We start from the raw sequence: 70,218 nt of genomic DNA on the forward strand, positions 1-70,218 counted from the left end.
ATGCATCCGTTTTCCTCTACTAGAAAAATATACCTGTCAAATATTGAAAAGTTTACCTTTCACTTACAAAGCTTGTTTTGCATTCTACCATCCTTCTCAAGACAACTGTCAGTGGAAGAGGAAGAAGGGGGAAAAAAAGAGCTAGAGGCCTCCTGCCTTCCACAGACATCTCATTGGCCAGCACATAATCATTGCGACGCCTACCTGCAAAGGATATTGGGGAATGTAGTTTGTTTTGTTCTGTTTATGTTTTGTTTTTTGGTACCAGGGACTGAACTCAGCGATGCTTAACCCCTGAGTCACATCCCCAACCCTTTTTAGATTTTATTTAGAGACAGGGTCTCGCTGAGTTGCTCAGGGCCTCACTAAGTTGCTGAGGCTGGCCTCCACCTTGCAATCCTCCTGCCTCAGCCTCCTGAGTCTCTAGGATGACGGACATGCCCCTGCAATGTGCACCTGGGAAATCTCGTTTTTAAAGTCTCTCAAAAGAGAAAACTTTATGCTGATACTGCTTCAGGATCAGAACATCTTAGAGGATTATAATAATGGCGAAAATGCTGGACACAGAGCTACGTGTGTGTTCACTGGTAAGGCACCAACACAGAGGCCTGTCCTCCCCTGGCTTCTTCAGGGAACACTCACCATGGAACAAGCTCCTATTATCTGTCACCTCGTTCACCCTCATAACAGCTCTGCACAGGGAGCGCTACCATCCCCATCTTACAGATGAGTAAATGTAGACTCTGAAAAGCTAAGAATCTATTCAAGGCTCCATAAATACCTAACAGAGCTAGAATTCAAACCTATGTTGATCTAGTCAAAATAATAATTTCAATTAAAAAAATTATAAAATAATAAATTACTCCATTCCGTAGTACTGGCTACATTAGAACCTTCCGGCAAGATTTTTAAATACTTATTTTTTTTTTAGTTGTAGATGGACACAATGCCTTTATTTTGTTTATTTATTTTCATGTGGTGCTGAGGATGGAACCCAGTGCCTCACACGTGCCAGGCAAGAGCCCCACCACTGAGCCACCACCCCAGCCCCCCTGAAATGTCTTACATAATCCAATTCCTGAGATCTACTCCCCAGAGATTCCCATTTAATTTGTTGGCGCTAGGACTCAGTTGTCAGTTTATATGTGTTATTTTATTTCACCCTCACAAGTACTAAAGAGGGAGACATTTTTTTTTCTTTGAATGGAAAATCAGGGAAACTAAGACCCAGAGAAGTGGATTCACTTTCCTAATATCACACAGCAAGTGCCAGACTGGGATGTATGCTCAGATCTCTCTGTCTTCTCCAAAGAGTTGTTCTTGGTTCCAGAAAGAAAAAAGCAGAATCCATCCCCAGCCAGTTCCAGAAGCCTCTTGGGGAAGGGGTGCCCATGAGGGGCAGGGTACCAGGTGGCCACAGGGCGCAGAATGGCTCAGGTCGCTTCATAACATGGAGCGGAAGCCCCGCCCACCTGGAGCAGAGCTGTGGCTGGGCCAAGGTCGGGGTCAGACTGGAGGATGCACTTTTTCCCCAACAGGACAAGTCGTGGGCATCCTTGTCCCCAGCTGCGCCCTGCCTGATATGTCAGGCCCGGGATGAGTCACAAACCAGGCAGGAGAGGACTGGAAGGCAGGCAGGGACCCAGGGCCAGCCCCCAGAGGAAGTCACATGGCCGGGGTCACAGGCCTGACCCGGGAATGCAGAAGGGAGGGCCTGAGAGGAAGGGACCGGCCCAGGAGATGAATTGCCTGGGCCAGAGGAAGACCTTGGGGGCGGAACCGTGATAAGCACTCTCTTCCCAAGGTGACCAGGGGCCCGCGGTCAGCTGGCCGGTGACCAGTGAGACCGAATGTGGTCAGGAGAACCTGGAGGAATCTCAGGACACCCCGGCTCCAGATGCTTTGCCGACAGCGACCCTGCCACTCCAGGATGACCTTGGACGTGAGTCCCTTGCTCAAGGTCACCGGGGTGGAGATGGGAGATGAAGGTGTGAGTCTGCCTTTCTTCTGCTGCCCATTTGCACCCCCAAAGCAGCGAGTGAAGCCTGTCACTCTGGTCCCCACGGGTGCTTCCTGGGTGCCCGGGAGGGAAGCACCAGGGTCTAGACTCCTCATGTCATACGGGACTGAGGTCTGGGGTGACGTATTAGAGGTGTCCAGACTTCTCATCCTACCAGGGGGGAATATGGAGGCCGGAGAGAGCAAAGCGCTTACCCGGGAGGCCAGAGCAAGTTGGCCAGAGATGCACCTGGTCTCACTACTGGCACCCATGGCTCCGGGGAGCAGCTTCTGGGTCCCTAAGCAAAGCCATCACCATCCCATGGACAAATTTGAGCAGAGAAACCCATAGGAGAGTCATTAATTCTCAACGATAAAGTCGTCCCGAGGTGCACATGTTGAATGCGTGTTAAACCGCAAACAACGATTATTCAATTCTCCTTCTTGAGCCTCGAGCAATCCTAAGGGTTTCTGGCAAGACCCAGGCTCAGGCCCCGGTTCTGACCTGCTCAAATCAAGGCCTCCAAACAGCCAGGCCTGCCTTTCCCTCTCTGCTCCCTCCGACCTCCACCTGCCAATTCTCCATTGCTGTGGAGAACTGTGACCCAGCCATGATTGTCCCCACATGCAAGGGGACAATCCAGGAAGTAGGGGGCAGCTCTCCCTGAGGGGTTGGGCACTGCCCAGTGGGGATGGTATGGAGTAGATCTGGGAACTGGGCCCCAGCAGGACCCTGAAGCTCTGCGGTCCCATGAGGCCTATCTTGACTGGCACCTGGGCAGCTTCTGCAGGAAGCCCAGCCTGGGAGGGCTGCAGAGGGATCTGGCCTCTGTATCTGTGACCAGGTCACACAGAAGCTGGACACGCACTGTTCCGGAGGATCTTTTGGATTTCTTCTGACCCTCCAGGTCTGAATTCCAAAACATCATCATGATCATCAAAATCACTAGCGACCCTGGGCTGGAGGCGTGACATACGCTGACTACTAAATGCTTTACCTAGAGGACTGTCTGGAGCCCAGGGGGACACTTTACTGCCATCCCCATACAGATGAGGAAGCCAAGGCTCAGAGAGGTTCATCATTTTCCCAAGATCACACAGCACGAGGCTGAGGCATTTGCTACTATGACCTCAGCAGTATTTCATCTCTGCCTCTGCCGCTGGCTGTCACGTGTCTCGGGAGCCTCCTGGACCTGCCTTGGGATTCAGTGGCCCATCTGTGGATGGCCAGTCTCAACACCCTTCCTCCTCTCTGCTCCTGCCCCCACGTTCACGCACAGGGTTGACGGTCCCTCGGGGTGGACAGGGGGGACTTGGCAGCAGGAAGAGCGAGCTGTGGCTTTTCCCAACCTTGACGCCCGTGTTCCGGCTCTCTCCCCACCCCTGGGGGAGGCACTGAATCACGGCCTGGGTGACCCTGTGGCAGGCATCAACCAATAAATACAAAATATACAGGTAGGATGGTGACAGATTCTAGGAAATTCAATGAAGCAAGATGGCAAGTGTTCTAGGAAGTGGCAGAGTGTTCAGGGGTCTCCTCCCTGGAGGCCATGAAGGGGGAGAGGATATTCTGCTTAATTAAGCAGTGGGTGACCCATACAACTGTCCAGAGGAAGAGTCTACAGGTAGTGAAGAAATCTAAAGTATCCATCGGGGAGCCTGGCACATAGTACATGCTCAATTAGTCATTTGTGCAAATCATAGTTCAGAGGAAGGACTGTGTCCTTATTATACCAGGTGGAGGGTGCTACAGTGTGGATCTTAAATGTCCATGTTAAAGGCTTGGTCTCCAGGCTGTGGCACTATTGGGAGGTGGCAAAACATTCAGGAGGTGGGGCCTTGTAGGAGAAAGTTAGGCCACTGGGGGTATGTCCTTGAAAGGGTTATTGTGACCCCCGCCCTTTCTGCTCTCTCTCTTGGCTTCCTCTGCCATAATGTGAACAGGCCTCCTCTGCCATGGCCTCCAGCCATGATGTATTAAAGCAACAGGGTCAAGTGATAATGGACTGAAACCTCTGGAACCATGAGCCAAAGCAGACCTTCCCTCCTTTTTAGTTGATTATCTCAGGTATTTTGTCATAGTGACGGAAAGCTGACAGGCACAGGTTTCTGTTCCTGCTGGCTCCCCAACTGTGGGAATGGGATCTGCAGGCCCCATCTTCTCCCACCTGTTCCCATCCTGGGAGACAGAACCTAGAGGCGACAGGTTCAAAACAGGAGAAGAAGGAAGAGGCGAGAAACCACACAACCTCCCACCAGCCCAGAACACAAAGAGACGCTCCCCAAAGAGAAACCTGGGCCCAGTTGCAAGAGGGTGAAATGTGAGGCAGCCACAAGTACTAGAGGCTCGCCTGGGAACACCCACATGGGCTCAGACACCTTGGTGGCTTCCACCTCTACAGAAAGAAGTCCTGAGCCCTCTGCCCATAGAGAGGTATTTCTTTCCTTCATCCAGGCAGCAAAAACCTATATGCCCAGCCCGGGGCTAAATACTTTAGTAGTAAAAGCTTTTTCTATGTTGACGTTTTCCAAAGAGCAAGAGAAAGGAAACACCCAGTACTACCAGGATCCCTTCGGGAAAGTGATGGTCATTATTGCGCCAATCTAAGCTGCCTTTCCTCCAGCATCCAGCAGGTGGCGCCAAAGCACCCGGCCAACTGTGCACCTGCCCTGGAGATGCGGGGTTCGGGTGAAATAGACCCCTAAGGGCTCCAGAGAGGTGCCCTTTGCTTCCCAGAATCCAAGCAGCCGGACCCCAATGAGGAACGAGATTTAGAGTTAGATTCTGAAAACAAACAAAACAAAAAAGACTTTCTGCCATGAGTCTCACTAAATCACAAAATAGGTGTTCCCCTTGGTTTGGGGTCTTAGAATAAACAGATACACTTTTCCCTTTGAGGGAACAACCAGTCAATCAAGGATTAAATAACCTAGAAATTATTAGCCCCAGAGAAAATCCCAGCAAGTCGGACTATCCTGGATCACCAAGCTAATAAGTGGCAGAGCTGGGATCTAACCTGGGCATAATGGACCCCCAAAATGTCTAGTCTTATCATGGAGCCTTGGTTATCCATTGATGTCAGTACTGGGCAGGTATTGGGGATACTGGTGGAGGAGACAGGGTCTTTCTCATAAGGAGGTGACATTTTAACAGTCGAGAGATGGGGAGGGATCTCCCAAGATTAGCACAAAGGAAGTAAGGCCTTAAAATGTGCCCTCTTCAAAGGGAGGCTCTGGTTCCTGTGTCCCCACCCCCCCAGCCCCCTATATGGGGGATGGTATACTTGCCTCCTCTCTCTCTCTCTCTCTCTCTCTCTATCTCTCTCTCTCTCTCTATTTCTTCACTGCCACCATGAGATGACCAGTTTCTTCCACTATCATGACACACTGTGCCACTACAGACACAGAGACAACAGAGCCAAGTAACCATGCACTGAAACTTCTGAAACCATGAGCCTGGATAAACCTTTTTCACTTATAACTTTATTTATCTCAGGTGTTTTGTTACAGTAACAGAAAGCTGACTTACACAGCCCTCTCGGTACCCAACCCTGTCTTTTCTATTGTGGTGGCTCCAGTTTCTCTTCTCCAGTAGATGTATACATAATTAAGAGTCTAAGACCTGATGCCAAAGCCAGTATTCTCTAGGTTCAAATCTCAGTTTGGCCATGGGTTGACTGTGGAAATTTGGGACTTTATTTATTCCTCCCAGATTCCCTTTTCCCATTCTATAAAGTGATGATGTGTGTGATAATAATAATAACCTCTACATTATAGCATGATCAGAGGATTACACGATTAACGTGCTGAAGTTCTGAATGACGCTACCTGGCACACGGTAGTGCTATCTCTGTGTTTGATATTTAAATCACTCCTTAGACTAGTTGTTCCAGGAGAGCAAAATTGGATTCATTGATCAACTTGCCTGTCCTGACATGTTCTTCAATCCTACATTCCTCTCTCACCTGTGGTCGCCCTCCACAATCTGCATGGATCCACTGGTCTCTCTGTAATATCTGTCCCAATGTCCAGGTCACGAGTATCCCTTAACCTCTAACGTGAGTGACTCTACGATAATAAGGATGCATATTGGAAACGTTGCATTTGAGAGGTGGTTTGGAAGCAGACGGATGTTGACTGTATCTGTGGATAAGAGGGGGAGGGGGAACCCAGGAATACAGGAATCTGGACAGGGGACATTCAGGATGATACAGGGACCGTGGTTCACAATGCCTCAGCTGGACAGATGTGACATACCTTAATGGCTGGGGGTGGAATCATCAGGAGACCTTCACCCACTGTCTGGTGACTGGGCTGGGTAACTCCAGTCACAAAATCAACTGAGACTCTGAACCGGAGTGGCCCTACATGTCCCTGGCTCCCTCAGTGTGGCAGCCTCCAGGTTTCAACCAAACAAGCAGCACTATCTTCCTTTACCTAGACTTGAATATTTTTTTAAATTTTATTTTATTTTTATCTATTTATTTTTTGGGTACCAGAGATTGAACCCAGGGGCACTTCACCCCTGAGCCACATCCCCAGTCCTTTTTATAATTTAGAGACAGGGTCTCGCTGAGTTGTTTAGGGCTTTGCAACGTTGCGGAGGCTGGCCTCCAACTTGTGATCCTCCTGCCTCAGCCTCTGAGCCCCTGGGATGACAGGCATGGGCCACCTTGCCCAGTGCCTAGATTTTGAAGTATTTCTTCAGTCACCTCATTAGTGGAAGCCCTCATAGGCCTGCCAAGCTCCAAGAAGGAAGGGTCCAGAGAACTTCCTCACAAAGGAAGGGTGTCAACTAATTTTGTGGCTGTGCCCCAGAGAACCACCCCCCTAACCCAAAGCAGCCATGCCTGGTACCTGGACCCATGCTGGAGTCTCTCTGGCCTGCCTGGCTCCACTGTCCCGACTCTCCCCACCCCCCAGGACACTCTTCTAGAACAGCGAAGGGAGACTTGGAACCACAAACCCAATGAGTCACCTCTTCTTCATCCCTCCATGTCTGCCCACTGAACCCCAAGCCCGTGACATGCCCACACAGCTTTCTGAGATCTGCCCAGCCCCGCCTCCTCGGGTCCCACCGGAAGTCTTTCTCTCCAGCACGACCCCAGCATCCCCTCCTGGGGGCTCAGATACACCCCTGAGCTTTCACACCGGCTGGTCCCCTTCCCTGAACACCAGCCCCAGATCCTGTGTCCTGCGGGCTCCACTCCAATGCCATCCCTCCAAATCTGAAATAACCTTCTGGTGCCCGGCTTCTCTTTCCACCGTCTGGTCTTGTCTTCGCTGGAAGCCGCGCTGTCGGAATAGTGGATTTGCTCCCTGATGCTGGGCCTCCCTCACTCGCTCCAAGAGGAAGGACGCTTGCTTTCTGGTGCCTTGTGTCCACGGAGCCCAGCCTGGTGCAGGGCAGAGGGCGCTTGTGCAATGTCAACAGTGGCTTCCAGGAAAGAAGGGATGTGTGCGTGATTGGGTGTGTGTGTTGGGGGGGATTTATAAAGACAGAACCAACAGTTGGGCAGGACTGGGATGCGATGGGATGGGGAAAAAGAGGGGTTTACTAGAGTTGGAGACACCTCATTTCCAAGCTGGCCCTGCCACACGCTGGCTGGTGCCTTTGGCAATACACCTTCACCTCCAGGAGCCTGCTTCTTAAGCGGAAGTTGGGTTCAAAATCCCCTAGCTCCCTGGGTCGCGGTGCATATCAAAGGAAGGGGAGGAAGGGGCAGCACCTCTCGTCCTGGGGGTGAACGAAGTCGGGCTGCACCACCAGCTGCACCCGCCAGGTGTCGCCGCGAGAGCGCGCTGAGCAGCCAGCGGCGCCCCAGTCCCCGCGCAGCTCCCGCGCCCCATAACTCGGTCCCGTGCGCTGCCACCAGGCTGCAGCCCCATTCCGACTAGCCGCTGGTAGCGGGATCCCGGAGAAGGCTGCCCCATCCTGGCACCCACCTGCCGCCCCTCTCCCGGGTAGTGGAAGTTACGCCCACTCGACCAGTAGCTCCGCAGAACGGGGTGCACTCCCTTGAAGCTGGGCTCCTAAATCCTGGGGCTGGGAAAATCGAGGTGTGCCCTAACATCTCCGGCTCCGGGGCGACAGGGCCGTTGGAGGAGGCTCGAGAGTTCTCGGCCGGGTCCTGATCCTCTCCACCCGAGGGCACCCGCTCACCCCGAAACCTGCGATTCGGCGACAGGTGGGGAGGCGAGCGGGGTTCCTCTGCCCGCCCAACGTCGCTCCGCACCCCTGCTGCCCACCCGCGTCCCGGAGCAGAGAGGGAGCGCGCCTGGGGCAGGTGGCGCTGTCCCTCGGGCGCTCAGACGCGAGGCAGGCGCTCCGGGAGGCGGACGGGGGAGGGGCCGGGAGCGACGGGGGAAGGAGGGAGGGCCAGGGGCGGGCGACAGCAGCGCCCCCGCACCCCCCGCGCCTCCAACACTTGCACCGATCGCTCGCGCGCAGCGCGGCGTAGCCCCGCGCGGTGCTCGCTCCTCCCTCCCTCCTCCCGCTCTGTGGCTCCCGCGCTCCCGGCGAGTCTCCGGCACCGCGCGCGCGGAGCGGCGCACAGACAGGCGGCCCCGGGACGCCTCGGCCCGCGCCTCCTGGGCGGGCTATGTTGATTGCCCCGCCGGGGCCGGCCCGCGGGATCAGCACAGCCCGGCCCGCGGCCCCGGCGACCAGCGGGGACTATGAACCGGAAAGCGCGGCGCTGCCTGGGCCACCTCTTTCTCAGCCTGGGCATGGTCTACCTCCGGATCGGGTAAGGGCCGCTCGCGTCCCCTCCGCGCGTGTCTCGGCAAAGTTGGCTCCGCGCGGGGAGGAAGGTGCGCTGGCCGCGGACCACCAACTTCTTCGGCCCTTTGCGGGGGACCTGGTGGGCGCGGTGCGGGAGCCGCGCGCGCACAAAGGCCCCCGCAGGCGGACGCCCCAGGGGCGCACGTCGCTCGGCACTCAGGCAAGGGGACTGGCCATCCTGTGGGCGTCCTGAGGAAGCCCACAGAAGTAGAGAGCGCCAGCAGGGGCTCCTAGCTTGCGGGGTCTCGGGAGAGGGCTAGCTGGCGCAGAGGGTCAGCTCCTGCCGGGGACCCTTCAGACCACAGGGACAGCAGGTCCAGCCAGGAACACTGAGCCGGAGCCCCCAGAGCCGAGGAGGAACTCAGCAAAAGGAGGCGCGGGCACGGCCGCTCCTAGCACAGGGCAGTCCCCAGGTGGCAGCGGGACCGGTCCTTGCAAACAGGGAGCAGGTACCCAGAGGGAGGGACGTTCGCTGGCCAAAACATAAACCGACGCTCGGAGCCCTGGCACCACCCAATTGCTAGCGACCCTTAGGTGCTCAGAGTTGCTCCCCAAGTCTAGGGGACAGCGCCTCCCGCCCCCCCAGCAAGCATACACAAAGGTGGGAGAGAGAGACCAGCCAGCAGAGCCAGCGCCAAGGAGAGGCGGGACACCCCGCCCCCGGGACTGCGCTGCACAGGCCGCGCAGGCGGCCCGGGAGCAGCCCCGGGGCTTCACCCCAATGTGTCCCTGAAGTGGGGCGCGGGGCGGCACTCTGCGTGGAAGACAGAAGGGGGTGGCCGGGGTCGCGCCTTGCTGGGCATCTGCAGGGCCCTTTGTACTTGGGAGATAATGCATGGGAGGCACCGAGGGGGGTGGGCGGCGATGGCTGTAAGTGCTGGCGCTGAAGGGCCACCGGGCAGATCTCGACCACCTGCCCCTCTGTCCCTGAACTCCCTTCGCCTCTTTTGGGGAGGGCCGGGCGGCTGGGGCCCGGCCAGGGGGGTGTGTGGAGCAGGTCCTTTGTGTTTTGACACTCTGGGTGCAGCCACCTCCCCATCCCCCGCGACTCCGGAGTGAGGATTTGGCAAGTTGACGAGTCGCGGCGGCCAGCAGGTGCGCGCAGTGTGGACCAGGCGGCCACCAGCCCCGACCGCAGGCGGAGAGGCAACCGCGGGCGGAGAGGCGGCCGCGGAGCTCGCGCGCTGCCCGCCTGCCGGTGTGTTTTAAGTGGTATTGATTCGCCCGCGTCTGGGTGGCTTTTTTTTTTTCCCCTTTAATCTTCATCTTGGCCGGCGACCCGCAGCCCCGCGCTCATCCAGCATCCAGGAAGCCGGGCCCTGGCCGCGTGCGACATTATCTCCTTTTTAATTAGAAACGGGGCGGAGACACCCGGGAGGGGACAGAGAAAGGGAAAACAGCAGAAAATATCCTCCCCTGCAGCCCCGCCCGGGCGGACACCCCCCACCCCTGGCGCCACGGCCTCATTGGCCCTGCGGGGACTCAGCCGCCCTGGAGGGACTTAGGGAGGGAGCCAGGCAGGGCGCCGGCCTTCCGTCCCGAGGCTGCCCTCTGCAGCGCGCGAGAGGTCCAGGTTAAGAGGTGGGAGTGGCAGGGTGACTTTGGGCCAGGCCATGCTGCTCACTGGGCCTCAGGTTTTCCATCTGTAAAACGGACATGAGGGGGAAAGTCCCAACATTCTTGAGATGTCGTCCAATCCCCCCCAGGAAGGGGGTTTCTATCCTCTTCCAGTTGATATTGGCTCATCTGTGGGATTCTTTTATGTGGATAGTTCAGGAGATGCCAGCGCCAGTCTTTGGTAACAACCATCAGATCCCAAAATAATAAACACAACACCACATTTAGTGATTACTCACTTCGCACCTGGCCCCTTCTAAGCCCTTTCTGTTTTAGCACATTTGATTTTGACAGCAGCCCTGTGAGATGAGGACTGGTTGCCAACACCCTTATGTTAGGGATGGAAAAAGTGAAGAACAGAGAGGGTGTGTAACTTGCCCAAAGTCACACAGAAAGTGAAGGAACTCTGGTTCCTCTGAAGTTGTTTTTTTTTTTTTTCTTGGTGGGGGCGGGGTACCAGGGATGGAACCCAGGGGCACTCCACCACTGAGCCACCTCCCCAGCCTTATTTTGTATTTTTTTTAGAGACAGGGTCTCGCTGAGTTGCTTACAGCCTCACTAAGTAGCTGAGGCCGGCCTCCACCTTGCCATCCTCCCTTCTCAGCCTCCCGTGCCGCTGGGAATGACAGGTGTGCGCCACCAGGCCTGCCGGCCTTCCTCCAGGTCTCAACCTGTGTCTCTCTATGTTCCCCCCCCTGCAGGGGCTTCTCCTCGGTGGTAGCTCTGGGCGCGAGCATCATCTGTAACAAGATTCCAGGCCTGGCTCCCAGACAGCGGGCGATCTGCCAGAGCCGGCCGGACGCCATCATCGTCATAGGAGAAGGCTCCCAAATGGGTCTCGACGAGTGTCAGTTTCAGTTTCGCAATGGCCGGTGGAACTGCTCAGCCCTGGGGGAGCGCACCGTCTTCGGGAAGGAGCTCAAAGTGGGTAGGTACTCACCCTAACACTAACACCCCCGGAGCAGGGTCCTCGGGCTCTGGGGAGACCCGCATGCCCTTGAGAGACTTCTGAAACGCCCTGCAAGAAGGTTCCTCAATAGGGGGACATCACTTGAATTCCCAACAACTGTTCACGGACTCAGTTGCAAACCAGCAATCAGTTGGTGTCAATGCCCATTGGCTGGTAAAAGTGTTGGTGTTGTTTTAAACCAATTTTGAAACGAGCTATTCCACCTAAAAATATGGATCCTGCTTCTTTGAAAAATCAGCGCATCTGCAGACAGCTTATGTCTGTGCCCCTCCCCGCCACCGTGGTTGTAATGACCTGGAGCTGAGACCCGGGCTTCCTGTAGATGGAGTGAGGCAGCCCATTTGCTGCCGCAGTCCCCACCACTCCCTATTGTGCCTGTCATAGGATCTGTCGGGACTCTTAGGCTTTTGACTTTGCAACCCCTGTTTTTTGGGCGGGCTGTGGGCTTGACAGGTAGTCACGCGGACACACGCATGCGGGCAGATGCAGACCCAGAGTGTTGAGTCACACATTTAACTTCTGAGGCAATCCTGAGAAAATTCTAGTAGGAAGGGGGTGGAGAACAATGTCAGTCTCCAGGAGGCCCTGGCCAGTGGGGAAAGGTCATGCAGAGTCTCTTTCCACCTCTGTGGACCTGGGGACCTGGAGAATAATGAACTAATTATTAATGAACTAAAAATGAAACTCCCTGGGGTCTTTTAGGGACTTGGGGGTTCACCTTTCCAACGTCCCAGCTCCAAGAGCAGCCTTGAGCCCTCTTCCTCCCTCTGCCCCAATGTCAGCAAATCTAGTCTTGCAAAGATCCTCCCCAAATCCAGCCGCTTCCTCCATCCTCAGTGCTTCCCCATCAGGTCACACTGCTATCACATCTGGGCTCCAAGATGGCCCCCACTCCATCTTCTCAATGCTCTTCCAGCCTTTCTAAAGATCCTTCTGCCCCTGGTAGGCAGGATCACCCTTTTTAAATGGAAATCAGATCATATCATTACCCTGGGTGTCCTCCAATCAGAATACAGTCCCAGCTGCTCAGCTGGCCGCGGCTGATCCCTGCCCCCATCTGCTCCCATGATCCCCCTGCCCCATCCTCTTTCCCAAACCCACCACTCAGTTCAGCTGGGGGGCTTTGGATCCCTTCTGCAGGCCTGTACCCCTAGCTCTGGTCTTTTGGGTGCATCCGAGTCTCCTAGAACCACCCTGAATGTCCCTTCTCATTGGCTGCTCCCTCCATCCACCGAGCACTGATGGAGGAATCCTAGCTGTTAAGCAGCACCCCGTCAATCTATCAGGCGAGAGTAGGCGGAGGTGACCCCAAGAAGAGCCCCAGGAAACCCATGAGAGAGCGGGGCTCCAGCAACCTGGAAGGAGTCAGTCTGAGTCTGAATGTCAAGATGGCGGGAGCTGTTGGAGGAGGGTGAGTGGGAGCGTGAACTGGCAAAGTTTGGATTGAACTGTATGAAATCGCCGCTCTTCAGTGATAATTGGGTTATTAAAACAGCAACTTCGTAGGATTCCGTCTGGAAGATTCATGGAATCGTTGGTACCAAATCCATTCATTCACGCATGCCCGCATTTACCAACTATCTATTGAGTGACCACCGTGGAGGCCACAAGATCTCCAGAAGGGTGTGCCGACCCGAAAAGCATGAGGTCAGCTGGTGTGGTCAGGGAAGGTCTCTGGTTGGTCCTCCCAGTCAGCTAGGAAGGGGATACCTTGGTCTGGGGCTTCTAAGGTGTTAACAGCGACATTGTAGATAAGCAAAGACTCCCAGGTAGTCTGAGAGGTCACTTCCCTCTGAGCTTTGGTTTCCTCGTAATTAAACAACTGTCCCACTGCAGGCCACCAGGAAGCTTGCTTCAGGGATGCTCTTGAGGTCACCTGGCTGCCTCTTGGGAATACACATCTAACCAGGGCTGCTTTCTGCTGGCGAGGACCAAGGGGGTTGGCAGTTGGGACTTCTGGAGCCTTGGCACTCTCCGAACCACACACAGGCTATAAGGCTCATCTTTGAAGGAGCTTCCCAGAAGCTCCACCCCTTATTATCTGCTTACATCTCATTGGCCAAAATGTAGTCACATGGGCACACCTAGCTACAAGGGCTGCTGGGAAATGTAGTCTTTTATTCAGAGCCACTGTGAGAGGTTCTTAGGATCTCAGAGTGAGAAGGCAGTAGGGGAATGGACCCGTGACAGGTGCCGGGACCAGCCCTCCACCTGGCCCTCAGCTCTGTCCGTACCTCTTAGCTTCTTTCTGAGACTTCAGGGGTCTCCTGCGGGGATCTGAGAAGACCCTGAGCACACAGCAGGCACGGCCCCCTTGGATGCCAGTCACCAGACCCCAATTCAGGCCACCTCAGCCAAAGGGGAGACTTTACACAGGCTTAAGGAATCAGAAAGCCAGGGATGGTGCTGGCTTTCAGAAGGGCCTGGTCCCTGGGGGAGTGTCACCATCAGCACCCCCAGAGCCACCTCTGGGGACAGCAGATGACCTTCACAGTCCCAGCACCGCCACTTCCAGTGTCCAGTCCCTCAGGAAGGAGCCTTGGCCTTCCTCTGGCAAGCACCCTCGAAAGTGCCAAGGCTGACTCTGATTGCTCGCAAGGCCTGACCGCTGGCCGTGCGTCCATCCCAAATTGACCCCCATGGCCAAGGGCCTGGGAACCCCACTGTGACCTTGTCTCGGGAGAGGGACTGCTGCCTGGTGGGCTGGTCTGCTCAGGCCGCCATCACCAGGTACCTCGGGCTGGGACGTCATCAAGTGGCCTTGATCCCTCTTTATTCCAGAGGCCGGAAGTTCAAGGTCGAGGTGGGGGGAGGGCCGGTTTCTCCTGGGCTTGCACAAGGCTGCTCTTCCACCGTGTCCTCACGGGGTCCTTCCTTAGCGTGTGTGCGCTGGCGTCTCTGGTGGCCTTGCCTCCTTTGTCAAAGGAACACCAGTCCTACAGGATTGGGTCCCACCTAGTGTGGCCTCATTTTAACTGAACCACCTCTTCCAAGACCTGCTCTCCAATGACAGTCACGTTCTGGGGTCCTGGGGGGGTTCGGGCTTCAACGTGTGAATGGGGGGGGGGGGGTCATGTAACTCAGTCCATAGACACAAGTGACCAGACAGCGGCACTGTCTGCTTACATCTCATTGGCCAAAATGTAGTCACATGGCCACACCTAGCTACAAGGGCTGCTGGGAAATGTAGTCTTTTATTCAGAGCCTGTGGGGCCTGTGGTTTCTCAGAGGTGAGGCTCCCAAGATGGAGGGAATGGTCAGACGGGTGGAGAGAGGCCCCGATCTGGGTCCCAGCCATAAATGGGATCCCAGGCAGAGAGACCAGCAGAACAAAGGCATGGACGCATAAGAGCCATAGAGATGTGTGCGGGGGTCTTCGGGAGATAAAGGTGGCCACGGCAGGAGGTGAGGCTCAGGTGACAGGGCAGGCCAGCTAGCTACCAAGGGTCCTGGATGTCAGCGCCAGGGATTCTCTCAGTGTGGTGTTTGACGCCCACATGGGTTCGAACAACTGATGCCCAGGCCCAGCGTGACCCTCTGGGGCCCTAAGGAAGCCATCACCTCGTTCTGGACTGCTTCTTTAAGTAAAGGATACGGTGACACCGCTCAGGTCCATCATCAAGCTAAACAAGGCTGCACCCTGGACATCCACGCTCAGAGCCTCCCTCCTGCCTCCCGGCTCGCCCTCCTAAACCAAGCAGTCTCTTTCCCTGAATCTGGGGTCTCCATTCCCTGGCTGGTTTATATTTAGTTTATCATATGGATAAACCCCTCAATGTAAATGATTTCTTTTTTCTTTTTCTTTTTGGTGCTGGGGATTGAACCCAGGGGCGCTTAACCACTGAATTGTTTATATGTTATTGAGAGACAGGGCCTCGCGAGTTGCTGAGGCTGGCCTCCACCTTGCGATCCTCCTGCCTCAGCCTCCGGAGCCGCCGGGAAGCCAGGCACGCGCCACCGCGCCTGGCCATGATTTCATTTCAGTTGTGTTTCATTGTGATTGTGCCAAGTCACCCGGGGCTCCACGCCCTTCCGCCATCCGTCCTTTCACTGAGGATCAAGATGGCCCCGGGAACTGAGACAGTCCCTCCTCCCGTGTCACCTTAAGTTGCCCTCTTCATCCCCAGAGGAGGGACGTCCATCTTCCTCAGAGTCTCAGCGCCAGGCAGAAGCTGGTCTTGCCACAGCTCTGAGACCAGCAGTGAGGCCTGCCATGTTGTGCGTCTGCCATGTTGGGGTTTCTCCAGGCTGCCATGCACTGGGGGAGGCCCTGGTCCCCTTGCTGGGCTGCGGGGCAGCCAGGCACGCTCTGGAATCAGAGTCACACGGCTGAGTTTCCATCCTCGCCCCGCCTGGCGGTGCCGACGATCACAGGTGAGCCGCTGCTGTGCCTGCCCTCAGTCTACCCGTCTGAAGAATGGGTACAGCACCACCCACCTCTCCGCCTGGCAGCAGCATTGTATGGTACCGGATGCGGGACCCTGGCATCTGGTGGGCTGGGTCCTCAGAGAGCGTCCCCGTCCCACTTCCCCGGGCGACACAGGCTTGGTGAATCGGGGATGCGTGCTCTAGATTTTATTCTTGGCGTAGTAGAAGCTGGTGGCTGGGTCATGAAGCTAAGCTCGTGTGAATTATGGCGGAATGTATTCCCAACCTGTCCACTGCGCTCGATCCCCGGGTTGAAACCTCCGTCTTCAGAGATGGAGCAACTACAGGAACCTTCAAAGGCACGCTGTCTTGGTCCCCAAATCCACACAGCCATCTGCACAGCATCTTCCTGCTGTTGCTCTGTGCATGACCCGTCCCGCCCATCACCATGTTAAGACCCAACCGGGGTTTCCTGTCGCTCTGAGAATAAGCTGCAAACCTGTCTCATGCTCCTTGACCGACTTCTGCCAAAGTCCTCTTGTCTCAGAACCTTCGCCTTTGCTGTTCCCTCTGCCTGCATGCTGTTCCCAGCTTGACTCGCTCTCTTGATCCTTCCATTCCCCGTTCCCATCGAGAAGTCTCATTACCGGGCCCGTCTTGAGTGCAGACCTTCCGTCCCACCCCTCACCTGACCATATTTTTCTCCAAGATAGATTCTCTATTATTTGGTCATCTGCACAGCACTGTGTAATGGTTGAGCCCTAAAGTCACCAGCTCAGGCATTTCCCAGCTGTCGACCTTGACCGACAGGGAATGATGACAGCACCTGTCTCATAGGTGGCAGGAGAATGTGATGACTTATCCCACGTGAAGCACTCCGACCTGTGCCTGGGACACAGGAAGAACTCTGTGCTGTGTTTGTTTGTTTGTTTGTTTGGTCCCAGGGATCGACCCCAGGGGTGCTTAACCACTGAGCCACCTCCCCAGCCCTTTTTATATTTTATTTAGAGACAGGGTCTCACTGAGTTGCTCAGGGCCTGGCTAAGTGGTGGAGGCTGGCCTCCAACTTGCCATCCTCCTGCCTCAGCCTCCTGAGCCGCTGGAGTTACAAGCGTGCGCCACCACGCCCAGCTCTGTGCTGTTTCTTGATTGTGTTGTTGGAAGTATCATCCATCACTCTGTCCAGAAGGAAGCTCCCCAAGGGAGCAGAGACCTCTGACATAGTACCTGGCATGCAGAGGGGACAGTGAGGACAGTGGGCTTTGTGGATGTCAGGACACCCTGTGCGGCTGAAGCAGACCCCTGCCCCAGTTCCTCTCTGGAGCAGGGGTGGAGACAAGGGGCACCTGGGAGAGGCGGCTGAGTGGTGGCCGGTCTCCTGCCCTCACCCATGTCATGCAGATCTCTACCCAAGGGCCGCCTCCTCCAGGATGGCTTCCTTGACCATTCCTCCCAAGACAGCCCCCCACCCACAAGCCCCGCAGGTCACCCTCTGCTCCTCTCTCCAGCACACACCACTTCCACAAGGGACCTTGCTTGCTTCTGTCACACGTCCAACTTGAGACCTCTCCCCCACCACAGAGGCAAGACCTGTCACACATCATCTCTTCCTGGCACATAGTAGGTGCTCATGAAACACATGAAGATGGGCAGGCCAACTCCATCCACCCTGTGTGTCCCCAGTTGCTCTGAGTCCTTGCAGATGGAACCTGGTCTTGTTCATCTTCTGAACGCCAGATCTGGGGAGCACCTCAAAACTAGGAAGTGCTCTATTTTCTTTGGGTGTTTTTCGACCCCTCCCAAATACAAGACTGAACGTTATTCATTTCCACATACTTTAGTGGGGACCGAGTTGCGTCTGGCATTTGATTTAGGGGAGGAGGGTTCAAAGATGGTCTGGACCCAGAGCGGGGTTTGTGGACCCACCCAGAACCACCCGGCCCCGGCTCCAGCATCTTTCCCGAGTTTGCAAAAGACCCTCCATCTTGGTTCTCACATTGATGTGAACAGTGAAATCTACCCTGTGGGGTGGCGTCCATGAAATATCTCCCTCTAGTTCAGAACCCCAGGTTTCCTATCCAAATGCACTACATTTATGTAAATGTCCACTGCACCTATACTAAGCGCTGTCTAGGACAAAATATCCCTGAGACAAGCCTACCTGATTTCAGTCTCTTTCCTGGGTGCGTTTCGGTGACATCTGTGCTTATGGGAGGAGAGACTGCCACACACCTGGAGATCTGCCCGTGTAGCCACTTACCCAGGCCACAGGTGTTTTCTAGAATCTCCACCCTGTCCATGCTGACCAGCTACCCACGAATCGTCAGCAGGCTGTGCTTGGGGGACACTTGCCATCTGGAGGCGACAGACAGATAAATCAGGGCTGAAATGTGGGAGGATGGTTAGTTAGGTGGACTGTGACCCAGAGTTCCCTGCAGGGGTCACCTGAAGCAGGGGTTAAGACCATGTTAAGACCCAACCGGGATTTCCTGTCGCTCTGAGAATAAGCTGCGAACCTGTCTCATGCTCCTTGACCGACCTCTGCCAAAGTCCTCTTGTCTCAGAACCTTTGCCTTTGCTGTTCCCTCTGCCTGCATGCTGTTCCCAGCTTGACTCGCTCTCTTCATCCTTCCGTTCCCCGTTCCCACGGTGCCCACCGGGGGGGAGGTCAGAGAGGGGAAAGGCTCAGGTGGTAACCAGGCAGGAGCATCCAGAATGGCTCACGTGGGCTCTAGGGCACCGGGCAGAGAGGGCAGAAAGAAGCCAGGGAAAGAGGTGGGGACCCAGCCCTGGCACGGGGCTCTCCACGCCAGATCCAGAGGTTGGCTCCGGGGTTGGGAGTTGCCCAAGGGCTGGAATCAGGGGAGAGCCCGGATGTAGGGAGATCATCCCATTCTGTGCGCCCATCGGAACGTGCTGCGTCCGCAGCGCCGTCATCCGCAAAGAATCCCCGGCTTGGCCCGTGCGTCCTGGGGACCCTGCCTTCTTTTCCACAGGCTGGTGGCCTCCTGTCTGGTCCCCTCCTGCCAGAATGTTTCCAGGGGTGGACACAGATGACCCGGGATTCAGCCCTGGGCGTCCACCCTCCTCTCTGGACACACTGGGGAAACTCTGAGGCATTTCTGACCTTCCCCCTGCCACCCAATCTGTGGCCCACCCGTGCTGGGCGCTTCCTGCTGGGCCTGGGGTCCCTGCACACAGCAGCACCAAGGTTCCAGCTTCGTGTCCGTCCCAGGCCGTGAGAGTGGAGCCCGGGTCTGGGGAGCCCATGGATGCCGGGAAGGAGGGAGGGGAAGCCCTTTCCAGGGAGGGGACTTTTCTTAGCCACACGCCATCTTACCCAAGCAGAGGCCTATTCTTGCCACCCTTCTTGCTCAGAAGGCAGCGAACAAAGGACTTTTTGTCTCGTCTGCACTTTCCTTTCCTGCTAGCCTCAGTTCATCCTGGCTCTGAGCTCTCCTGACTCCCTTCTTTGAGATGAGCCTTTTGTGACCGGTTCTCTTTCCGGAGGGGAGCAGCCCCACACGCAGGCGCACACGCCGTCAGCCGTTCCTTCCTCCTGCTGCTGAGACCTGGCAGATAAATGATCCAGGTCCCCACAACCCAGCGGGGGCGGCCAGGGGAGGGGATGATACTCAAAGCCGCCACAAAAATGAGGGCCACCGATGGGGGGTGTCAGCCAGACCCCCGCTTAGAAGAGGGGGCACAGCAGCCGCGTCGTGGGCGATGTGCTGATAATCGATAATGCATGTGATCCCACAGACCATGGAGGGGTCCCTTACCAGCCAGGGGGACACGGAGACTGCCCTGTGCGTGGAGGACCAGGCAGATGGCTGACGATTCCCATTTTACAGATGAGGAAACTGAGGCCTCAGGAGGGGAGATGACCAGGTTCAAGGTCCAACCGCGCTGGGAAGGGGAGGCAGGATGTGAACCCAGGTTTATCCGCCTCCAAAATCTACTCCCCCAGGCAAAGAGGACAGGTTGGGGGACCACCAGGGAGGGGCAGGTCCTCCGAAGGGGGAAAGGACCAGGGAGGGGATGAAGCTGGGGAGAAAGGAGGCTGGGGACCTGCACAGGCGCCTCCCCCAGCCTCCATTTCTGCAGCCCGGTTTCCTTCTAGGCTGGGTCCAGACACATGCTCCCCGCACCCCCCAAGCTTTCTGGCTGGGCACCCGGAGACTCCCTGATCCCTCTGGATGGGGACAACGGCAGGCAGCACGCTGAGCTCAGAGGGGCTCTGAACAGCCAGGGCACGAGGCTGGCAAGAACCACGTTTTTTCCATGTGTCTATTTTCCAAATGATCATCTATTTCAGCCATGTCACCGCAGATTGCTCACCCTCTGACCCATTGCCTTTAAATAGCAGGAGAGAAAAAAAATTTAAAAAAACCAACAATGCATTTTGTGGTTTCCAGTAAGATACCGTAAATACACCCAGATAATATTCCGGTGCAAACCATTTACGGCTGAGCAGGGCGGTGGAGTGGAATCTTTCGGGCAGGCTGGGACATCAGTTCATTTCCTCTGTCCCCACCGGGCTCAGGATGGAGCTGGAACAGAGAGGGCGTCAGCGGGTGATAACGCTGACCCTTCTCTACGGAGCGCCTGGTGGGGGCGCTCGCTGCAGAGGCTCCGCTTCATCGTCGGGATAACTGGGCAGTGACCTGCGGCGGGGCTCCTCGTGCACAGATGGGAAAGCTGAGGCTCAGGAGGCAGAGTCCTAGCTCAGGGTTGCTCCGCTGAATAAGTAGACAACAGAGCTCCATCTTACCCTAGTTCTGAGCTGAAGTCCTCCCGCCCCCCGGGTTCCCTCTGGGCAGCGCCCTGGGCTTCCACATGGAAACTTTTACCTGGAGATGTGGGTGGGTTGAGAATTAGAGAGGGACTGGGGGCAGGTGGCACACGCTCTTCATCCCTGGCGGCTCGGGAGGCTGAGGCAGGAGGATCGCAAGTTGGAGGCCAGCCTCAACCACTTAGCAAGGTACTAAGCAACTCAGCGAGACCGTGTCTCTCAATAAAATTTAAAAAGGGCTGGGGATGGGGCTTAGTGGTTGAGCACCCCTGGGTTCAGTCCCTGGGACCAAATAAGTAAATAAACAAGACCTGGCTGGCTTTTCACGGTCTCCCTGCCACCAGGTCTCTCAGCCCGCTCCATTTCTGCAGCAATGAAAGAAGACATCTTGGAACGATTCTTGCAGCTATCTTAACAAGAGACCAAGGAGATGGGCAACTAAAGCAGAAGTTTCGCCCTGTTTCCCAAGACTTCCTGTTTATGTAGTCAGGTCTGTGCATAGATGAGAAAAGAGAGGCTCAGCAACGTTGAGTGATTTGTCTAAGGTCACCCAGCACCCACCAGGATTGAAATGAGAACTCAGGTCTGACCCAGTGGGCTCCAGGGAGGCTTCTGGAGTGGGTGGGGCTGCAGGTGACCTCCAGGTCCCCTTGTGTCTCCAAGCCTCAGTTTCCCACCCCATCCCGCGTCCGTGAGGCATTGGTGGATGAACCTGAACATGGCTTCTGAGCCTGAGAGAGCAATTTCCATTCCAAGACTCTTTTCTTCTCTCTGCCGCAGCCGGTCCGGGGCCTAGCACGCTTTCCAATTTAAATGGACCTGATAAATTATTTATTGATAAGGTAATTGATAATAAGCCAATGCCATCTCTTGACAAGAGTCCCTGACTTCAGCCAGGGGACTCTCCCATTAACCATGGGCTTTCAGAGGGAGAGGGGGGACAGGAAGGGACTGGAGGGAGGCCTGGGGAAGGACTCTGCCCAACTTCGGGCTTGCATCCCAATTCTGTCCAGTGGGTCAAACCATAAAATCATGGAGAATGGTATCTACCATTCACAGAATCCAGCGGAGAGCTAAGCATGCATCTGGTACCTAATGGTTGCTCAACAAATGTGACTTCCTCTCTCCACCTCATCCTTCCCTCTCCCCACGAACCCTCCAAGCTTCTGGGTCACTCTTTGCAGGATGGGCTGGGAAGCTGGGCTGGTGGGGGCTGGTGTTCATTACACCATATTGGTCAGAACTTCTCTGACCCTCAGTTTCTTCATCTGCAAAATGGGGATGCTGTTCTAGCAAAGAGCAAATAAGACTGACTCGGTGAAGACCGGCTGTTGGTCACTATTTGGAACTTGCTGCCGTTCATTTACTGACTAGGTCAACATTTCCTAAATACTTATGATGTGCCAGGGAATTTGGCAAGGATCAAGACCAAGTGAAATTCTGGACAGGCACTGGGGTAGGTAACCAGGAAGTGACGGTAAACTGATAAGTCTAATGTGACGGGCATTGATAAGGACCTCAGAGAAAACTGAAGCAGAAGTTTCGCCCTGTCTCCCAAGACTTCCTGTTTATGTAATCACAGGTGATGCTGCTTTTGCCTGTGGGGTCAGGTATGTGCACAGATGAGAAAAGAGGCTCAGCAACATTGAGTGATTTGTCTAAGGTCACCCAGCACCCACCAGGATTGAAATGAGAACTCAGGTCTGTCTCATTCATTCATCTCTCACATATGATGCAGGAGGCAGGGGCAAGACCGAAACAGTCCCAGCTGACTTGGGGACCAGTCCTTGCTGGACACTGGATACACAGTTGTCTGAGGTTGGCTTGTTCTGGTTTTTTTTTTTTTTTTTTTTTTTTTTTTTTTTTGGTCCCAGGGATTGAACCCAGGGTGCTTCACCACTGAGCCCCCTCCCCAGCCCTTTTTATATCTTATTTAGAGACAGGGTCTCACTGAGTTGCTTAGGGTCTCCCTAAGTGGCTGAGGCTGGCCTCCAACTTGCCATCCTCCTGCCTCAGCCTCAACCTTGTGATCCTCCTGCCTCAGCCTCCAGAGCCACTGGGATGATAGGCCTGAGCCACTGTGCCCAGCAGCAGGCTTGTTCTTTGGGACATCATGGAATTTAGTGAGACAGAAATGGGACTTCTGGATAATAACAATAACAACCACCCTGACAGTGGCTGACATTTACTGAATAATGCCTCCGTGCCAGGCCCACTGCTCAGTCGTCACTGTGCCCATTTCACCAGAGAAAGCAACAGGGTCTCAAAGGGTGCCAGGCCTGATGTCCCTTCCACAGCCAGCGGACACAGGGCAGTCTCCTCAGGCCCAGGCTAATGCAGGTGGGCAAGGCTAAGGTCAAGGTTCAACAGTGACTCCGGCCCGTTCCTGGGTCCCTGGGAGCCCTGATACCAAGAACGACTGTCCCTCAAAGCTTCCTGGTCCTGGTGAGGCCCAGCTTGACAGGGAGGCCCCTGCACATGATGAGACTCTGGTCTGGTCTGGGGGTCCACCTGGAACCCAGGGGCGTCAAATATGACCAGGGTGCCTTTCCTCACCCAGGGGCGTGAGGGGGAAACCACAGTCACTACTGTTACCTTCGCTGGGTCACCTGTCCTCATCGCCGGCACCATTATGCACTGCTCCCCGGGGACTCAGAGAAACTGGGCGTGGCCACCCGCTGGATGGCAGAGGGGAGGAGCTTGTCCCCGCGCCTGCGCACAGCAGCAAGCAGCTGGGGGGAAGGCCAGGCTCCGCCCCCTCTTCAGTTGGCATGGTCCACTCTTGGTCTGATAAAGGGGACGCGGTCTCCCTTCCGCTGGTGGCACCGGCAAGCTGCACCTCGGAGTTACCTAATCACGGGGGACAGTCCTGGGTCTGTACGGGGTGTCTGGGGACGGGGTGGGCCTCTCAGCTATGCTACCCACAGCTGGGTGTCCTGCACAAGCCAACCTTTCTCCTGAAAATTAATGGCGGCCTCCCCCCCCAAAGCTTCACTTGCACCCCTCTTGGGAGAACAGCAACTCCCCCCGGTCAGTGAACACTGTAATGACTGACCCCAAGGCCACTTTCCTGTGCCAGGCCATGCTTTGACATTGACTTTTTTCTACTCCTCATAACCACTGTAATAAACTGGGTCCTGTTATCACCCCATTTGATAGTGGAGGAAAGGGGGCACAGAGAGGTTAGGTGACCCACCCGAGGTCACACAGCTGGACAGACATGGAACAGAGACTCCTGTCTCGTGCCTTTCCGATTGTTCCTTTCTAATGGTGTGGTCCTGGAGGGTCTGACCTTAATGTTGATGTCCCCCCTAGGGTTTCTGTGTGTCTGTGTTTGGGGTGTGAGCTCCGTCCCCAAATGGGGACAGGGATGGGGACTTTCTCCTTGTCTTTCTAGGGGTCCCAGGGAATTGCTGACATAGGGTCCATCTTCCCACTTGATTGGAGTTCCTGGAGCCCACAGGGGGATAAATCTGAGTCCTCGATCTGAGAAGAGGTGGCCAGCAGTGCCACAGGTCTCTGACCCCTGCCTGCGCCCCCTCCTCTTGCTGTCTGAGTTGGGCCTACTAGTTTTCTAACCCGTCTGGGGTCTGGGGGTGCAGGCTTTTCCTGTGTGCCCTCTCCCTGGGAATCTATCCACTATTTCTTTCCCAGTGTCCTGTTGCAGAAGGGCTCAAAACCTTGTGGCCTTCATTAGAAAACTGCCTCCTTCACAGAGCCCAGTAGCTGGAGGCTGGCCCATCCCCAGCCTCCCTACAGGGCTACGGGGCTTCCTTGTGTCCTGCGAGCCTAGCCAGGAACTGGTAGAACTTACACGGCACTACTTGATTCCATATAATCAAACCAATGTTGGAATTCCAGCGGCTCAGGAGGCTGAGGCAGGAGGATCGAATGATCGAGGCCAGCCTCAGCAATTTAGCAAGGCCCTAAGCAATTCAGTGACACCGTGTCTCAAGTTAAAAAATAAAAAGCGCTGGCGATGTGGCTCAGTGTTTAAGCACCCCTGGGTTCAGTCCCCAGTACCAAGAAAAAAACAAAATAAAATAAAATAGCATTGTTGGGTTTTATTACCTGACCGGAAGTCCAGCTAGCATCTGTGGTCCTCTGTGCCCGGCCCTGTCAGGAACGTGATACCCACAGATGTTTTATAACATCCAGAAAGTGATAAATGCAGACTTGCAAACTCAGTAGGTGCTCAGATAATGCCCTTTGCAAGTCTCAAAGGTGGGGACAGAGGCGCAGTGTCACAGGGTGCCTAGCTGGGGGATGTTTGTTGAGCCAGGCACCAGGCTAAGCATCTCATTGGCCCCTGTCTTTTACCTTCTTGGGGTCTCCTATGCGGTAGGCACTGGCCTTATCCAGGTTTCACAAAGGAAGAGACCGAAGCTCTGAGAGGACCAGAGACGCATCCGAGTCATAATCAGTAAAAGGGTGGGCTGTGGTGTGAACCCAGGCCTTGTGTTAACAGGGACACAGGGACACACAGATGTGTGGCCTGGTGTGCTGGAGAAGAGCCTCCGGAAGGCCTGGCCTTCCCCCCAGCTCCTCCTGGCCCTGCTTCACCAGCCCAAACTCTCCCTCCAGGAACCTCCCTGAGGCCCAGGGAGCCCGCGGCTGCGACAGCACAGGGCCTTAGTGCTCCTGCAGGGACCAGAACCACAGGCGGGGCTCCCCAGAGAGCCGCCGTGAGCCACCCTGTAGTGTAGACCCGGCTCTTGAACTCGCTTTCCAGCGGGAGGCTGGGGTCCGGAGACGCCTGACGTTCAAACCCACACCCGATCCCCTGTCCTGAACCCCAGCTGCTCAGGGCGCCTGCGCCTCCACGGGGAAGCTCAGAGTCTAGCAAGGGAGCCCTGGAGGAGGGCGGGGACGGGCACCTAATATAGCAGGTGACACACTGCTGGCATCATCCTGGCCACAAGAGCACGCAAGCTACGGCGTCCAGCCGGTGCCGGGAGCCGAGCACAGGCTGAGCGCTTGGCCCACAGGAAGGAGCTTGTCCACTGTCACCGCGAGAGATGTGTCCCCACTTTAAAGCGGAGGAGACCAAGGCTCAGAACGTGGCTGCAAGTCACAGAGCCGGGGCCCCGGGCTCTGGAGCTTGGGTTTGGTCTCCGGGCTCGCGGCCCATGCGCTCTGCAGGTGTTCCAGATGCGCCAATGCGAGATCCTGGGGGCGCTGTGCGCGTAAGCGGTGGACACGCGGTCCTGTGCGGGGGACACGCGGTCGAGGGGCTCAGGAGGGGCAGGTGGTGACCGGCTGGAGGCCCCTCGCCTGCCCCGTGCCTTCCTTCTCCGCCGCCCCACCAGCGTCTCCAGGATGGGGACCCCAGGGTCGTGCGCCCTGGGCGCTGGGGCATCGGCAGCGGGGGCTTCAGGGGAGCCAGGAACGGGCGGCCAGCCTCTGGGGAGGCCGTGGCCTTGAGCTCGGGGTTCGGGCTCCACCAATCCCTTTCCCTCTCTGTCCCTGGCAGGGAGCCGGGAGGCCGCCTTCACCTACGCCATCATTGCGGCGGGCGTGGCGCACGCCATCACGGCGGCCTGCACCCAGGGCAACCTCAGCGACTGCGGCTGCGACAAGGAGAAGCAAGGCCAGTACCACCGCGACGAGGGCTGGAAGTGGGGCGGCTGCTCGGCCGACATCCGCTACGGCATCGGCTTCGCCAAGGTCTTCGTGGACGCCCGCGAGATCAAGCAGAACGCGCGCACGCTCATGAACCTGCACAACAACGAGGCGGGCCGCAAGGTAGGAGCCGCCGCTGCGCCGAAGAGCTGCGCTGGCGTCCTGCGGTGTCCGGCAGCAGCCGGGCTCCCACTCCGGGGTCCACGTGCCCGTCACCGTTTGTGAATGGATGCAGCTGTGGGTTACTAAAGAGGCTGCTAACCGAGTGACCATGAAAACAGATCTGATGTTACTCAGCCAGATGGAAAGAGGGGTGCGGGCCAGCTCTTATCCTGGGTCTCCAAAGCCAGCTGTGCAAAACCTTGGGGGTAAGGGTTCCATGGGGATCAGCTGCCAGAGCCGCTCACCTGGCCTGGGTCATCTTAACCAAGATCTGGAGAGCAAAACAAAGGAGGTGAATGTTCCCTGGTTATTGATGCTTCAGATTCTCCTGGATCTTAGAAGAGAGTCTGAGTTGAGAGAAGAGTCGGGAATGTTCTAGCATGTTTCCAGTGGAGGACAAAGGGGGCTGGATACCCCAGCCAGTGAGCAGCTGGCTGTTAAACCTCAGGAGCAGCAGATGGGTCTGCAGGCCCAGAGTCCAGGGCAAGGGTTCATGGTGTAGGGGGATCACAGGGGACAGGTGCTGTCCATGTCAGGACTAGCCACAGTCATTGAGAAACCGACCAAGGTGCCAATAATGTAGTCCGTTCCCATCCCAGGAAGTTTTCCAGCTTGACTTACATCTTGGGGCAACCAAGTGACTGCACCTGGCTTTGACAGTGTCTGAGGTTGACACTGAGGTTGAAGCAGGCTCTGGAAAGGCCTGGAAGGATGAGGTGCTCAGAGCCCATCCTGGAGCCTTGGAAGTTTGGGTGACAGCCTGAGCTCTCGTTAGTGTCTGTGAGCCAGGGTGGCCAGAGAGGGAGGGCTTCATGCCTGGTGGCACTGGGGACAGACCACTGCTGTAAAAGGACACATAGGGTCACCATGAACCAGGTGTGAGGGTGCCCACCTGTAATCCCAGCAGTTGGGGAGGCTGAGGCAGGAGGATCGCAAGTTGGAGGCCAGCCTCAGCAACTTAGCGAGGCCCTGAGCAACCTAGCGAGACCCTGTCTCTAAATAGAACATACAGAGGGCTGGGGAGGAACACAGGCCCCGGGCATTCAGTGAGTTCCTAGGAGACTCCAGCCCCCTTCAGCCATGTGGGGACTTGGGCCCAGGGTGGCCAGACCCTCTGATTTTAGTCTTAGATTTTCATGTGCCATCAGCTTGGATTTTAAAACTGGTCTTTAACAAAGTACAAAAACCGAAAATGACACTTGGGACCTCAAACGGGTCAATCTACCGGCCAAGTCCGGGCCTCCAGCACCCCAGCTGGGGGTGAGTGGCAGGCAGGAGTCCGGAGCCCGGGCAGCCTCTACCCTGGGCCACGCCGTCTTCTGGCTGCTGATGTTTTCATGGCTGAATCTGCACAGCGTCCCCCCCACCCCAGGGGCACTGTCGATAGCCACCTGTTACAGGTGGAAATGGAGCCCTCGAGGAAGGTGCCAAGGGTCCCTCCGCGCACAGAAACCCAGACGGAACCCAAGCCCAGCACGCCCAGCTGCGGGGTTGGCAGATTGTCCATGGTCACGCTTATGGGGGCTGGTGGTGATCAGGGCCAGGCTGGCCACCCGTGGGGGTGCCCGGGGTCAGGTCCAGCTCGCCGAGCCTGCCTGCCTTGCCGTGTTCTCAGGGGCGACCTGGGCAGGGCGCGCGGACCCCAGGGCTGGCCAGGCGCGCTTAGTGAGCGCGCTCCGCCCAGGGCAGCTGCGAGCCCAGTTGCGCGCATGCGCGTCAGGCAGCAGCGCCTCCCCTGTGCAGGAGCAAGGCCAGTGCAGAGGGTGGGAAGCGCCACGCACGCCTGTCCCTCCCTCCTCGCAGGCCACTAAGTCACGCCGGGAAGCCACTCAACTGATCTACCCCAGGGGGACAGTTTTGAGGCCCTGGTAGGGTCATGGGTGGGGGCTCCCGCCCAGGGTGGGACAGGCTGTTTCCTCGTCCTTTCTGGGGTAAGGTCCCCTTAGGTCAGGGGTCCCAGGTCACAGGCTCCCTGGGGCCCCTGGCAGCAGGGCTCAGTCCCTGGAGGTGGACAGTCGGAAAGCAAAGACTTCCATCCCCAGCATCCTTGTGGGTGGTGACCGGGTGGGGGATCGGTGACCCACAGCGAGGCAGGCTCGGGGGACGGGGAGGAGGGGACCCCATAGGCCACACAGCTCCACCCGGGCCGCGGCTGGTGGCTGGCTGCAGGGCGCGGGCCAGGCAGAGGGGAGCTGTCACAGGTCACCATGCCTCCCGGAGGAGGCGAGCCCAAAGATGGAGTCCGCTGGGCTAAGCAGATGAGAGAGGGAGGCAACCAGGTCTGGTGGCAGGGGCGCTGGGGGCGAACTGGGCAGAAGTCGGGGTGCAGGGCCAGCGCTCGGTCCAGACTGGCTGGTCTGGGTGTCCCTGAGGAGTCACCTCAGCCAGGGTGTCCTGCCAGGTCACCCGCCAGGGCAGGGACTGAGTCTGGCCCCTGCCCCTGCCCCCATCTCCTCTATGACTGCTTCTCTTCCTTGTCCAAATTTCCGCCATGCTATTCAGTCCTTAGAGGTGCTTCTCTTCCTGTTCCTTCCTAGTCCCTTCTCGGATGTCACCTGATTCTGGGGCCTTCTCTCCTCCCCCAGTCTGTAAGCTGGCTAAGGACCCAGACCCCCGATGATGTTGACAAAGCTGTATTCCAGACCCCGGCGTTCAGGAACTCTCCAGAAATGTGTATGGGGTGTGTGGATGAGGAGGACCTTGTGGGTGCTAGGGAGCCATTGATGGTTCTGGAGCAGGAGCATGGCAGACGTCATAGCAAGAAACTCAGGAGACAGAGTGAAGTTCAAGCTCAGAACGGGGTGTAGGAGGAGCACCAGCCAGGCCTGGCTTTATGTTCCTGGGCAGGTGGAATGGACGCTCCCTACCTGCCCAGCTCCGCTGTGGCTACAGAGGCCTTCTAGAAAAGCGGTTCAACCAGACCCGGGTTTCTTTCCTGAGGTAGAATTGGGGCTCCCTAGGGAAAAACCCCGAGCAACACCCTGCCCAGAGAGGGCACCCAGGGCGGGGGCTGCACAGCTGAGCCACAGCACGGCAGGAAGTTGTCCCTTGATGCTTCCTCCCGGCTGCGGGGTGTTCCAGGTGGCCTGGAACAGGTCAGCCACCTGCCATTCCCCAGGATCCTGGAGGGTGCCATTCACTGGCGGCCACAGTCTCCGCCCCCCCCCACGATGGAGAAGCCCCCCCAGGGAAGGGGTCCCCGCGCGGCTCCTGGCGAGGCTGGGGAGGAGTTTGTGCCTGGTGGCCTCCTCCTCCTGTGCAGAGGCAAGACTCAACCTGACCGCGGGCTCTGGGGCTTGTTGGCAGCCGGAGTGGGAGAGGAGAGGGGGCGGGGGGAGGTCCCACACGCCTTCTGCAGGCCTGCCCAGGGCTGTCCCCAGGGCTGAGGGGCAGCCCAGCACCCCACCTGGCAGAGGAGACAGAATGAAGGCCACCAGGGGCCCCCACCTTCAAGGGTCTCCGCAGAGCCCAGCCCTGACCGGCAGGGGTGGGCCACAGAGCTGGAGAGGTGTCCCCGCTGCGGCCTGCAGGTGAGAGTCCAGGGCTGGCCAGGTTCAAAGATGGCAGCGGGGGCTACGGGCACCTCTGGGGGAGGGGTGTCCTGTTGGAACCACGGTGGCTCCTGCTGGCATTTTGAGGCCATAATACTTCTGGGCTGACGTCACACATGCCTCTCTGCTTGGGATGGTAGAATTTGCAACTCACCTCCTGGCAGGTGGGGTTTGGAATCACAGGATCTTTGGCTGGGAGGGGAGAGGCGTCAGAGGCTTTGTGGGTTGGAATCACTTTTCTCCAGCAATTTTATTTTTTTCTTCTTCGTACTGGAGATTGAACCTAGGCTGCTTCACCCCTGAGTCACGTCCCCAGCCCTTTTTATATTTTATTTAGACACAGGGTCTCACTGAGTTGCTTAAGTCCTTGCTAAATTGCTGAGGCTGGCCTCCAACTTGCGATCCTCCTGCCTCAGCCTCCCAAGCTGCTGGGATGACAGGCGTGCGCCTCCGTGTTCAGCTTCTCCAGCAATTTGGGCAGCGGGGAGGGGAGCTACCCATGGCCCACGCCCTCTCGGGGGCTCAGTCTCGCGCGAGTCAGTTAAGAAGGCCAAAATAGTGACTGGGGTCCGCGCACCAGGGCACAAATGGGATACAGAAGAGGCAGGAAAGAGATCAGAGAAGGAGAGGCTTCCTCTGGAACCCTTTTCCTTCTGGAAACCCCAAAAGTGAAAAGAAGGGATCTTTTAGTGGGGCTTTGAGGCATGCGTAGGAGTCCTCCAGATGGGGCGTGGCTTAGAGAGAGCGCTGACCTGTGTCAGATCCCAGGCTCCACCCAGGAGGGTTTAGCAGGCTGAAGGCGAACTCGGGAGCCTTCAGCGTCGGGCGGAGGAGGGAGACTAACTCCTGACGCGCCCTTCGTGGGGATGTCCCGTGGGCAGGGCCTCCCTGCGACAGGGTCAGGGACCACGAAGGGGCTCTGGTGGCTAAACTCGGCAGGGTCTTGGCGCGGGTGGAGAGGCAGGGGAGCTAGGTCTGGGGTAAGGGAGAGACTCAGGGTGCTCTTGGTCGCCGGCCTGGGACAGGACGCAGGTACAGGTGAGGATATCCCTGGCCGCGGGTGAGCTCCTTGCAGCCACCGATGGGAGGTGGCCATGAAGCCTCGACCCCTGCAGGATTATTTAGCAGGGCGCCACCACAGCCTGGGGACAAGGGCACGGGGCGTTTGGGACAGGAAGGGCGCGGGGAGCGGGGGTGGAAGGGGCTGGAGAAGTGGGGTTTCCTGGATGCACTCGTGAGTCACCTAAAGTGTCCCCCCAGGGTGTGCCACGGAGCCCCGGCCTGGCTTTGAGTCAGACTCTGCTATTTCTGGAACCTGTGCCAAGGGTGACTGGGTCCCCAAGGTGGTACCGCACCTGGCCGGGCCTTGCTGCACCCTGGGAGGCAGCCCCGGCCTGCTCGGGGGGCCTGGAGGCGGGGGCCGGGCAGCCGCAGGAGCAGCAGCCCTGGGGACGGGCGGCCGGGACGGGCGGCCGGGACGGGCTGGCCCCCGTTGGAATGTGCGTGGCTCCCAGGGCGGTGAGCTCAGGGGGATGGAATTCCACCGGGCGCGAGGCAGTCACCTCCCGGGCCCTGCCCAGGCTCTTGCTCACGGAGGGCTGCGGGTCTTGTCCCTTCCTGCCCTGCCCGGTCTGGTCTGGGTGCTCCTGGGAGCTGGATTCCCGCTCCTGCTGCCCCGGGAGTCAGGGGACAGCCCCTGACTGAGACCCGGCCTCTGGCAGCCGGCCGAGGCCCAGATAAGACTTGCTTAACTATGCTCCTCTCCGCTGTCCTGAGGGCCACTTGCATATTTGACCAGACAGAGTGGTCAGCGGTATGTCAAGGGCCTGAGTCGCCAAGCCCCACCCCCCAGGCGGGGCTGCAGGCGTGTCCCCAGGCTGCGGGTCCCAGAGGTGGGTTCTCACCTTGGGAACTGAAAAGCCTGCAGCAGGGCCTTAGGGACAGCTAGAAATGGCCTTGGGCAAATCTCATGCCTCTAGGGCCTTAGATCCGGCCACGACAATGACTTCTTACATATTGTTCTCAGAAGGGTACTTCAAGTGTGGCATGAGGCTGGTGGGGACCCGGAATCCTTAGGATCATCAGTCACCAAGTTCCTCTTCAGCTACCCTCCCCCGCTCACAGGCCTCCAGCCCTGCACGGCGGGGGTGAGCCAAGTGCATTTCTACCTCAGGACCTTGGCACATGCTGTGTCTGCTGTCTGGAAGGCTCTTCCCTCAAAATCTTTGCATAACTAGCTCCCATTCCTTAAGTCACCTTCTCTGGGTTCTCGAGGAAGCCCTTTCTGACTTCTCACCCCAACATCCACCATATATCTCTGAACCCCACTCTGCCTTTATTCTTACTCAGTTTGTGTGTGTGTGTGTGTGTGTGTGTAATTATCTCACCAGCATATGTGATAATCTCATATCAAGACAGCTCTGTCTTTATTTCCGGTCACTTCCCACTACAGAGTCAGCCCCGCAAGGGTAGGGGTGGTGTAAGTTTCCCCCCAAGTCCCCTGTGCCTAGAACAGGCCTGGCATATAGTAAATGCTCAAGAAATGGTAGTTGAGTGAATAAATATAATGAGAGGTCTCTGCTGTTTCCTGGGGAAGATTCTCAGGAGCAGGGTTACCCGATCCAGCACAGGACTCTCAGTTAAATTTAGGTGGCGTTTGAGATAGACCAAAAAGAATTCGTATTAGAAGCACGTTCCCCCATACTGCACGGGACATACCGGCCCTAGAAAAACTACTCACTGTTTCTCTCAAATTCAAATTTGATTCGGCTTCTTATATTTTTAATAAAATTTCTATTGAGATAGATGTAGATTCACATGCAGTTATAAGAATACAGAAAGACCCTCCACACCCTTAACCCAGTTTTCTCCCTGGTAACACTTTACAGAACTAAAGACAATGTCACAGTTGGATATATATATATATATATATTTTTTTTTTTTTTTAATATTTTTTGGTACTGGGGATTGAACCCAGGGCTGCTTACCCACTGAGCCACCTCCCCAGTCCTTTTTATATTGTATTTAGAGACAGGGTCTCGCTGAGTTGCTCGGGGCCTTGCTAAGTTGCTGAGGCTGGCCTCCACCTTGCGATCCTCCTGCCTCGGCCTCCTGAGTAGCTGCATGCACCACTGTTGCCCAGAAAACTTTTTATTAAAGTGCTAACCTGCTATCCAGAAGGGACCCTGTTAACTTTCCATTATTACAATACCTGAGATATAAAATGAAGTGGTTTGTCTGGGCAGGAGGGGCAGAGACCCCATTGAAGGACACGCCTCCCCTGCAATGATCTTAAGACCTCCCACTAGTCCCCGCCCCTTAAAGGTTCCAGGACCTCCCAATAGCACCACCCTGGGAGTGAAGCCTGTCTTTTTCCTTGTTTTTGTACTGAGGATGAAACCCAGGTCCTCGCTCCTGCTGGCCAAATGCTTTCCCACTGAGCCAAATCCCTTGTCCACGTTTTAAATTTTATTTTGAGACAGGGTCTCACTCATTTGTCCAGGCTGGCCTCAAACTTGAAATCCTCCTGGCTCAGCCTCCAGTGCAACCGAACCTTAACACGTGGGCCTCTGGGTGACATTTCAGACACAAAATATCACAGTGCTTTTCCATTCTCCCCGCCTACAAGCAATGTATGAGTATTCCAGTTTCTCCACAGCCTCAGCCACATTTGGCAATATCATGATTATTATTATTTTTGCCATTGTGATCAGTGTGTGTTATTCCTTGATTTTTTTATTTTTTGGTTCCAGGTATTGAGAACCCAGGGGTGCTTAACCACTGAGCCACATCCCCAGCCCTTTTTATCTTTTATTTTGAGACAGGGTCTCACTGAGTTGCTTAGGGCCTAAGTTGCTGAGGCTGGCCTCCAACTTATGATCCTCCTGCCTCAGCCTCCCAAGCCACTGGGATAACAGGCATGTGCCCACTGCATCTGATATACATTGATTTTTTATTTTTATCTTTCTCTTACTGGCTGATGATAGGGGACAACTTTTTATGTGCTGAGTTACCACCTCTTCATCCTCCAGTGGAGTGACTATTGATGTCTTTGTCCTAATTAGACCGTCTAGCTTTTTTTCTGAATTTGCACCTTTCTTTATATATTCTAGATGGTGGGCTTCTCTCAGCGAGGTGACTTGCAACTATCTTTTCCTAGTCTTATCTTTTTATCTTCGTCACAGGAAATTTCACAGAGGGAAAGCTTTTAATTTTGATGAGGTTTCGTTGATGAATTTGTCCTTTTGTAGGAAAAACTGTGGTAATTTTTGGTGCTGGTTGTTGCTTCGTTTTGCAGTACTGGGGGTTGAACCCGGGGGGAGCTTTACCACTGAGCCACATCCCTGGACCCTGGTATTTTTTGGAGGCAGGGTCCTGCTTCGTTGTCTAGGCTGGTCTCGAACTTGCGATCCTCCTGCTTTGGCCTCGGAGTTCCTGGACTTTGCCCGGCTTCTTTCATGGAGAATGCTTTTGCTGTCATGAGAGGGCTCTTTGCTCATCCCTGGATCCTAAAGCTTTCCCCCTGTTTCTCTTTTATCTAAAGGTTTTATGTTTTGCATTTCAGCCCCGCGATCCTTCTTTAAATTTTTATTTATTTTTAACTGTGGTAAAATGTAGCTAACCCGCAACATAACCACTCTCAACCATTTTTAAGTGTTGAAAACTCATGCCATGCAGCAGAAGTTCTCCAGAACTTCTTCGCCTTCCCACACTGAAACTCTGTCCCCATGCAACACTAATCCCCTGTCCCCGTCCCCGCCCTGCCCCTTCCACTCCGGGTCTGGGAACCTTTACTGTGTGGAGTAGGTAGTTCTGGGGCTCTCGTGCCTGGCTCGACTTAGCTTGCTGTCTTAAAGGTTCTGTGATCCCCTCTGAGTGAGCTTTTGCACAAGGTGGGAGTTTTCCGTCCAGGTTCATTGACTGGCCTAGTAATGTGCTGAATCTGGCCACCCTGCCCTGCCTCTACTGCCCCATGAGAACAGTAGCTTCTGGAACCTTCCAAGCATGGAAGCCTTGTTTGGGAGCTGGAGACTCTTGCTTCCTGGGACCTGCTGAATCCAGGGGAGATGGAAACCCAGACCTGGAGGGCTCTTGCCACCCGCACCCAGAGAGTGGAGGGACAGGATTCCCCCGGGGCCACAGGACAGGACCAGGGCAGAAGCCACCAAGAGCAGACCAGAGGTGGGGCGGGCGGCGGGAAGGCCCAGGACCGGGGAAGGAGGCTCAGGAGGCCGGAGGCTTCTCCAGTTTTCTCCAATGGCACAGCAAGGGCTGGACCCCGCAAGGGCCTGTCGCTGATGCCAGAGTGATAGCAGCGATCAGTGCCCAGGAAGGGAGGGGACAAGATAAGGGAGGCCGGGGCGGGGGGTGGGGACCAGGCAGGAGGGAACAGCCCTTCCCGAGGAGAAGGGCAACGTGGGAGGGTCCCCTGCTCTGGAGCCTGGTCCGCTGCACCCCGCTCCGCTCTGAGCTGCTAAGACCCCTGCGCCCCCCAACCTGGCACCAACAGAGGCAGCCTGGGGAGGTCCAGAGGGGGAGGCTCAGCCAGGGGCAAGGTAACACGAGGAGGCTGTCACTGTCCCCTAGTCCCTAAGGACTGGGGGAGGGGCAGTGGCAGCCAGACCAGGTCTCATGGGACAGAAGGGGATGGGAAAAGGCTTCCGTTCGAATGAGAAAGAACTTATACCAGGCAGGGGCCCCGAGTCGCCCGCCTTCAGAGCTGGAGGAGGGAAGGTGCTCGATGACCGAGTGCACAGGGGACATTCTCTGGTGAGCACTGACAATACATGCGACTCATTTAATCCCCAGGATGACGGCCGAGCCCCTGGGAGGCGAGCATTCTGTCCTCTCCCTTTTACGGATACGAAAACGGAAGCACAGAGAGGTTAAGCAAGTTGCCTAAGGCTGCACAGCTGACAGAGCCACCCAGCCCCAGAGTCTTCTCCAGCTCCTGACATCCTGTGGCTCCCTGGGGTTCTTCAGGTTCTCAGATCCTGTGCCTTGGGGAGCTCAGGGACTCGAGCCCTCAGCCCCCGAGAGACCCCAGTATCAGGTCACTCAGGGTTGGGGGTCATTCAGCCACAGCATCCTCTCCCCGTCTGGTCACGGCCAACTCAGGGCCGGAGGAGACGGGCTGTTCAGAGGGGCTTCTCCAGGTCGCCCCTTCTCAGCAGGTGGGACCCAGACAGCCATTACGGGAGGCAGGCCGTGGGGTTGGAAGTGCCGAGGTGTCTCCTCTCTGTGGAGGCCACGCTGGTTGGAGTGGGGATGCTTTTCAGCTCGCTCCTGGCTTTACTGCTTCCTGTGTGTCCTCAGGCAAGTTACTTGACCTCTCTGTGCCTCAGCTTTTCCACCCATACAACAGGGGCAAAAATACCTCCATAGAGCATTACGATGGTTAAGTGACTGGACGGATTCGAAGTGCTTAGAGTCGTGTCGCTTAGTGCCGTGACCACAAGTCACGTGTGGCTATTTAAACTGAAGTGGATTAAAAACGGGTCAGATGGAAGTCAGATTCTTGGTCCCCGTGGGTGTGCGTGCAGGTGCCTGCGGGGTGCGGCTCTTGGCTACCGTGTTGGACAGTCCCGTGGTCGCAGGAAGTCGCAGGGGACGGCTCTGACGTAGGATGCTAGGGGGTATACAGTAGGCGCTCAGATGTGGAACCTGTGATCATCGAGGACTGGGCAGCGGCGGTGACTGGCCCTTCCTCCCCGGGGGTCCCCAGTGCTAGCCACGTGGCTGCTCTGGGAAGGAGTTCAGGGTGGTTTCTGGCCACTTGAAACCGACGGGGGAGGGGAGGGAGGGGACGAAGGGGTGAGGCCAGGAGTCTCCCCAGCGAGGTAAAGTCAGGGGGCTCGGTTACACCACGGTGAGACCAAGTCAAAAGGCGTCCACTGGGGACAATTGCCTCCTTTGTCCTCGGGAAGGGACCGAGACTCCCGGGTGTTATCAAATCTGCATGGGGGAGGGGCGGGGGAGGGGACCAGGCGATGGGGGGCCGCCAGGGAGGGGCAGGAGCCGTCCCCGAGGAGGGAGGGGCCGGCTTGGCCGGGGATCTGCAGGACCTGGCACTCAGAGCCAGCATCTGTCACCGTCCCTAATCCTGGACACTTAGGTGTCTCTTGAGGAGAAATCCCAGTTCATTTGTCCCCGAGAAGGACTGTCCGCCTGGTGGGGCGCGTCCTCAGCCCTGGCCTTTTGGGGGACGCTTGAGATGTGGCTGATCACCCCCAGCGTCTGCCGGGCCTGCTTCGGGGGAATCGGTGTCCCTCGCCCAGTTTCCCTGGAGGACATTGAGTCCATTTCACAGACGGGCGACTGAGGCCCAGGCAGTCATTGCAACAGCATCGCAGGCTCTCCCGGGACAGGAGGCAGGGCCTGCTGGACATGGGCAGGGGTGAGGCCGGCGGGCAGCTGATCAGTGGGCAGCCCTGCGTGTCCCTCCCAACGGGCATGGGCCCCAAACCACGTGCGCTTCACAACTGATCTCACCAGGTTCCCTTTATAACTCGCGAGATTTTTCTTTCTTTTTTTTTTTTGGACACTTTTTCCTGGCCAGGCCTGGCAGGCCTCCTCCCTCTGGGTGAGGGACGCTGACTCTGTAGGGAGCTCCCTGTGTAGGGAGCACTCCTCTCCTAGTCTTTGAGAATTCTGGACTCTGGGAGGCCAGGAGGCCAGGAGGGGAGGCCGGGAGGGAGGCCGGTGGGGCTGTGAGCCATATCCTGCTCTGGACTCTGAAAGAATTCAAGTTGGGCCTTTGTCCTGGGCAGGGAGAGGGGAAGGACCTGGGGGAGGGAAGTTTCCGTAAGAACTCTGACTGTGCAATTTGTCACCTGTGTGACCTTGGGTGGGCACCCTCTCTGAGCCTCGGTTTGCACAGGTCGGGGGAAACCAAGGAGCAGGGGTACTTCCCAGGTCTCTGGTGCAGATTAAATGAGATAATGCCCTTCAAGCGCCCAGGCGCCCGCTCTCCTGCCGCTGCTGGCACCCCTGTTGGCACTGGAAAGCCACCGTTCCCTTTTAATCCCCACGCTCTAGCCCGAGGATCTTTCCAGATCTGAAACGCCATTTTTATTTTTCATGTCGTGTTTTCAAAACATGCTGGAAGGATTTAGGGAGGAAAGGTGGTCCAGGAAATCATGGAGATTTGTCATCTCACTGAATAGGGAGGGTCAGGGAACCAAGCCACTGGGACACCAGGTTGCTCCTCCCCTTTCTGAGGTAGGCGATGTCCACCTGGGTCCCCCGGTCAGCCTGATATGGACGACCAGCTGCCCAGAAGGTCCCGGCCAGGTCTTTTCCTGCCCCATGTCCCAGGACCTGCAAAACCCCGTCTCCAGCGTAGACCTCCGGCCTATGCTGAGGCCTCTGTATCTAGCTGTCCCCTGTCCCTGTTCTGGGACGTCTGCTGACCCAAGAAAACTCACCCGCCCCAATGTAACCCCTGGACCTTCTCCCACAAACCCACACCTGCCTGTCTCCCTCCCTGTTTCAGCAAGTAGCCTGTCTAGCCTTTGTTTAAGGACAAAACCTTGAACTTAGCCGGGCACAGTGGTACATGCCTGTGATCCCAGCGGCTCAGGAGGCTAAGGCAGGAGGATCACAAGGTGGAGGCCAGCCTCAGCAATTTAGCAAGGCCCTGAGCAACTCGGTGGCATCCTATCTCTAAATAAAATATAAAAAGGACAGGGCTGTGGCTCAGTGGCGAAGCTCCCCTGGGTTCAGTCCCTGGTACCAACAAAACAAAACAAAAACTTGAACTTGACTCAAGACTGACCTCTTTTTCTCACCCCCCCCCACAAACAATCTTATTAAATTCTGGCCTCCAGGTTCAAGGCCCTGGGTTTGATCAACAACCTACACCCCCAACCCAGTGGCCTAGGCCACCAGCCTTGCTCCCAGCCCACTGGCTTGGTCTCCTGCGATTTCAAATGGAAGTTAAATCCTGTCCCTCTTTCCCCGTGACCTCACAACGACACCTATCACTCTCAGAGTAGATACCGAAGTCTTCATAGTGGCCCAGCAGGCCCTGCGTGACCTGGGTCCCCCTGCCCTTCTGACGTCATCTCTTTCTCCTGCTTGCTCACTCTGTTCCATCTACGCTGATCTCCTCGTCATCCCTCAAACACACTGGGTACATCCCTACCCCAGGGCCTTTGCACTTGCCATTTCCTCTGCCTTCCTGACTCGGACCCGCAGCCCAGCAGCATAGAAGGATTTCCTTTTGAAACACCTACCCAGCTCCTGTCTGTCAATGCAGAAAATTCCCGCCAGGATCCAGGGCCGCAAGTCCTCCTAGGACCTCCCTTTGACGACCGAGGGAACGGAGTCTCACAGAGGTTCAGGGGACTCGTCCAGGTCAGGTGGCGAAACCACAGAGCGCGGGGACATGGATCCAGGCAGCCTGGCTCCGGAGTCGACGCCCTTTCTCCAAATCTTCTCTTTAGGACATTCACCTGCTCATTCATTAAGTATTTACAGAGGGTCTTCTTTGTGGTAGATACAAGATATTGGTGACAACAGATGACCCAAGAAAACAAAAAACAGTCCCCACTGTCAGGCAACTGCTGAATCAGTAAATAAAGGCAAGGAAAAATATATTCATTCAACAAACTCTTTCTGAGACCTAACGGATGTCGGCGGTTTTAGGCACTGGGACTCAGAGAGGAAGACACATTTCTGCTTCTCTGAAGGGCCTCGGCTCTAAGGAGGGAGAAGAGGGAGTCGCAGCAGCCAGACGGACGAGATCAGGTGGAGGGGAGGGGAGGGCACCCTGCGACCCAAACGGGAGGACTGTATTTGCGGATTGGTTTAAATGGGTGGATGGCTGAATGGTGGGATGGGATGGGGGTGGGTGTGTGCATTGACAGAGGGGTGGATGGACATTTAGATATTTGGAACAGAGGAAAAGATGGTATTTGGGAAAATGGTACATGAATGGGTGGATGGATGAATGGGTGGGTGGATGAATGGGTGGGTGGATGGATGGGTGGATGGATGGGTGGGTGGGTGGATGGGTGGAGGGTGGATGGATGGATGGATTAATGAATGCATAGGTGGATTGGATTGATGGTTAGGCAGATGGGTGGGTTGGTGGATGAATGGATGATGGGTGGGTGGGTGGATGGATGGATGAGTGGGTGGATGGATGGATGAGCGGGTGGATGGATGGATGGGTGGAGGGATGAATGGGTGGGTGGATGGGTGGGTGGGTGGATGGATGAATGGGTGGGTGGGTGGATGGATGGATGGATGGGTGGGTGGAAGGATGGATGGATGGGTGGATGGATGAATGGGTGGGTAGAAGGATGGATGGGTAGGTGGATGGGTGGATGGGTGGATGGATGGATGGATGGATGTGTGGATGGATGGATGAGTGGATGGGTGGATGGGTGGATGGATGGATGGATGGATGGGTGGATGGGTGGATGGATGGGTGGATGGATGGATGGGTAGGTGGATGGATGGGTGGGTGGATGGGTGGATGGGTGGATGGATGGATGGATGGATGTGTGGATGGATGGATGAGTGGATGGGTGGATGGATGGGTGGATGGATGGATGGGTGGATGGGTAGATGGATGGATGGGTGGGTGGATGGATGGATGGGTGGATGGATGGATGGATGAGTGGATGGGTGGATGGGTGGATGGATGGATGGATGGATGGATGTGTGGATGGATGGGTGGATGAATGGATGGGTGGATGGGTGGATGGATGGGTGGATGGATGGATGGATGGATGGGTGGATGAATGGATGGGTGGATGGGTGGATGGATGGGTGGATGGATGGATGGGTGGATGGGTAGATGGATGGATGGGTGGGTGGATGGGTGGATGGATGGATGGGTGGATGGGTAGATGGATGGGTGGGTGGGTGGATGGGTGGATGGGTGGATGGATGGATGGATGGATGTGTGGATGGATGGATGAGTGGTTGGGTGGATGGATGGGTGGATGGATGGATGGGTAGATGGGTAGATGGATGGATGGGTGGGTGGATGGATGGATGGGTGGATGGATGGATGGATGAGTGGATGGGTGGATGGGTGGATGGATGGATGTGTGGATGGATGGATGAGTGGATGGATGGATGGATGGGTGGATGAATGGATGGGTGGATGGGTGGATGGATGGGTGGATGGGTAGATGGATGGATGGGTGGGTGGATGGATGGATGGGTGGATGGATGGATGGATGAGTGGATGGGTGGATGGGTGGATGGATGGATGGATGGATGGATGTGTGGATGGATGGATGAGTGGATGGATGGATGGATGGGTGGATGAATGGATGGGTGGATGGGTGGATGGATGGGTGGATGGATGGATGGGTGGATGGGTAGATGGATGGATGGATGGGTGGATGGGTGGATGGATGGATGGATGGGTGGATGGATGGGTGGATGGGTGGGTGGAAGGATGGATGGATGGGTGGATGGATGAATGGGTGGGTAGAAGGATGGATGGGTGGGTGGATGGGTGGATGGGTGGATGGATGGATGGATGGATGTGTGGATGGATGGATGAGTGGATGGGTGGATGGATGGATGGATGGATGGATGGATGTGTGGATGGATGGATGGGTGGGTGGATGGATGGATGGGTGGATGAATGGATGGGTGGATGGGTGGATGGATGGGTGGATGGATGGATGGGTGGATGGGTAGATGGATGGATGGGTGGGTGGATGGGTGGATGGGTGGATGGATGGATGGATGGATGGATGGATGTGTGGATGGATGGATGGATGGATGGGTGAATGGATGGATAGATGGGATGGATATTATAGATGATTGGATGGATGTTAGGATAGCTGGTTGGATGAATGGATGGATGGATGACTGAATGGTGGAATGGGGGTGTGGATATGTGGATCGACAGATAGGTGGATGGACGGATGGGATGATGGGTGAATGGATACATAGATATTTGAAACTATGGATAGATGGTATTTGGAAAAATGGCAGATGGACGGGTAGATGGATATATAGATATTTGGAAATAAGGATAGATGATATTTGGAAGAACGCTGGGTGAATGGGTGGACGAGATGGATATCATGGATGGGTGGATGGATAGTTATTTGGAAGGATCGCTGGCCACATGAATGGATAAAAAGCTGAGCTCATGGCTGGAAAGTTGGACATTTTCCCAGTGAGATTACCAGACCAGCTGAGAGAAAGGCTTGAAAATCCGAGCATTCATTCATTCAACAGATATTTATGAAGCACCTATTTATGTGTCTGCTACTCTTTCAGGCTCTGGGATTAGACATGGCACTTGGCTTTATAGAGCTGACATTCCAGGGGAAGCCGGGAAACAAACAAATAGTCAAAGAGAGAGAATCTATTGTCAGAGGGCGATCAACGCATGATGGACACTAAGCAGGAGGAGGGTCGCGGATCACAGGGCCCTCTGTGGGGTGGCCAGAGGGACCTTTCTGCGAAGGCGGGTTGTGAACAGCAAGCCAGCCACCTGGGGAATCCCACAGGAGGCAGAGGAAGCAGCAGAGGCCACAGAGGCCGGCGTGACTGTCACCAAAGGAGCGAGAGGGAGGAGAGGAAGTCACCGAGAGGTGCTGGGGGCAGGGGGCACCAGGTAGGTGGGCACATGGCCTCCGGGGTCCTGCGAAAGGAGTCTGGGTCTGGCCGTACCCTGCAGGCCTGCGGAGGCCACTGTGCCCGCCTGGCGCCCCCTGGACAGGTTCCCAGTTGGGAGGGTGAATCACAGCTCCCGGCTCTCAATGGTTTGCAACTCAAGCGTAAAACAGGCCCTGGGCAGCCTGTGGCACCTCTGAGTGATTTACTTGCTCACCATTTCTATATTTAGGGCCACTGAATGCTTGTTGGCCAAGTTTTTAGAGAGAAAAAGGAAGAGGAATTTCAGAGGGCGGGTTAAGTTTTGCAGGTTTGCTTTTTTTTTTCTGGTACCAGAAATTGAACCCAGGGCTGCTTAACCACTGAGCCACGTCCCCAGCCCTTTTTATATTTTATTTAGAGACAGGGTCTTGCTGAGTTGCTTAGGGCTTCACTAAGTGGCTGAGGCTGGCCTCTACCTTGCGATCCTCCTGCCTCAGCCTCCTAAGGGATTTGATGGGTCACGAGTCTATAATAGCATTAGTGGCTTTCCAAGAAGAGGTAGAGGGACCCAAGCCAGTGTGCGTGCTGTCTCCCCATGCAACGCCCTCACCACATGCCAGCACCATGCTGTGGGACTCTCCAACCTCTAGACCCCTGAGCCAAACCAACCTCCATTCTTTATAAATCACTCAGCCTGTGGAACTGAGTGACAGCTGCAGAAAAACTGGTCCGGGGACCGCACTTTGAGAAGCAAGAATTCGGGCCAGCGTCATCCAATAGAAACAGAATGTAAGGCCATGTAGGTCACGGGACGTCCTACGGCCACATCCCGTGGGTAAAAAGAGGTGACCCTCAGCGGCATCCTATCTTAGGGAACCGTTTAGATCCAACATGTTGTCACGTCACAGCAGAATCGATCTGGAAACACTGAGACCTTTTATGTAGATGTTTTTCTTGGGAAAAGACTTTGAAGTCTGGTTTGCATTCAGTACTTTTGAAAAAAACACCGGCTTTTGGTTTGGATGCCCATGAATCCTCTGGGTTCAGAGGCTTGGCCTGCAGGGCACGTGGAGCAGTGGCAGCTGGCGTGGCTGGAGCGGATCTTAGCTGGTTCCTGTACCTCTGGTGTTGGAGACCCTGCTACCTTCAGGGCCACGTGGTTTCAGAGGGACCTTCTGTGTCCCCCCCGCACTTCAGTGGACATGCTGGGGTTGGCCAGGGAACCTCAGTGGTGGCAGGAGAGTGGGTCCCTTAAGTCACAAAAGCCCAAGTCCCTCTGAACCCGGGTCTCAGCTCCAGCAGGAATCGGTTATTCCCCGACCCTCCTGCGCCACCTCTGCCCAGGGGACAGTCCCCAACGCAGCTGGAAACTGTCAAAAGATGACAATGGCGACGTTCCCAGTTGCCCGGACCAACAATCTCTCTGGGGAGGCCTCTCTGCACTTCTGTCCCCAGCTGGTCACAGAGCTGGTGGACTCCAGCTCCCCGCTCCTGGGTGCCAGCTTCCGAGTCCCCAGGGCCACCACAAAGTGAGGAGAGGACAGCCCTGGCCCTCGAGTGTCCTGGAGCCCCCGTTCCAGGGTGGGGGCCGCCCAGGCCAAGCCCTGCTCAGGCCGTGTGACTTTAGCCATGGGCACTAGCCGGGAGGAACGAGGCCCCCTTGGGCCCCAGACCCCACAGCCACATGGCAAGTCCTCCCAGATCTCCCTTCAGGTCCCAAGCGTCCTCCCTCCACTGCCCTGGGCCCTGCGGCCACCACGCCCAATGTCCCCCTGCAGGCCCCACCCACCCCGTGGGCTGTTCCTGCTCCTGGGCTTCTGCCGGGAACATCCCTACCCACGATGCCCTGCGCTGGCCAACTCCCCCTCCCCCTTCAAGACCCCCAGGTCAACTCCGGAAGCCCTTCCAGGACCACGGTTCCCGCCCCTCTGCAGGACGCAAGGCCTCTATTTGGCCCAGGGTCCTGTGGGAAGATGCTTCCCCACCTGGTGGTCACCCTGGCGACCCGGGCTTTTTCTTGAGGACAGAGGCTCTGTTGGGTCACCCCCATCTCACAGGCACCCAGCACAGGGCCAGGCAGGGGGGATGGCCCCCTGGATGGTTCTAGAAGGACAGATCAGGCCTCGCTCCCCCTGGCCACAGGTTGGAACCACCTGAGGAACTTTTAAAACCATCAGACGTCGGGTCACGCTCTCTCCAGACCAACGAGATGGTAAGCTCTGAGTGGAGGCCAGGCACCAGCCAATTCTAAAGGCCCCTGACTCTGCAGGGGATTCTGGAGTAGGGCCTGAGAGGGGAACCAGGCATGCTGGGTGCATCTGGGGGCCCGGGGCAGAGTCCCACAGAGCCACGGCAGGACTCTGTGGTCCCCACCTCCCAGGGACACTGGACTGACGGGGTCTCAGGTCTTTCTTTTTTCTTTGATTTATTTGGACCCAGAGATGGAACCCAGGGGTGCTTAACCCCTGAGCCACCTCCCCAGCCCTTTTTAGATTTTATTTAGAGACAGGGTCTCGCTGAGTTGCTCAGGGCCTCACCGAGGCTGGCCTCCACCTTGTGATCCTCCTGCCTCAGCCTCCCGAGCTAGAGGGATGACAGGTGGGCACATCCCCTATGCCCAGCTCAGGTCTGGTTTGTTTTGGTTTTTGTTTTTTTAAGTAAGGTCATTGGGTTGCCATTCAAATACCACACACGCGCGCTGTACTGATTTAAGGTGTACAATTCAGTGGCTTTTAGTATCCTCACAGGGATATGCACAATAACTTTCAAAACTTTTCAGCACCCTGAACAGAAACCCCGGACCCCTTAGCAGTTGCTCCCTACTCCCTCGTGCGCCCACTTTCTTGACAACCCCTGATCTGCTTTCTGTCCCCGTGGATTTGCCTGTTCTAGAAATTTCACATAAGTGGAATCCTCTGTGGCCTCTGCGAGTGACTTCTTTCATTACAGTGACGTCTTCAAAGCTCGTTGACGGCATAGCACATGGAATAATTTGAACCCTGAATGTCCTTTCACAGCCCATGTGTCAAAGGCTTGCTTGCCAGTCTGTGGCACTGCTGGGAAGTGGTGGCACCTCTTGGAGGTGGATGTACCCTTGGAGGGGACATGGGGACACTGGCCCCTTCTTCTCTTCTCTCTTTGCTTCCTGGCCACCCAATGGTAAACAGGCCTTGTCCAGCACATACCCCCACCCTGATGTCCTGTGCCACCATATCTGGTCACACTCTAGACCAATGAAATCCTAACCAAAGCAAGAGGGCCAAGTGAACGTGGGCCTCTAAAACTGTAAACCTTCCCACTTTTTAAGCTGATCATCTCAGGCATTTTGTCACAGTCCGGGAACGCAAACCCTCACATAGGTTAGAACTTCATTTCTTTTTCTGTTGTTCTGCCACTCTTTGTTTGTGATGCCAAGGTCAAACGAAAATCCAGAGACAAATCTCCAAGGAGGGAACTTTCATGTGGGAATAAACCAAGAATAGGCTTTGCGAGCCGGGACCCCTGCCCAAGTCAGGGTGGCCTCTGGTCTGTGGGAGGTTGGGAGTTGTCACGGGACGGGTTATTTTGAAAGGAAGTTCACTGGAACTTTGGGTCTGGCGAGCTCTGAGTGGCGGCTGTCACCATGTGAAGCTCATCTTAGGTCCTGGTTGGCAGGGTGCTCACTTGCTCAGTAAAAACTGTCTTTGAGATCGGGGAGGTGGTTCTGGACTGGCCTGGTCAGGTAGTTTCTAGAGCAAGTGTTTCCTCTTCCTTCCCATGGCCCCGACTGCATTCTAGCGGAACATGACAGGAACGACCCCATTTTGCATGAGGAATTTTCACAGTCCGTCTGTCCTCTGAGGGACACCGCGCTGGCTCGCCTTTGGGCTCCTGTGAGGTGGCTTCTAGGGACACCCGTGGGCACGCGTTCAGGCGGATGCGCATTTCTGGAGAGACTGACTGAAGTCCGCCATCTCCAGGGCTGACCCTGAAAGGCCCGGCTCTCTGGCCAAGGTGTGGGGTCTGACCAAGCCGGCCATCCCGAGGTGCTGGGCAGGGCCGGGCCTGGGTCAGCAGGTGGTGTGGACGCCCTCTCGGCCTCGGCCCTCACCAGCTGGGCAGGCGGGAATCAAGCCCCACACAGCGGGGGACAGGGGCCTACCTGGAAGATGGCGGAGGGGTCTCCAGCCAGGTCTCCGCGTGCTTCTCTGCTTCTCTGGCTCCTCCTGGCTGGTGTCTTCCGACGGCCACTGAGGAGCTGCTGGGGACCCGAGGGGGCCTCTCCAGGGCCGTCTGACCTCCCTCGGGTCCCTTGACGGCCCCTGCTCCCTCCGTCCTAGGCCCTTCCTGAAGGGTCACTCCCTCACCCCCACACCAGCCAGGTCCCTTGGCCACTGAGCTGGTGAGTTCTGAACACTCTGTGTCCCTGGCTCCGGCCTAGGTGCTGGGGACAGGCAGGGGACGCCCCTGCCCTGGAACTCTGGATCCGTGGCCGTAGGGTGTCCAACAGAGAAAACGCACGTTCTGCCAGATGCTGAGGACAGGCAGCGCAGGGCGGGAAGGCCAGAGAAGTGTCCCTGGGGAGGGGACCGAGCACAGGAAATAAGAGAGGGACCGGACAGACAGGGACCGGCAGCGCAGGGCCCTGGGCAGGGGCATGCCCGCGTTGGGGGCACGGCAAGGACCCAGCCGCGTGAACAAGGGGGCTGAGGTACAGGAGGCCGAGGTGGGGGGACAGATGGGGCCGTGAGACCGCGAGGCCCCAGGCAGCCACTCCAGTGCCCACGGCCCCAACTCCTGCCCAGGGTCACGGGCGCTGACTCGGCCCACCCCAGGGTGCAGGGCAGACGTCACCCCCATGGTCTCCCGTGTGACCAACGCTCGGCTTCATGCTGAGTGAAATGGACGGTGCTCACCACTGACCGGCACCCCATCTCTGTGGATCCCCCAATTCTTTAAAAATATTTTCCAGGCAGGTTGGGGGAGGGGAGCTGCCTCCCTTCACATCCGGGTAGAGGCTGGCAGCGGCCTCCACCCACCTGGCCTCCCTCCTCAGGGCCCAGCCCCAGGCAGGGATCAACTGCCACGTGCTAGAAGGTGAAGGACCAGCAAGTGGACTCCCAGGCCCACGGACAGCCGTTCCCCAAATGGGAAGGGGAAAGTGGAGGTGGCGGCTGCGTGTCCCTCCCTGTCACAGCGGGATTCCCCTGATTCCCTCACTCCACGGCCCAGGCCACAGTCCCTACCCCGCCTGCACCTCAGGACAGACCAGGGGCAGCCCCTGCCCCTTGGCAACCCAGCTCTGTCCAGGTGAGGTAGCTCAGGAAAGGGAGGCCAGGTCCGGAGGCTGCCCTGAGTGGCCTCCTGGGCCTCGGCATTTCCACCTCTGACATGGGCTTGGGAAGGGCCGCCATCTGCCCAGGTTTACAGGTGGGCAGAGTAGAGGCCTGGCCTGTCGGAGGGTGAGCGTGAGCGTGTGTGAGCTTGTGCGTGCCAGGGGAGGTGTGTGTGTGTGTGTGTGTGTGTGTGTGTGTGTGTGAATGGGTAGGCACGTGGGTGTGTGCATGTGTCACACGGTGGGTGGCATGTGGGGCGGGTGTGCCCGTGTGTCAACTGAGAGGGAGGACGTGGGTGTGCGCCCCGGGGGACCAGGGACTGTGCGTGGGGGGCACTCGGAGGTCGCGTGTGTGTGTGTAACCGCGCAGGCACAGGTCGGTGGGGACGTGACTGTGCCAGGCAGACCGCATGCCAGGGTAGCGGGAACCTAGAAAGAGGGCCGTCCAGTGGCTGAACACCGTTGGCGCATGAGAGACCCCAAAGTCAGGTAGAGGCCAGGTCCTAGAGGCCTGGAGGGTCAGGCGGAGGATCGAGGCCTTAACCCCAGGACAACAGGGAGCCATAGAGGGTACTGGAGCAGCTGGAACCTGGCAGACTCTCGCTTTCAAAATCCCAGCTAGACTGGGAACCTCAGCTCTGCCTGAGGCCGGCTGGGCCTCCCTGCCTCCTTGTGCCATCCAGGCATTGAACGCGGTTCTTTCCTTCAATTCCTACCTGAGCCAGACAGGAATATCGGCTGGATGTCAGTGTGTTTTAAAGAATGTGACCCTAAAGAAAATACTCCAAATGTTTACAGAGGGGGGAAAAAAAAGCCGTTTTTCCACTTTGGTCGGAGTTGCCCAGAGGAATACAGCTGTACCTGCCGGAGTGAAAGGCAGCTTTGGGTTCATGATGGATCGGGTGGCAGGGGGCAGGGGGAGGGGAGGGGAGACGGGAAGCAGAGCAGAAGCAGAGGCCTCCGGGAAGAGGCCGGTTCCTGGGTCCCTGCAGCTCCTACCCCAGCGGCGTCTGGGAGAATTAGACCAACTTCAGCCAACACGCTTCTCTCCTCACCCTGACCCTCCTTCTCCCTCTGTCCCCGTCATCTCTCTCAAATATCCCCCGCTCCCGCTGCATTGTACGGCTGGGGAACACTGAGGCCCAGAGAGGGCAGGAGACTTGCCTGCGGTCACACAGCACTGGAGAGGGAGAACCAGCACTGAGATCCAATGGCTCCGCCCACCACAGAGCTGCTCCCCTGCCCCTGCCCTTCCTGCACCGTGCCAGGTCATCCCAGCCCTTCGTGAACAAAAGGAGAGCCATTCCTACTGGTTGGGGGCCTGTTACGTGAGACATGGGGTACCAAGTCTCAAAAGTCCCTTTTCCCATTTAATTCCCTCGAGGAAAGACTTGCCTCTGACTTACCTGGGGGAACACATCACCTGGAGTGCGTTTGGTTGCAAGTAACAGAATACTCAACCGGAAGCGACCCTGATGATGTGAGTTTGGCTCCCTTTTTCTTGCAAAATAAAGACCCGGATGGGGTGCTTTAGAGGCCCCACAATCTCGTTGTGAGCTTGCTTCTTTTGTGAGAGGCTGTGTTCATCCTTCTACTCTGCCAGTGTTGCCCTGTTGGCCTCTGGTTCTCTGGCCTATTGGTCACAATACGGCTGCCTAAGCTCCAGGAATCACGCTTTTACACCACAGCATCCAAAGATAAGGAGAGAAGAGGTATCTTCTCAGGGCTCCCTTTTTATCAGGCGATGTCTTGCGTTTGCAGCCTCTGTGGTCAGCACAGACAGGCTATCAAGCATGTGCCCTGCCCTCTTCAGACAATCCCACCATCGCTGGTATGTGGTGGCAGAAATGTGACTGACCTAGGGTTCTTGGGCTACCAGACCTGCTGCTGCTGGTTGGTCCCATTTCTGGCTGCCTCTGTCACACTGCTGCTGTGGACAGACTGGTTCTTCTTGCTAAACCCCTGGGCTGCAGATGGTCCCAAACAGATCCCTCCCTGTAGAGGAGTCAGGCTGGTCAACCGCAGAGGGCATCAAGGAGAGGAGGCAGCAGGTGCCCCGCTAACTCAGAACCTCCATCCCCAGCCCCCGAGAGCCTGGTCTTCCATCCACAGACGAAGGATTTCTGTACCAATCGGGATGCTTTAAACCATATTGGCTCAACTCCAGTTGGAGGAAGAACAAAGAGAATTTTTTTGGTTCATGGAACTAATAGAAGGGTCCTGGGGTAACGAATTCAGGTCCAGCTTGATCCAGGATGCAAAGGACATCCCCAGGAAGGAGCTGCTCTCTCCCTCTCCCTCCACACGCACACTGCTCCGTTCTGCTTTCTTCCATGGTAGCGTTCTCAGCCCGTGGGTTGCAAGATGCTGGCCCTCTGGCCACGGCTTTCCCTCCTCTTCATGGCTGCTGTCATATGGCCATACTCCTTTCTTCAGTTCACACCGAATCGCCAGGGCTTGCTCTGATGGGTCGTGAAGTCCTGAGTTGCCAGCCCACCCTTAGAAATGGCTGGTGGGAACTGGGGAGATGAGGGGTGGGAACTGGGGGAGATGACGGGTGGGAACTGGGGAGATGACTGGTGGGAACTGGGGAGATGACGGGTGGGACCTGGGGAGATGACGGGTGGGACCTGGGGAGATGACGGGTGGGAACTGGGGAGATGACGGGTGGGACCTGGGGAGATGACGGGTGGGACCTGGGGAGATGACGGGTGGGACCTGGGGAGATGACGGGTGGGAACTGGGGAGATGACGGGAGGGACCTGGGGAGATGACGGGTGGGAACTGGGGAGATGACGGGAGGGACCTGGGGAGATGACTGGAGGGACCTGGGGAGATGACGGGTGGGACCTGGGGAGATGACGGGAGGGACCTGGGGAGATGACTGGAGGGACCTGGGGAGATGACGGGTGGGAACTGGGGAGATGACGGGTGGGACCTGAGGAGATGACGGGTGGGACCCGAGGAGATGACGGGAGGGACCTGGGGAGGTGACCAGAGGGCTTCTTGAGTTTCTGTGGCTGTGCCCTCAGTGTTTTGCCGAGCGCCAAGGCCACGCGGACCTGCTGGGCACAGTGGAGAGTGTCTGGGGCCAGAGGAGTCGTGCGGGTGGGAGGAGTGGGGCCCGGCCGCTCTGAGGGACAGTGGCCCTCGTGGAGTCCCCTGCAGGCCTGGGCGGGGCTGGGCCTGGTGGGGATGGGCAGAACCACAGTCCGGGCAGCGGGCACAGCAGGCGCGTCCGCCCCAGAAGGTGCCAGTCAGGTCCCGGACCTCGTCAGGGTGGCTCAGTGGTGTGTCTCAGAAGGCGGGCGTGGGAGATGCTTCCGGGGACACCCTGTGGGGTGGACGAGTGGGAGTGGAGGTCACCGTCCTGCCCTCTCCCTGCGCACCCCTCCTTCCTCCAGGAAGCGCACCGGGATCCTCCAGGAACGGTCTCCTAGGGGGTCAGGGTTCAGCCCTGGTGAGCTTCGTGGAGGAGGCTGGTTCTGCTGCCCTTGGACGGCCCCTCCCTGGGGCCCAAGCTCTGCCTCTGCCTGCAGTCCCTTGGGCTCACCTGACTCCAGGACAGTCCTGCAGAGCCTGCAGGATGGTGCTCACAGATCCCAGCACAGGATCTCCAACTTCTTCCTCTGCTTCCATCTCCTGGGGCAGAGCCCAGTTCTGACATCACTCACAGAGGAAGACCCCCTTCCCTATCGTGTGCATTAGACCTCTATTAATATGGCCTCTGTTTACTAGTCTCTTAGCTTATATTCAACTGGTGGTCCTCTCAAGCTTCTGCTCTCATTCTGTCCCATCCTGGGCAACGGATTTCTCCCTTTCTTTTCTATTTTTTTTTAGTTGTCAATGAATGAATGAATGAATTAATTGATCTATTTACTTATTTACTCACACGCGGTGCTGAGATTCAAACCCAGTGCCTCACACATGCAAGCGCTCGACCACTGAGCCCTGCCACTCTGCCCCCTGCCTTCTTCCTCTTGGAGCCACGCACCTCCCTCTGCAGGACTTAGCATGTGCTGTTCCCCGGTGTGAATACCCTTCCCTGCGCTCCGGAGTGTGACCAGTTTCTGATCCACGCTTCCTGTTCCCAGTGCGGCCCCCTGGGGAGGAGCCGTCCCCCGCGGTCGGCTGCCCCACCGGTCCCAGCCTTCTCCGCTCTGTCGCTCCCCGGCACCGGCCAGCTCCTAAATACCTTGGGGCGGCCACGAACGCCAGGGCGAGCTCAGAGCAGGCCGGGCTGCACCGGCGAGGCAGGGACGGCAGGGTCAGAGGCGGCCGCAGCATCCGCCCCGCCAGGAGCACCCCAGGGCGACGGCCAAGGGGACCGAGTGGCTGGCTGAGTGCACAGGTGGGCAGCATCAGGGCCACCTCGGCCTCCCATCCACCTCGGCCTCCACCACACCTCCTGTCCACCTCGGCCTCCACCACACCTCCTGTCCACCTCGGCCTCCACCACAACCTCCTGTCCACCTCGGCCTCCCATCCACCACAGCCTGCTGCCCACTTCAGCCTCCACCACAACCTCCTACCCACCATGGCCTCCCGTCCACCTCGGCCTCCCATCCACAACACCCTCCTATCCACCATGGCCTCCAGTCCGCCTTGGCCTCCCATCCACCACAACTTCCTACCCACCACGGCCTCCCATCCACCTCGGCCTCCCATCCACCTCGGCCTCCCATCCACCACAGCCTCCCATCCACTTCGGCCTCTACCACAACCTCCTCTCCACCACAGCCTCCCGTCCTTATACCCTGCCCCTCTCTGTGCCAGGAAGGAGGCCACCAGAAGCAGCTCCCGTTCTCTGCGCTTGGGCAGACCCTGGAGGCTCTGCCGGGTGGAGGCTGTGGGCCTCGAGACCCACGGCTAACAGCCAGGGTTGGGCCGCCCCGCAGAAGTAACGCGGCGGGGTGCGGGGTGCTCGCGCGCCCGGCTTTGCAGCACGTCTCTGCAGCGGCGAGGCCAGGCCTCTGTGGAAGGGCCACCGTGTGTCCCCACCAGGAGCTGCTGGCCTCGTGGGGGACCTGCATATTGACACAGTTCCCAGGGATGGGACGCCAAGAGTCCCGCTAAGGCGACGTGCCCCGAGCCACGTCTACCCTGTCAATCACGGAGGCTTGGTCAAACAGGTGGCTCTTGCCATTGTCCCTGATGTGGTGCTCGAGAGACCCTGTGCAGGGGCGTGGCTCGGGGCGGAGTGCTTACCACGCATGCGCGGGAGACCCTGGGTTCCATTTTCAGCACCATGCAAAAGGGGGGAGGGGGAGACCCCCTGAAAATAAGGGTCCTGTTCAGCCCCCCAGCGGCGGCTCTTAGCACTTTCTCGCGTGTGACTCCGCAGCTATTCCGTGCTCTTCTTTGTAAATTTTAATTTCTGGCGCTCAGAATAGAACCCAGGACAACTAAGTCACATCTCCCGTCCTTTCTCATGTATATTTAGAGGCAGAGTCTCGCTAAGTTTCTCAGGGTATCCGTACGTGGCTGAGGCTGGCCTCCAACTTGCGATCCTCCTGCCTCAGCCTCCCCAGTCACTGAGACAGAGGACAGGTGTGGGCCTCCGCGCTGGGCAACGTTCTGTGGTCTTTACGAGGGTTCGTGCACAGGTCTTCTCTCTCTTGCACAAACGAGAACACACTCTGCACGTTGTCTGCACCTCGCTTTGTTCGCTCAGTCTTCTGAGAGTCCAGATAACGCGTCTGTGAGACTCCCTGTCACCCAGTGCGGGGGGCGCCTACCTGCAGGTCACACATGCAGGAGGAGAATTCCCCGGGGGGCGGGTTGTCTGTTGGGTCTCTCCATAAGGCTGATAAAGATTGACCTTCCAGATAAGGGGCTGGCAGGTGCAGAGCCCAGAGGCATGGAAGGGCTGAGCCGCAACAGAAAGGCCCAGAGTCAAGAGGACAAGGGTCTGCTCGACCCTGCCACAGAGGAGCCACGCAGTACATGACCCCAGCATGGGTGGCCAGGTGCGCTGGGCATTTTTGGACTGGGAAATCACAGAGAGTTTACAGAGAGACTGCTGAATGACTGATGCGTGGGTGGATAATAGTATTCTGTGCCACGGAATACTATTCAGGCAGGAAAAAGGAAACTGATACAAGCTACCCTGTGAACTTGGGAACTTTATGCTGAACAAAGGAAGCAAGACACACAGAAGGTCACTTGCTGTATGATTCCTTTGCTACCAACGGTTAGAATGGTCTGATCTATACAAACGGAAAGTAGATGCGTGGAAGGGTGTGAGGAGACGAGAACGTGGTACACACTGCATTCGTACGCAGCTGGTCTTACACCCGGGCCTCAGAGGCACAGTGCTGACGTACAATCTGCACATCCTTCAGACCAGTTGCCCCAAGCCCTTGCGTGGTTCCTCTGGGGGGACCCCAGCCGTCACTTCTACCCAGCATTGCAGGTTTGATGCTGACTGGCCTGGCGGGGCTTCCAGAACATTCCATTGGTGACTGCTCAGGCCCAAAGCTGACGGTGTGGAGGAGTTTCAACGCGCCCTACTGGTGAAATAGCTCTGGGCATTTGCTGAGCCTCAATGGGAAGACCCAGAGTCCAGGGGACCAGGGTCCACTCGGCCCTGCCACCGAGGCAGGCAGTACATGCCCCCGGCATTTGCTAAGCAGCTGCAGGGTGCCAGGCTCTGGGGAGGCCGTGTGGTCTGCCACCCCAGGGCCTTCCTGCAAAGCCTCCGGCAGCCTGAGCGGGGGCACAGGATCCAGACTGTTCCAGGGGGAAGAGAGACGGGGCGGACGGACATGCTCCTGTTGGGCAGCTTGGGAGCTGGAAGCTGGCCTGGCCCCGGGGGTGGGAGAAGCGATTGGGCCCCACCCCAGCTTCCTCTGCTGTTGTCCCTGACCTCGGGGAGAAGGCCAGGTGCCCGCTGGGTGACCAGCCTGGGCTCGGGCAACTGTGATTACGCCCGGCTTAATGCGGACATAATGTGATGACTGGGGCTCTTGAAATGCGGACTTAGCAGGGTTAGGCTAGGTGTCACCTGATCTCCAGCCCATTCAGTGCTGCCAGGGCCCCAGCTCATCGGCGGCCACAGAGGGAGTGGGGGGGGCATGCTGTACGAGAGAGGAGTGGAGCTACGTGAACCCAGGATCCCTTTGCCCCAGGGCCACCAAAGCAAGAATATTGGCTGTGACAGATTTGCAAGTCACACTGACATTCCTCTGGATTTCTCCCCAGGGGCTTCCCAATGCCTTTTTTTGAGGGGTGGGTAGATATTGGGGATTGAACCCAAGGGCGTTTTACCACTGAGCCACATCCCCTTCTTAAAAAAATTTTTTTAAATTTTTTATTCATTCTTTTTTAAATGTTTTGAGTCAGGATCTCCCTACATGGCTCAGGGCCTCACTAAGTTGCTGAGGCTGGCCTCCACCTTGTGATCCTCCTGCCTCAGCCTCCCGAGCTGCTGGGATGACAGATGTGCACACCACGACACCCGGATATTCTCACCATCTTTTTAAATACAGCAACTTTCTGGAGATATAATTCACACACCACACAACGTACCCACTTAGCCTTTTGGTGGAGATGGTCAAAAATCTTTTCCCTGAGCTTTTAAAAATGTATAGCATGTTATCAACGTATGGTCACCCCACTGTGCAATAATAGCACACCAAAGTTTCCGCTCCTAACTGTAACTTAGAACCCACTGAGGGACCTGCCCCAATCCCTGCCCAGCCCCTACTTTCCCTGCCTGCCTCTCGCTCCCACCCTCCTCCTCTCGACTTCTATGAGATCAACTCTTTCAAATTCCACATATGAATGAGATCATGTGGTACTGGGTGTCTTCCTTTAATATAACGATCTTCAGTTCCATCCGTGCTGTTGCCAATGACAGATTTCATTCTTTTCATGGCTGAATAGTATTCTGTTGTGTAGAGTTACCACATCTTCTTTATCCATTCATCTCTCCATAGGTACTCAGGTTGTCTGTTTCTGGGTTACTAGGAACAGTGCTTCAACAAACACAGGAAAGCAGATGTCCCTCAGAAGCTGGGCATGGTGACCCACACCTGTGATCCCTGGAGCTTGGGAGGCTGAGGCAGGAGGATCACAAGGTGGAGGCCAGCCTCAGCCACTTAGCGAGGCCCTGAGCAACTCAGTGAGACCCTGTCTCTAAATAAAATATTAAAAGAGCTGGGGATGTGGCTCAGTGGTTAGCACCCCTGGGTTCAATCCTCTTCCAGACCCACAAATACACCTTCCGTCTCCAGAGCTCTGTCTATTCTGGGCATTGCATATGAATGAACCCTGTACAATAAGCTTCGTGTCTGGATCTTTGTTAGCAAGACCCCCAGGTCCATCCGTGCTGTGGCATGAACTGATGGGCACTTCATTCCTGTTCTTGGCTAACCAATATTCCATCATATGGCTATGCCGTATTCTGTGTATCCATTCATCAGCTGGTTGACACTGAGGGGGGATGTCTCCCCACTTTTTAATTATTATGTATAATGCTGCTGTGAACCGTTGCATCCAGGTTTTTATGTGGACATACGTTTTCACTTATCTTGGGCATATACGTAGGAGTGGAATCTTTAGGTCCGTATTTCCCATTTGGAGGAACTGCCAGACTATTTTCTACAGTGACATTTTACATTCCCACAGCGAGACAGGAGGATTCCCATGTCTCCCTATGCAAGACCTTGGCCGTCGCGTGTTTCACGTCTGGGGCACCCGCAGTAAGCTGGAGGTCGGACCCCACCGTGATTTGGGTTTGCAGTTCCTTGCTGACTAACGATGTTGGCATGTGGTCATTTGCTTCTTGTCTATTATACCTACTGCATTTTTTATATGCTGGGCGATACTGTGTCTCTCTAAAAAAGCATGAAGCTCCACATTCACCTAAAAGAGCAATTGTAAAGCATGGCGAAGCCCAATCACCCCCACCCACATCAAGGATCTGAAGATTTCTACTCCACCAGGGGACCCCCGGTGGCCCTGGCCACTACCCCTCCCCTTGGACATTGGGATTCTTTTTTTTTAACTTCCAATTAATTAGACCCGCTGGGCTCCTAAATGACACAATCCAATTCTGCCACCTTTGAACTTGATTCGGATGAAACTAATTGGTGGGATTCTTCTTCTTTTTTTTTTTAGTTGTAGATGGACACAGTACCTTTATTTCATTTATTTATTTTTATGCGGTGCTGAGAATGGAACCCAGTGCCTCACACGTGCCAGGCAAGCGCTCCACCACGGAGCCACGACCCCAGCCCGGTGGGATTCTTTTAAGAGTAGCTTCCGCCCCTCCCTGTATTCCTGCCGGTGGGGTTTGCTAGTGGGGTTCGCCCCACCCTGGTCCGCTCAGTGCGCCTAGGGCTATTTATCCATTCCAGCCTGAAGGGGCATCCGCATGGCCCCCGGGTTAGAGGTACTGGGGACGTGGCTGTCACGCACTCTCCTGGACCTGTTCCCTGGGCTCATAGTATGTCCTCCAGGGCGGACGCTGGGAGATGAGCCCTCTGTGCCAAGAGGGGGTGCATCCGCATCTTGATTGGGTACTGAAGAAAGGGGTCTCCAGCGTGTCTCTACTGCGTCTATGCGACCCCCGGGGCAGGAGAGGAGGAGGCAGCGGAGCTGGCTTTTGGGGCCAGCAGTCAGTGGCCCACACTATCACTGCTTAGATATCTGGATTATCACCCCCAGATGGCCCATGGTTGCCAACAAAACCCAGAAGTCTGTTTAAAAAAAAAAAAAAATGAACTCTCCTGGTTGTTAAATGTTGGTTCAAAGTTGGTTGGGGATCAATCGGGGCCAAAGAGAATCTGAGTTGCTCTGGAGCCCGGCTGGGCTGGTCTGGGGGCCACACAGGAGATGAGCGGGGAAACAGGGAAGGGGCTCCAGGTGGCGGAGGCAGGAGGGCGGGTCTCCTGGCGGCTGAGTGCGGAGGCGGTGCGCTCTGCGGTGCGCTCTGCGGTGCGCATGCGGTGACCTGTGCTGTGCCCTCTCCCACGGCCCCTGCAGATCCTGGAGGAGAACATGAAGCTGGAGTGCAAGTGCCACGGCGTGTCGGGCTCCTGCACCACCAAGACGTGCTGGACCACGCTGCCGCAGTTCCGCGAGCTGGGCTACGTGCTCAAGGACAAGTACAACGAGGCGGTCCACGTGGAGCCGGTGCGCGCCAGCCGCAACAAGCGGCCCACCTTCCTCAAGATCAAGAAGCCCCTGTCCTACCGCAAGCCCATGGACACGGACCTGGTCTACATCGAGAAGTCGCCCAACTACTGCGAGGAGGACCCGGTGACGGGCAGCGTGGGCACGCAGGGCCGCGCCTGCAACAAGACGGCCCCCCAGGCCAGCGGCTGCGACCTCATGTGCTGCGGCCGCGGCTACAACACCCACCAGTACGCCCGCGTGTGGCAGTGCAACTGTAAGTTCCACTGGTGCTGCTACGTCAAGTGCAACACGTGCAGCGAGCGCACCGAGATGTACACTTGCAAGTGAGCGGCGCAGGGCGCACGCGCGGGGCTGCCAGCCGGCTGCGGGGGCGGACCAGACAGTCGCCCACGCGGCCATCTCCCCGGCTGGAGAGCCTCCCAGGGAACCTCGATGTGCTGTTTCTACTGAGGAGGGCACTGCCCCGGCCCCCCAGGTCCCTGCAGACCCGGCGGGAGGCACCGCGCGCCCTCGAAGATCCTGTTCCACATCCAATGCTGCTCCACCCTCCCCAGACACCGCCCGGGTCCCTGCGTGGCTGGGACGCAGCCTGGCACGGCAGCAACTCTGGACCTTGGGGCCTCATCATAGCAATATTTAACAATTTATTCTGATAAAAAAAATAATATTAATTTATTTAATTAAAAAGAATTCTTCCACCTCGTCTGGATCCGTTTTCTGCAATCAAAGTGGACGGCTTGCTTTCCTGGCGGGATGATTTTTGTCGCTAAGACCGGGAACCCGGTAGAACTGTCCAGAATGATTCTTTATGCAGATATTTCTCCTAGTTGATTTTGCAAGGACCCCGGTTCCCCCGGCAGCACTAGGAAGTCCAAAGAGCAGACACCCCGATCCACAGACACCCAGACACGTAGACACACGTTTATATATTTTTTGGCTGTTTGCTGCTACTTAGATGGACACTTAAACTGGTCCAGATTTTTGGAGATTTTTTTTTCCCAGAGTATGTTTCCTACCTTTTTGCTCCTTGCCCTGTTCAAACTTCACCATTAGGAGAAAAAAACAAGAAATCCAGTTTGAAATAAAGACAGAGAGAGGAGAGAGAGAGAAGGAGAGAGGAATGATCATAATAACCGGTTCCCAGAAGATTCCATCTCTTTGGAAAGTGAGCCACTGGATGAGAGAGAATATTTTGGCAGAGACTATTTTTATATGAATATTTTATTTATATTGAGTCTGCCTGGACCCCGCCATGGTCTCTGCTGCTTCTTAATGCTGACACTCACTTTGGGGTCAGGAGAGGCAAGGTCAGGGCGTGGGGTCAGGCCCCGGGCACGCGCACGCTGGGTTCTAGAGTCCCGCGCTCGCCACGGGGCCAGGGCAGCCCCCAGCTACCTGGGGCTGGGGTGGCATCACAGTAACTGAAAGAAATCAAAGCCCCGGCCTTAGCCGTCCGCTCAGGCCTTTGAGAAGGTCACCGATGTGGCCAGGCTGGTACCCCCCCCACGTTGTGTGACCACGCAGGGACATGGTCAGCTCAGGGTCCCCTGCATCTCCCCAGGACAGCTGCCAGCGCCTGAGACCTGGAAGGAAGGTGCGGTGCTCCCAGGAGGGGCAGGTGGCAGGAGGGCCGGGAGCTGCCGAGCCCAGAGGGACTTTGGGGATGTCACACTCCTGGGGGCCACTGGCCGGGAAGGTGTGGGGACGGCCTCACTGCCGGGGTCCAGCTCTGCCCAGGGAAGTTCTGCAGGAGGCTCGGTGTCCCCACCCGCGTCTGCCTGGGCTGCCCCTGCGTGCGCTCGGGTGACCTTAGGGAGGCTGCATGGAGCCCCGGGACCCGGCACCTGAGCTGCCCCCACGTGCTCCCGCCTGGGTGCTCCTGGCAGCTCCGGCCACCGTGCGTGTCTGTGTGGCCAGAGCTGAGGTCCCGTGATACTGCTGGCCACCTGGGTCCCCCGGGGTGTCCGTGTCTGCCGGGGAGGGTCTGCAGGGGAGGCAGGTGGCGGGGGACACGCGGCCATGACGTGCAGCACTGTGAACTGTCCCTACCGCCGCTGCGGACACTCCGATGCCTCTCCCTCAGCACCCAGGCCACCGGCGACCCTGGCACATGGCCCTGGGCCCGCGTCTCAGCTTGGTGAATAAAAGTGGCTGCTGGCTGGTTGGTTTCTGTCCTTGGATGTCCTTGAAGTTGGTCCCTGACGTGGACGAGGAAGGGTGGCGTGGGGGACGGAGGGACCGATGGGCAGCCGGGTGGACGGATGGACGGATGGACAGCGGAGCAGGCGGGTGGCTGGAGAGCCAGCTGGCACTCGAGTGGGTGGATGGGTAATGAAGCTTCTCGAAGTCCCCAGGTCACATTGTCCCAGCACCTAACGGTGTGACAGGGACGGGGTGGCTTTCCACACCCGCGGCCTCTCTGTTCCTGGCCTCATCCAACCCCGGGAATGGCTGAGGCTCTGACAGCGTCCACAGCTGACGGTTCAGGGTCACATCAGCGTGGGCTGAGCAGGGCCCCCCGTGGCCGCCCCTCTGTCCAGGAGGTGACCCCGGGTCCCCACGCGCACTGCCGGCCCCCAACCCTGCAGCCCGTGTCCCGTCTGGGTGCCCCGCTCAGCTGTGCTCACGCCCCAGCGTCCCCTCAGTAAGATCAGCAGAGTGACCTGCCTGTGGGGGCTGTGGGGACCGTCATCGCCCAGGCCACCATCGTCACCGATGCTGTCGCCACATCTCTCCCCACGGACTTCGAACACAGCTCAGGGCAAAGGCTTTGGCTCTGTGTGGACCTAGCTGGCCCCTCTCTCCACCGCTCGCTCCGGCTGTGGCTTTTCAACAAAACCCACGTTAAAAAGCAAAAATCTGAAGAGGCCCAAAGGAAGCGTCTGGAAGCCAGGCCTCTGGGGCGCCCAGTGGAGGCTGTGGCCAAGTCCTCGAGTTTTCCAGAAGGTCCTGTTTCGGGGTGAAATCGCCCACTTTTTCGGCATGTGGACAGGCACCACGAGGAGACAGCGGTGACCGTTAGGCTGGACGTGGCCCTCGTGCCGCCCGCGCGCGGCCTCTGATGTGTACCAAAGCTTGAGTTTTAGAGATGGAGACACTGAGGCCCAGAGAGGGTGAAGGCCGTAGCCCAGGCTGCACAGCATGCCCTGCAGAGGGGAGGCCAAACCCTCTCGGAGAAAGCCTTTCCCCCATCCAGGGAAGCTGCAGAGTGATTAGCAGGAGGGAGGGAAGGAGGGAGATGATGGGTGATGGATGGATGGAGAGGTGGGGGATGGGGAGCGGGGGATGGCCACGTGCGCCAAGTGCCACAGGAAAACCCTCAGCAAGACCCCCGTCCAGAGAGTCCTGGGGCAAAGTCCCCACCCCAGTCGCAGCCCCCCCACCCCCACAGGCTGCAAGGCAAGTCCCAGGTGCACTTTCCAAGCCTGCAGGAAGCCTCTTGCTCCAATTTATAGGGGAGGACGAGTCTCAGGCAAGAGACGCACCAGCACCCGGAAGGGAGGGAGGGGCAGGACTCTGGCTTCACATCCTCACTTAGTCCTCCGTCTTCCACTTCCCCAAAGGGAGACTTGAGGAAGATGGAGAGCCAGGCTCGGTGGTGCACGCCTGTCATCCCAGAGGCTGGGGAGGCTGAGGCAGGAGGATCACAAGGTGGAGGCTGGCCTCAGTCACTGAGTGGAGGCCCCAAGCAACTCAGTGAGAACCTGTCTCTCAATAAAACATAAAAAGGGCTGGGGAGGGGGCTCAGGGGTTAAGCATCCCTGGGGTCAAGCCTCAATACCAAAAATTTATTAATTATTAATTTATTAATTATTAATTATAATTTATTAATTATTATTATAATAATGAAGATGGCAAAAAAGCAGACCTCCCTGCTTCCACTCACATCCCATCGAACCGGCCTCCAAGCTGTGGCCATATCAGTCCACACTCTCTGCCTACCACCAGCCGTAGCTCCCCATGGTCCTGCAGATAAAGTCCACCACACCAGGAGCCCTGTGCACAGCAGCAGCCGTGATGCCGTCTAGGAAGTGGGTGCTCCGTTCCCCAGAGCACCAGAGAAGATTCCAGCAACCAGAGAAGCTGAAGCCAGAGAAGGTTCCAGCAACCCTCGCTCTGGCTCGCCCTGTTTGCTCCCCACGACATTGTGCACATCTTCCTGTCCCCTCTACCGGGGGCCTTCCCCTTCCCTTTGCTCCACCTGACACGCGCTGGGTCCTCTGAGGAGCCTTTCTGCGCCACCACGGGAGGGAGGGTCCGAGGCTGTCCACTTCAGCCTCTCTCCTGGTCTCTTCCCAGGCCGCTGGGATCAGAACGATGCTCCCCAACACCGTTTCAGAGGCCCCGTCCTGGAAGGCAGGGAGGTGAAGGGGTTCACCCCCAGGACGAGTCGCTGATGGGCACAGAAACGGGACCCGTGTCCTGGGCAGCAACCAGGCCGATTCTTCCTGCTTGGGCAAGTGTATCAGTCAGCTACTGCCGCGTAACAAACCCCCACTTCAGTGCCTTCAAACACGGGTCACGTAGCGCGGAGCCCGTCCTGAGAAGCACGGAACTCCCAGGCCCAGCAGTAGTGTCGGGGCTCCCGGGCTACAGACCCGGGGAGCCTGTGACGCCGACGTGCTGGGCGATCCTAACGCGATGGTCAGTACGTGTGCATCTAAACACGGGAAGGTCGGGGGGCAGCAGGGACTTCCAGAGCTGCTGTGGCTTACGGGGCCACCACGGTGTAAGTCTGATCCTGACCGCAGCGTCAACGTGTGGCCCGTGACTTCACTTCTTCCTGTCCCTGAGTCCACAGGTGCCCTGGGCTTCTCGTGTATGGGGCTCGGCTCACCCTGCCACCGCGTCCCGTCCCCCCGCAGGCTGGCCCAGGCCAGGCCCCTCAGAGGAGAAGGAGTCCAGAAGTGGGCGCAGATGCCACCTCGTGCCAGGAAGGCCGGTCACACAGCCCGGGGCCCAGGGACAGGGAGGGAATGGCGTCCCACTGCCTGGCCACAGGACTGGTGGTGGAGACCTCGTGGCGGCAGAGAGCGCCGTGCGTGGCTCAGAGGGCAGGGCGGGGACGCGGTCCCCGAGGCCCAGCTCCTTGAGGGGCTCAGCAAGGCCATGCGGGAGTCCATCCTGGGTCTCGCCTTCCCCACCCCATCTGTCAGCAGGTGCCGTGGATCCTACTTCTTCCTGTCCCCAGAGCCGGCCTCCCCCTGTCTGCGGACCCCCTGGCCATTCCCGTACCTGAGTGACTTCTCACCACACCCAGGTCTCCTCCTGGGCCACGTGGCTGGTTCAGAACCACAGAACCGAGCTGATGTCCTCTACTGCCCGGCCCAGCAACACCTCCCATGCGCCTTCCCTGACGGGCTCAGTACGAAAGGAAGGGAGGGCCTTGGGTCCTGTCCCTGGACAGCCACCTGCAAGAGAGCCACCTGCTCACCAGGAAAACCCACAGGCAAGACATAAATGTCTACTGTGTGGGAAGAGCTCGACATTTGGGAGTTTGTCTGAGCCTCTCCTGTTCTTCTGACAAGCCAGGTCCCGCCCTGCCCCAGGACCTTTGCACATGCAGTTCCCCCAATCTTCCCCCAGCTCTTTCTTGTTAATAGGACCTGGCCCAACTGCCCACACTTCAGGACATAAGGACGGTCTATCCACTACTTTTTGCTTCCATGTGGCATTTGCCACTATCCAAAATGGCATTTCTCATTTCACAGAGGCTGCCGGGTATAGCTGAGCAGGAAGCCTTGCTCAGAGTTGGCCGTGCTCTTTACCAGATATGCCTCTCTGTGCCTGTGTCTGTCCCATTCACAGAGCGGACGCAGTCACCGTACCCTCGCACTTATTAAGTGATGAATACATACAAATTACTGAACCATTTATGTGGTGGAAGCCTGAGCTTTGGGTATGAGTGAGGTCGTGAGGTGTCAGGCGAGCAGGACTCTGGGTGGCTGCTGGGTCGCCGGTGGCCAGCACGCAATTGGGGTCATTCTTTGCTGAATAAGGATGAATGGAGATCCGGAGCCCCTTCCCAGACTCCCCGGGCCCGGCCTGGGCTCGGAGGCTGGGGCGGGCCTCTGGAGTAGAGGCACTGGAGGCAGAGAGGCAGGCGTGTCTGCACAGAGGAGCCCAGACAGAGCAAGTCCCCGCACTGTGGCCACAGGCACGCATGCTCCATTGACAGGCAGCCACTGGTCGCCACAACAACGCTCCTGGCCCCAGAAGAATGTGGTGGAGACAACAGGAGCGCTCGGCCGCCGCCCCCTCGCTTAGCCCCCGAGACGGCAGGGAGAACCTCGCGCGGCGCATGCGCAGAGACCCACCGTCAAACAAAGACATGGAGCCAGAGACCCAGAGGGACGCTCGCAGCCGAAAGAGAGCGGACACCTGCAGAGAGAGGCACAGACGCAGCTCAGCCACGGGCTCAGCCCGAGGCAGACACCAAGATGCACACGGGCCACCTCAAAGGCAGGGTCACACTTGCAGGACGCACACCCAGGCAGACTGGGCTCAGAGCAGCTCCTGGGAGCCACAGCGTGAGCTCCACTGCTCACCTGCAGTCTCTGGCCCCTGACCAAGGGCAGGGTCCCCACCTGCATGAATGTGTCTGTGTGCGTGTTGGGAGGGGCGGGTGGAAGGCTAGGCTAGGAGGAGGGTCAGTGCCACCTCCCAGGGAGGCCACATTCAGACATTCAGACAGAAGACACTTGGGTAGGAAGAGAGGAGAAGTTGGTGTGTGAGTGAGCTTTCCGTTACTGTAACAAAATACCTGAACCCATCAACTTATAAAGAAGAAAGGTTTCTTCTGACTCACAGTTTGGGAAGTTGCGGTTCAGATCTGTTAGCCCTGTTGCTTTTGAGCCTGTGGTGAGGCGTCATGGCGGTGAACGTCAAAACCGAAATTATTCAGACTCCCAGCTGTGGTTAGAAGGTCCACGTGGCCTGGTTCCTGCTGACCGTCAGCATCTGGCTGTCCCTACTCACTTGCCGAAGCCACTTGAGCTTCCCCACTGGGTCTCACCCGCCACGCTCATCCCCACCCTCCTCCCTCCAGCGGGGAGGGAAACCCCAGCCACTGCTACCCCTGCCCAACCTGCCCCTTATCAAGGCTGGTTATCAGGTTGTACGTGGTTTTGTGCGTGGTTTTCAGCGACCCCAAGATCCTAGCAGCAGTGTGGTCCCTGGGTGGGAGCCCCTCTCCCACCCCTTCCTGAAGTGCTTCCTAGGGCCGTTTGAACCCTGGCACTCATGAGCTTTCATCAGGTTTCTTTCCCGAGCCCCACGGGCTGTTCGCGGGTCATGGTGGTTGTGTCAACAGGAGAACAAGGGGTTGGGGAGTGGAGGCCAGGGGATGGGCATCGGCCTTTCCTCGGGGGTAGCCGTCCCTTGCAGACTCCCCGCCCCACACCCTCCTCCACGCGCTGGGAGATGGTTCTCCAGCCAGGCTTCTGCTGCAGGGAGCAGCATGGGCCAGGTTGGAAGTGCACCCAGAGCCCAGGGGAGGCGAGGGACACAGTCAAGGAACCCCGTCCAGCTCTCCTCCCAACAGCTCCCTTGGCAGAGGAGCCACGCAGTGGCAGGGGTCTGGGCCTGGCCCCCTGGGGACCTATTCTTCAGGGCTACTTCACACCAAGGTGTCTTGGCTGAGCTACGAGAGCAACCGGAATTCCCAACGAAGTCGGGAGACCTGCCTCCAACTCAGCCATGAGCTAGAGGCGGCCATGGACGGAGGCAGGAGCCCGACGCAGCGTCTAGGAAGTGACCGGCAGACGGAAGGACTAGGCTGGCTCTTCCTTTCCTGGGCTCAGCGAAGGGAGAGAAAGAGTCGTATCCTTTTTATTTTTTATTTTAATATTTTTTTAAATTTTTTTAGCTGTAGATGGACACAATACCTTTATTTTATTTATTTATTTTTAGGTGGCGCTGAGGGTCGAACCCAGGGCCTCACACGTGCTAGGCAAGCGCTCTGCCACTGAGCCCCAGCCCCTGCTTTGTATTTTTTCAATAGCAAAAGTAACACATGCTCCTTAGCTTCATAAAACTTGGAAGGGAGCCACCAATTTGACCCAGCTCTCCCACTCCTCGGTTTATACCCAAAGGACTTAAAATCGGCATAGCACAGTGACGCAGCCACATCCATGTTTACAGCAGCTCAATTCACAATAGCGAAACTATGGAACCAAGTTAGGTTCCATAGAACAGATGAATGGATAAAGAAATTGTGGTACATATACAAAATGGAATATTACTCAGCCTTAAAGAAGAATGAAATGATGGCATTTGCGGGTAAATGGATGAAGCTGGAGAATATCATGCTAAGTGAGATAAGCCAATCCCAAAGAACCAAAGGCCAAATGTTTTCTCTGATATGCAGATGCTAATTCACAATGGAGGGGGAATGCTAGGAAATAATAGAGTTACTTCATATTAGGTAGAAGGGAGTGAAGGGAGGGGAAGAGGTTTGGGGTAGGAAGGACTGTAGAGTAAAATAGACACTATCGCCTCATGTACACATATGACTGCATGAACCATGTGATCCTGCATTTGGCACAATCCAAAAAATAAGAAATTATGCTCCATTTAGTGTGATTTTTCAAAATGCATACATGCATTCTACAGTCCTGTATAACTGGTTAGAACAAATTCTAAAACAAATTTTTTTAAAAACCGCACAGAGGTATCTGGAGTCAAAAGGTAAAAATAGAAACATCTCTTCCAAAGCCCTAACCCCCAGACATAACCACCAATGGCCAGATTTTGCCAGCGTGAATATAAAGGCAGCCCTATGGATGTTTCCATTTCACAACTCTTTTGCAAGTTGGCTTTCTGAGTTTCAAACTGTGCACAGTTCTTCTAAGTCACAGAACATTCTAGAACGTGAAGGTGTCCACAGGTGGTTCAGCAGGCTCCTAGTTACAGGCTTGGAAGAGGACGCTGATCACCTCCCCGCCATCACGGTGCCACAGATCCTGGGCATTTCTCTTTCTGCACAGGTATTACAGGTCGTCCTGTGTGACTGTTTCAGGAAGTCGCATCCCGCGGAGTCAGGAGGTAGTGAGCTTCCCTTTGCAGGAAGGATACAAACCACTGGCCAGCAGGCTACTGGCAGGGGTTCCTCAGGCAAGTCCTGGGCAGCCCAGAATGGCCCTTTGTGTGCTCCCACTCACAGATCTTGTTCAGGGTCCGAGTCCCCGGCTAAGAGGGGCTTGGACAGCTGCCGTTGGGAAAGCCCTCGCCCTCCCTCCAGGAGGGAGCCTGCTGGGGCACAGTCCCAACATCCTTGAACCAAATAATCAGCTTAACAAGGGAACAGCCCCACCCTCCCCAGGGACGGCCCTGCGAAATCCGCACAAGCCTGATAGAATCAGTGCCACTTTCTGTCACCAGATGTTCAGGGGTGCTAATTTATGCAGGCTAGGAGGGAGGGGGCGATGAGGGAGGGAGCCAGAGGATGGGAGGGAAGCCCGGAGCCTGGACCAGCCGCCGAGGACAGCGGGAGGGCCGGCGGGGGAGGGGCGGGGGAGGGGCCACGCACCCCAGGAGGGACCCACGGGGCCACCAGGGCACCAGAGGGTCTCTGCCCGCCACCAGCTTGCGACTGCCAACATAGGAATCCCTGATTTTGATACCAGGTCCTGGAACACCGTTGAGCATTTCAAGAATCACGTTCCTGGATTCCAACTTCCACAGACGCTGAGCCCCTCGTGGGTGGCAGCTCCAAGGCCACCAGGGTCACCAAGGCTCTGCAGTAAGGTGGCCGAGGACCACATCTAGTGGCAGGCTGCTCGCTGGCTCTGTGCCTCGGCTTCCTGGGGTGTCAAGGGAAGACTGCTGAGCCCAGCATCTCCGAGAGGGGACGGCAAGGCACGAGGTGGCCCGCGCTGGCTCTGGGGTCCTGCTCCTGGTTTCAGTGACGAGTCCAAGAGCGGATCTGCCCCAGGCTGCTCTTCCAGGATTTCTGCCTGGGTCTGGGAGCACCGGGCTTGAGGGCCCGGGGCCACCGGGTGGCCAGCCCTCCGCAGCGGGTGGCTGCTGGGAAGCGCAGCAAACACGCAGAGGGCAGGAAGCTCCCGGGGCGGCGGGAAAGCAAACAGGCCGGCTTCCTCCAGCCTTTCCCAGGCCCGGGCCTGGGGAGTCCTCCTCGGGCGCCCGGCCTGTGTTTGGACAGCTTGACGAGGCGCAGGGACAGAGAAGGCGGAGGGACAGAGATCCAGGGCTGGCCAGGCCCACCGAGCCCCCCGTCCGGGCCCCCCAACAGCCCCGCTCCTCTTCAGGGCCCTTCCTGGCCGGGTGCCCCTCTTGACCCTCCTGGCATGGGGTGCCGGTCTCAGGAGGGGGCGCTGGGGCTAAGAATAAAATGGTGGCAATAATAATCAATGGGGACGATGCGTCCCAGGGCCAGGCAGGACGCTGCGCGCTGTAGCAGGCTGTGCCGCTTAATCTCCACGGCCCCCGTCATCGCCCTGATTTTACAGGTAAAGACACTGAGGCAGGATTGAGGGCTTTTACAGCCCAGGTGATCTGGCTCCCGGTAGCACACTTTCAGTAAGCGACATATTGCCTTTCAAAAGACACTGTCAGCTGGGCGCGGTGACGCATGCCTGAAATCCCAGCGGCTCGGGAGGCTGAGGCAGGAGGATTGCAAGTTGAAGGCCAGCCTCAGCAACTTAGTGAGGCCCTAAGCAACTCAGCGAGACCCTGTCTCTAAATAAAATATAAAAAAGGCTGGGGATGTGGCTCAGGGGTTAAGCAGCCCTGGGTTCAATAACAATAATAATATTGTCGACAGGAGTGTTTTGAGGATAATGAACTTGTATTATTTCCCTCAAGTCCTTTAATGGACCCTATCAGTAGGATGCCCATTTTATAGATAAGATAAACTGAGGCACAGAGAAATGGCACCAGGGACCTTAGACTATCCAGTAAGAAAAAGGAACTAAATGGAACTCAGAGCTATCTCTGTCCACTGCCGAGGCCGGTGATTCTAACTTCCATCTAAGCGTCATTAGCTTCTTCCTGTCACAGAAACAAATACCTCTGCACCCCGGGGCTTCACCGGGCACACTCCTCTGCTCTTCCAGTTCTGGAAGGCGGAGTCCGGAATCAGGTCCCCGGGCACCGGCAGGACTGGCTCCTACTAGAGGTTCTGAGAGGAGGGTCCGTTTCCACGCCCGGTTCTGCTTCTAGAAACCACCCGCGTCCTGGGCTGGGGCCCTCCTGGCGTTCAGAGTCCACCACTCGGATCTTTGCTTCTGTCTTGATACCACCTGGTCCTCCGACCCTGGCCTCCCGAGTCCCCTCGTGGTGACCTCGGGCCTAGAGACCGACCTTCAGTTACTTCACGTCGTCGAGGTCCCCCTTGCCGTATTCGCAGGTTCCAGGGGCGAGGACCTGGTGGGACTGGCGGCTGAGCCCACAGTGTCTTGCCAAGGCAGAGGTCGCGACCTCCGTTTTCAGAGGTGCCAGGCGCATCTGCCGCTGCCAACCCTGGTGAGGGAGGCCCGGGCACTTTGGTTAGACCCCAAAGACCTCGGAACTCGTTCCTGGAAGCGTCCCTTGCCCCACACGGGGACTCCTCCTTCCCCAGACCCCAGCATCTGGCCGGCATCTTGAAGCCCAGGGGTGTGGACGGTGGTCAGCTGGCCATCGGTGGCCTTCCCGCTGGGGCACCCTGGGTGTTCAGCGAGCCTGCTCCTCCCTCTGCCAGGCTCAGGGCTACCAGCTGAGAGGACTTTGTGTGAGGACGGAAATAGCTAAATGACATCATCCAGATTATACGATCCTGCACTGAGCGTGGACGGACGGGTAACGGCGAATCCCGCCATCGCGACGTACAATACAGCGCACCAGTAAAACATGCAGAAACGTTAAAAATACAATTGGAACGGAGACGTCTCACAGCTACGCTGGGGACATGGCCAGACTGCGCCGCCTGGAGGGTTGTGTGCGGAAGCCTGGTTCCCACTGTGGCTCCAGTGAGGTGGGGACCCCAAAGAGGCAGGGCCTGGTGCAAGATGGGGGCGCTGGACTTGCAAGAGGTTAACATAGTTTTCTTGGAACCCTGCTTGGTTCCCACCAGAGGAAGCTGTCATAAAAAGAGCAAGCCTGACCCCTGAGTCCCTCTGGCCTTCTGGGTGGCCAGGTGACCCGCCATTTGTGACTGCCATCTGGCTGAATAAAGGCCTCCAAACCTTGAACGTGCATCCGCTGCAACTGTAAGCAAAACAAACCTCTTTTCTCTATAAAGTACTCAGCCTCAGGCATTTTGTCATAGCCACACAAAACGGACCCATACAAATGGCTGGTTGTGGTAGCCACTGG

At 56.9% G+C, this 70,218-nt stretch overlaps 1 protein-coding gene across 1 annotated transcript; it reads left to right on the forward strand.

Moving 5' to 3' along the window:
* The first annotated feature begins 8,426 nt into the window (after window positions 1–8,426).
* On the forward strand, window positions 8,427–59,967 carry Wnt7a (Wnt family member 7A). The gene is made up of 4 exons (XM_047534790.1): window positions 8,427–8,747; window positions 11,101–11,327; window positions 26,006–26,277; window positions 57,751–59,967. Exons 1-4 carry the CDS (start codon window positions 8,677–8,679, stop codon window positions 58,228–58,230), a joined length of 1,050 nt encoding a protein of 349 aa, XP_047390746.1. The 5' UTR covers window positions 8,427–8,676; the 3' UTR covers window positions 58,231–59,967.
* Window positions 59,968–70,218: the final 10,251 nt, after the last annotated feature.

Source organism: Sciurus carolinensis, chromosome 19 (assembly GCF_902686445.1).
Source record: "Sciurus carolinensis chromosome 19, mSciCar1.2, whole genome shotgun sequence".
NCBI classification, from domain to species: domain Eukaryota; kingdom Metazoa; phylum Chordata; class Mammalia; order Rodentia; family Sciuridae; genus Sciurus; species Sciurus carolinensis.

Bases quoted from the DNA above. Each gene is read 5' to 3' on its own strand.
- Wnt7a (XM_047534790.1), top strand. From the start codon at position 8,677: ATGAACCGGAAAGCGCGGCGCTGCCTGGGCCACCTCTTTCTCAGCCTG. The intron at 8,748-11,100 runs GTAAGGGCCGCT...CCCCCCCTGCAG, and splicing joins ATGGTCTACCTCCGGATCGG to GGGCTTCTCCTCGGTGGTAG. The intron at 26,278-57,750 runs GTAGGAGCCGCC...CGGCCCCTGCAG, and splicing joins ACAACGAGGCGGGCCGCAAG to ATCCTGGAGGAGAACATGAA.